This window comes from Phragmites australis, chromosome 4 (genome assembly GCF_958298935.1).
Source record: "Phragmites australis chromosome 4, lpPhrAust1.1, whole genome shotgun sequence".
NCBI lineage: Eukaryota > Viridiplantae > Streptophyta > Magnoliopsida > Poales > Poaceae > Phragmites > Phragmites australis.
The window spans coordinates 8462607-8532150 of NC_084924.1; the positions used below are offsets into that span (position 1 = coordinate 8462607).

Here is a 69544-nt window from a genome sequence, read left to right on the forward strand (position 1 = left end):
AAAAAGCTGCAGGTTTAAGCTTTGCTTCTACTGGATCAAATGACTTAGGGGAATCAAGTGTAACATTGTTTCCTATACAATACTTATTGATGAAATGATCAAGGAAGGGGAAGCATGGCCATGCTAAAAGGATGTTCAGTGAAATGATTTCATCAGGACATGGCAAGGGATCAATCCATGGGCATTATATTTATCAAATGCTTCTGTGTCAGTGATCAGTTCATGATTCTATTATTGTGGCAGCTGGAAAATTCAGTATACTTTTCTCGTGGAATCCAATGAATCCTTGGGTTCAAAGAGTTATTTTACTGTTCTATTGAAACGATGTGTATAATTTTGTGTTATAGGAGGATTTATTTCCTACTTCCAGTGTAACAGCAAATAATGAGACAAAATCATGGCCAAAGACTGATGGTATTCACATTATTACTGATGTTTGTATTGCATAAATGTAAAAAACTAATGAATACCATCTTGTGCAAAGCTTTGGTAAATATGGGTGTGTCTGAAAAAAGTGAGAACATGGATTCATGTATCTCCCTAGAACATGAATTTATATCCCCAACATATAGTGTGTCCAAAACATAATTGTTTTATGTAGAACATAAACTCATTTCGTGTAAAATATAATTTTTGTTGTAAACGTACGGGCACATAACTAGTACTAATCAAAGACTAAGTAAATTATAATGTTAATCAGAGAAAAAAAATCTAGCAGTCAATCTACCATGAGACCAAGTTATAACGGTTCGGATCAGGTCTGGCCCGAAGTTGGTCGAGTGATTGCGATAGAAGTTGGGCCAGTCTGGGCTGAAAAGAGGAAACGAAGGAACTTGACCCGATGTAAAAATAGGAAAAGAAAAAGGGAGAGGGAGTGCTATCTTGACTGGGCTGATAGGGAGGTGGATTACGGCCTGATAGGGTTTTAGAAGACCAAAAATTTCTGAGAATTGAAGAAGTTCAAATTCAAATCTGAATAGAATTCAAAATTTTACTTTGCAAACAGAAATCAAACAAAAGACAAATAAAATCCAGAACTTCAAAATGCATAGTTGTGGACTTTGTGCACGTTTTTGATTATTCAAAATTTAAATTTCATACCTATCTGGGATACTTAGCCCACAATTGTTTGAATTTGTCTTGAGTGTGTTTCAAATTTACAACTGCTCAATTTTTTTAGTGATTTTATAAGATATCAAAACACACGGTGCTATACATTTTGTAATAAATTAGATTGAAATAAATGCAATTCAATAAACTATAATCAAGTGCATTACTTTTGTCCTTAAATTTGTTATAGTTTCAATGAAAAGTATACATTTTTGCATGGGTTAACGACTAGTATAATTAATTGATCAGAAAATAGTAAGCTAGAATATAGTGGTGCCAGAAAATAGTTCTGGCTATGCCAAACATGGCCTAAGCTGCTCATTTATATAAAAAAGTGCTTAAGCTGCTACAGCCGATCTGCAAGGTCCAGGTTTCATGCTAGAGCTACACCCGCAGATGAATTCATTCGGAAACTGATAACAAGATGTCGATGCACAAGTTAGCACGAAATTCTAGTCGGCGGCCTTCGGTCACAACTCACAGCAACGAATTTGGTGGCCTGGTGCTGCTCAACCTCGCCTTCTTTCTCACCTTTGGTAGCTAGACTAGCTTGTCGGTTCTGAAAAACGAAAAGATCCTATGCAACTCAACCAAACGTCACCGTACTGATCTTTGCCGATACATTTTGGCCTGTAAATTTTTCTTTCTCGGAAGAAAGCAAGTGTTCTTAATCAAACCAAACAAACCGATCGACAAATTGTACTAGAAGAACTGCAAATTTTGCTGCTTGCTCTTTTAACTTTTGCAAGCACGGACAATCCTAATTCCTATCCTAGAAAGAAAAAGGTACGGAGCTAAATACACAACATGGCGATCCCTGGAAAATGGTCGACCACATCATCTCAGGAATTTGCTGTCGCCGCAGAGGAAAAACGAAAAAAAGAAGAAGCGGCACCGCAAGCCGAAAGCCGCAAAGCCATAAAGCCGCCACGGCTGGGATCGGCGTCCCAAGGACGAGAGCGCACGCACGGACGAGGGAGAGAGACGACGGACGAGAGCGCACGCACAGAGAGGAGAAGAGAGAGAAATCGAGATCCGGGTCAATGGAGACGGCGATTGTGGAGCGGCTCGAGGCGGCGGTGGCGCGACTCGAGGCCGCCGTGGCCTCCGGCTCCTCGCCCTTGGCGGCGCCGCGCGACCTCGACGCCCCGGCGGCGTCGGATCCGTCCATCGTGGCGTACGACGAGTTCGTCGCGGAGGGCGTCGGACGCCTCACCGCCGCGGCTGAGAAGATCGGCGGGAAGGTGCTGGACGCCACCAAGGTTCTCGCCGAGGCCTTCGCCGTCGCCAAGGACCTGCTCGTCCAGGCGAAGCAGCTACAGGTACCGGACGCGTTTTCCTCTTCCATCGATCTGGTCGGTGTTCATGTGCTCTGCGATTAGATCTCGAGGTGTTTGGCAATCCGATGAGTAAAATCGCGGGGGAATGACTCATTGAGCTGATATGTGGAGGCACATTTAGGAAATTTCGGATTTTGTTGATCAAGACGTAGTGTGCTTGCTCAGATCATTCTGTTGGAGTGGTTTCACTAACACCAGTGTATTTTAGGATTATTTGCGTACATGTTATGCAGGCATTGGTGGATCTAAACAATGCGTTGCTTCTTGTTACATCAGTGAGCAATTTTTTTTATTGTTGTTGTGCAGAAACCTGCATCAATGGCTGATGCACAGGACTTCTTTAAGCCCCTCAGTGATGTTATCACAAAGGCAACTGTGATGACGGAAGGAAGAAGGCCCGACTATTTCAATCATATGAAGAGCATTGCTGACAGTCTCCCTGCTTTGGCTTGGGTTGTATTCTTAGGGAAGGATTGTGGTTAGTAAAGTTATAATTATTCCCTTGGCTTAATTTTTTTAGTCTTGTCAATGCTTATACAAAACATGTCGCTGATTTCTTTTTGTTCGTCCTCTCTGTAAGGCATGAGCTTCCCAACAGCACATGTGGAAGAAAGCTGGCAGATGGCTGAGTTCTATAATAACAAGGTATGCTTGCTGTATGACCATTTTGTAGTTTGTGCTTGGACATCTATGCATATAGTTGCAACTAGATCCACATTTTCTTTAAAAAAAAAAGACTATCACAATGCTTCAAGGTTATTACTTTCAGATGGGTTCATATTAGATTAGTGAGACGTAATGAGAACATACTGTGATTATATTCAATTTTTTTCAAGTAATACAGTGGATTTGACATTCCATTTTGTTACTAGGGGTCTACCGCACCAGCTAATCAATTTTGTTTCTGAAAAATTGAATTTGAGGCAATTTTATTACATATATCCCAAATGACAGTGAGTAGTGGAATATCGTTTTGGGTAATATTTCTGCAACAAGAATTCAAATAAAACCAAGTATTTCTATCGACTGCATATATGGAAAGTTTTTGTTTATCAAGTAGTTATTTTTGAGAAATATTTGTATTTGCTACTCCAAAGAAACACAATACTAAATATGCCGCTCTGAAAACTCAGAGAAAAATGCAACCCTAGAAACACATTTACCCCTTCCACTTTTTTTTTATTTGACGCACTAAAATCAGTGCCGTCGAACTTTAAAAGTTTGATCATTAATATGTTTAAATTATCAGTATTGGCTATGTGAAAAATTATATTACTATATTTGTCATTAGAAATGTGTTCATAAATGTATAATTTATTAGTGTATGTTGATAAAATTTACAAAAGTAGCGGTCATAGTTATGTTTCAAAGACTGCAAAAAGTCAATAGCGTCAAATTAAAAAGAATGGAGGGAGTATTACATTTATGTAAACAAAAGATGACTGTATCCTTCTAAAAGTGCAGCTCTAGAACAGATTATTGTTGACTTAATTTCTCTCTTATGCTCCGTTTACCAATTAATTTATTGCGATGCACTAAGATGCTCTTAGCAATTCAGCTGAAAATTTTAGTTCTAGAATGAAGCATTTGCATCTTCATACTGTGTTAGATGATGAAGCATATACATCATTTTTTCTTCGTAGATTCTTGTAGAATACAGGAACAAAGACCCTGATCATATTGAGTGGGCTAAGGCTTTGAAAGATCTATACATGCCTGGGTTGCGGGATTATGTTAAGAAATATTACCCTCTTGGACCTGTCTGGGGTCCTGCTGGAGGTGCCCTTGTTTCCCAACCAAAGGCAGCTGCTCCAACACCTAAAGCACCCCTGGCTAAGGCTCCCCCTCCACCAGCTCCTCCTTTGGCACCTCTTTTTAGCACAGAGAAGTCTCCAAAATCTTCACAGCCTAAAGAAGGGATGTCAGCTGTTTTTCAAGAGATTAGTTCAAAACCCGTGACTGCAGGTAGATGGAAACACATGTTTTTTCTAGGATTTGAGGATTTATTCTTTTACTCCCAGAGCTGAATAACAGACATATTAAACCGCATTATTGTTGCACAGGGTTGCGAAAGGTTACTGATGACATGAAGACTAAAAACCGTGCTGATAGAAGCGGTGTTGTCAGCAGCACTGCTCCTCCTCCTGCTGCAGCTCCTGAGAAGGCTTCTCGTGCAGGGTCCTTCTCCTTCAAGTCTGGACCCCCAAAACTGGAGCTTCAGATGGGACGCAAGTGAGTTTAGCTTTAGCACTGGTTCTTAAAATCGTACACCATGCGGTATATTATCTAAGACATTAGAGCAGTTGGTCTGCTCTGGTATATTTTGGATTTGATGATTGGTAGCCTGTAACAACACCTACCAGGCTCAACCATGTTGAATATTTGGGTGAAACATTGTTTTGTTTGCTGGGTTGCTGCAGCGAGGTGGCACAAAATGTGCAATAATGGGACTTTGCCCTTTGGGCGTAGTAGGAACCAGGAACCTGTACAGGAAGCTAAAATTAAGCTGTTGGTTCTCAATCCTGTTTAATGACTTGGTTATATGATTTATTTGCATGTGTCAAGGATTTAGGATGGAATGAGATGGATTAAGGATTATTAATGATGATTAAGGGTTATTAAGGTAGAGTAAACAAATAGCTCTCTTAGTGTTCTTTACACCTCATTCATCCTCTATTTGCATCACACATCCAGCCAGCTCAACACCATCTTATCATCATCTCAAGCAACCCTCACTCGCATTTCCTGGTTGTGTTCTGAGTTCGGACCAAATGGGTTCGTCTCGTTCAGAGAGCTTGGACTTTTGCATTCAACCAATCACAGCTCACCTGTCCAGCTTGCATACTAGGCATGTCTTATGATCTTCTAGAATGATCATGGCATCCTTAAATAGTTAAATACAATAATGATATAATTCTGGCAAAGGACTAAGCTATACCTAGACACAAACAGTACATCACTCCTTTTCAACTTCTGTTACACTTGATATAATAATGTATTGCCCCCTCCGTCCCAAAATACAGGGCGTATTAGGATTTGGAAAAGTCTTTGAAGGTATACTTTGACCATTAATTTATTTTACAATATATTAACAATTTCCACAAAATCAACATCGTATTAAAAGATCTATGAAATATGGATCTATGAAATACGGATCTATTGATACAACTTTTGTACATTAAACCATGCATCTAATTTGACTAATTATTGGTCAAAATTTACTAAGTTTGACTATTCCAAATCCTAATACGCCCTATATTTTGGGACGGAGGGAGTAACATGTTACCATAAGATGCCCATCTGTTAATATGTGTTTCATCCTGTGACTAATGGCAGATGGGTGGTCGAGAATCAAGTTGGTAAGAAGAACCTTGCTATTGATGATTGTGATTCCAGACAATCTGTCTATGTGTATGGATGCAAGGATTCTGTCCTTCAAGTAAATGGTAATGTGTACCTTAGTTTGGATGTACACTCTTCTTTATGTTTTGATCACAACAATTATTAACTTTTTGCAGGAAAGGTTAACAATATCACCGTTGACAAATGCACCAAATTTGGAATCGTTTTCAAGGTTAGTGTGAACTGTTCTGGGACAAGAGGTCCTCAGCTAATTTATTCTATTGTTGTGGCAACAATAAATTTAGCTATTATGTGTTTCAGGATGTCGTAGCAGCTTTTGAGGTTGTGAACTGCAATGGTGTTGAGGTCCAATGTCAGGTATTCAATGTTTTATAATGTCTATTTATATTTGTAAATGCATTTATCTTATCTATGAGTAAAAATCTTTTTCTTGTTATTGTCCCTTACAGACAGCTCTCTGGTGTTGATATATTTTTTTCATTATCTGGGATTTTGTTTTGACATTGTTTCCTTGGCATTCCTCGCTGTTATCCTTGTAGGTAGATATCTAGTCAGTCTGTCATAGGGAAAATCTATGATATGATTGTTGCCCTATTTATGATCTCTAATTTCTCTGCCCACTTATATATCCTTCAAAATAGCTTCTTGGATTATAATTTTATTGCTTCCTTACTCCAATGAGTCCTTCAAATCTGAGCACACACATGCTTTTTGAAAGCCTTGATATAACTGACATCCACTATGTTAAATGTATATACACTGTGTTGTATTTAGTTCTTAGTGTAGAGTGTTCTTTGCATATTGTTGCACCCATATTCTTGTATATTTTCCCTTTGAGCCTTTGCAATAGAGTTGAGCTGCACATTGTGACACACTACATAAGCTCATTCTATGAATATTAGTTTTGTTATTTTTCCTACTTATATTGTTGCCAAAAGACTGAACTCCTTGTCTTTTACTTGCAGGGTACGGCACCAACAATATCAATCGACAACACATCCGGATGTCAGTTATACTTAAGCAAAGATTCGCTGGGAGCTTCAATTACTTCAGCTAAATCTAGTGAAATCAATGTGATGGTTCCGAGTGGCGTTACTGATGGCGATTGGGTAAGATATGATCTTAACATTTTTTCCTTTCATATGTATAATACTGACATAGTTCCAAAACTTGTTGTAGTGTCAAACAATTAAAAAAAGCAAAAGAAATTTGGCAACATGTTACATTTTGCAAAGCTATGCCCATAGAACACTGATGTACGAATATTGATGGTATATTACTGTGACTTCCTGATTATGCAGAAGCAGAGTAGATGACTAAGTTTATTGCCACATATTGATTGGATTTTGAAAGTTTTCTTTAGATGCATATTAAAGATGCCATAATATGTTTCCTTTTTTTTTTTACATTTGTTACATTCTTCGTTGCTGTTGTACCTTTTTTTTGAGTAAGTTGTACCTTTTTTTTGAGTAAATTGCATCAGCGGTCCCTAAACTTATCGAGGGGTGTCATCTAGTCCCCAAACTCTCCTCAAAGTGCTGATTTAGGTTTTTAAACTTGCTAAATGTGTCATCTAGGTCCAAATCCTGAAAATGCACCTTTGAGTGTCAGCAGTCGAAGGGGAACTTTTCTGATTTTGGACCTGGATGACATATTTAGCAAGTTTAAGAATCCGAATCTACACTTTGAGAGTTTGGGGACCTAGATGACACCTCCGGACAAGTTTAGGGACCGTTGGTGTATTTTACTCATTTTTTATCATATTATGTGACATGTTGATACACATGCATGGCATTTAACTGGGATATCAGTTTTGATGTCAGACTTCCTCTTTTCCTTTTATTAGCAGCCTATTGAGTCGGTAGCACGTGGTAGGCTGCATATCACATATCCCTGTTTCTGTAAATGTTTTATACTCTTTTCACCTAACTTCAGCTCTTATGTTACAGGTGGAGCATGCTTTACCTCAGCAGTACATCCATAGTTTCAAGGACGGGCAGTTTACCACGACACCAGTTTCACACTCCGGAGCATAAACCTGATGATAGCGGCTATTCTGTGTGTATTTGTTTGATGCCGCCTTTGCCTTGTTTGAAGATGGTGGTATGTTGAGAGTTGTAGAGGTTTTTGGTCTCTTTTGGAGCACTGGACCTGGTTTGCGATTGTTCTCTTTACTCAGTGGGTGCCTGGGTGGTGTGTATCTTTTGTTTACACATGGTTCCGTTTGATTGGTATATTTGTATGCCAACAAAACTACTTTACTTGGTGTATGTCTTTAACTGATCATTCTTTGACTATGTGAACCTCTCAATATTTCAATGGACGCTTGCTCTGTTGAGTGTCTCGTTTCAGATGATTGTTCTTTAATAATGCGACGATGGCAATCTGCCTGCATGCTGCTTCCTTTGGATATCCACTTGTATCACGACCCTGGCTGCTTGTCTGGAGGTTGTTTACCCTCCCTGCACTGCTGCACACCTGGATTTGAGTTTTCAGACCGACTCAGATGTCCATATCCCTCTCTAGCGAGTGTGCCCTCATCTCCTTCAGCGAACTCAAGAGTTGCTGTCCATTTTTTTAAGAAAAAACATGTTACAAAATATCCAGATCGATGGTAATTTATTTATGGTACTGAAGCGTGTTCATTGCTGCATCTTGTTGTCTCGACGGGTACTTGGAACGGAGCAACAAAACTTCATTGCGAAACCACGCACCAGAAATACTATGAACCAGAAAGTCTAAAGAAAGGTACCTCAATACATTGGCCAGAAAAAGTCTAAAGAAAAAGGTAATATTAACATCTGCAAAGCTATGAACCAGAAACCAGCAATAATTGGGAGCACTGAGAAAGTGCGAGACGATTCAGCAGCATTAGGATGAGAGCAAGCACTGGCAGCCCCCCTCGCCGTCCCCGTCCCCGGCGTGCACACACTGGAAGGCCCTGCCGCCGCCGTCGAGCCCGGCTGTGCCGCAGTTACCTACATCAACGGAAGCAAGAGTTCCATCAGAACTCAATTCTTCAGAAGAAGAGAATAAACTTAAACCAAGAAGAGGACAACATCATGTAGTAATACCACCTGCGGCTGCTGCCCTGGCATTGGCATTTGTGCTGGCGCCGGCCGCACTGATGTCGTCGTTGCTGGTGCCGGCGCCATGGCCGGTCCCAACCAGGCCGTTCCGTTCCCGAGCAGCCCCGTCGGGTACATCTCGGTGAGGCTGGTCTGGAACAGCCCGAAGTAACGCTCCGAGGCCTTCCCGGGCTTGAGGTCCTCGTCGTACACGGCGAAGATGTACGTGTCCACCGACTTGCCGGGCACGCGCGGCGTGCCAGCCATGGAGCGGAGGTGGGACACGAGTCCGGACACGAACGCGCGCGCGTTCTCCACCGTGGCGCCGGCCTCGTCGGGGTCGCCCTTGTGCGGCCACCCGGTCTCGGCCACGACGATCTCCACGTCCTTGTACCCTTTGGAGTCCAGCGCCGCGCGGACGGCGTCCACCTGCGCGTCGAGCATGTTGGTGTACGTGAGCCCGGAGCCGGCGTCCGGCCGCCCGGCGTTGGGCTGGAACAGGCAGAAGGCCAGCGTCTCCGGCCGTGGGTCGCTGAGGTACGCGAAGTAGGGGTACGGGTTGATCAGGAACGGCGAGCCCGTCTTGCTCAAGAAGGCCAGGAGCGGGTCGAGCGCCGCAGCGAGCTCCGGCTTGAACGCGCCGGAGGACGGAGGGTCGGACTGCGCGAGCACGTCCATGGCGTTCACGGTGGAGACCTTGATGCTGGAGTTGGGCGGCAGCGCATCATAGAGGTTCTGCATGGCCGGGACGAGCTGTGAGGCCAGCGTGGCGTCGGCGAAGAGGACCTCGTTGCCGACGGATACGGCGGAGATGGCCGGAGACGAGGGGCTGGACGGGAGGTGCGCGGCGACCCAGGCGGCGGCCGCGGCGGGCGAGGAAGCGAGGTTGGCGATGTCGCCGTTGGCGGCGCCGAGGAGGAGGGAGATGCCCGTGCCGGCGAAAGCGGATGCGACGGCTGGGTCGGTCCCGTAGAGGCGCACCTTAGAGATGGTCGTGGACTGGAGGAGGCGCGCGGTGGCTGACGGCGGCGGGAGGTTGTCGGCCACGTCGCCGTAGTTGATGCCGATGAAGGACTGCGGCGCTGCAGGCACGTGTGTTAGCGTACTGACAATATGCACTGCGGTTGCTCTGTGACTAGTCATTAGTGAACACTAAATTTTATTAAGAACGTTATTTACTTCGAATTTTTTCAAGAAAATAAGAATTTTTCAAGAAACCAATAAAAGTTTCACATTCCACGTACGATTCTTTTGAAATTCCCGCGCTCCAAACGTCCAAACTCGTGACAAACGATTGACAAAATGCATAAACCAACGCACAAAGATATAAATGAGTATGGTAGCCGAAAATTGGGGAAGCTTAAGCTCAACTGTCCAATTTCACAAGTCAAAATTGAAATCCGTCCAATTTTCAAACAGACAAACTGAAACTGGCAAGCTGCATTTCAGTACTCAGTATACTTGTAGTAGGTGTCACCGTGTCACTGCACAGCGCTACATGTCGCCGTCGCATGATGGCATGACGAATCGACGGCCGGTGCATGTGGTTCAGAAAGCTCCAGCGAATGCAAACACGGCTCCGTTCTACACGTACACGGGCTTGTTCCTTTCACTATCTGCCAACGAAGAAAGCCATTTCCGAATAGTATAGAGAACCAGTAGCTTGCTGTGGGGAAAGAAGAACTTGTAGCAGACGGAGAGATTCAGCTAAAGAGCTTGGAAGTTATCTGAGCTGCGTTACACTGAAATTTTCCTAAACTGGACAAAAAATTTGTGGTTGACAACCAACAGCTCGAGCTGCTCAGCTCGAATTTCCACGAAAAGAAACGAACAAAAAATCAAGTTGTTCAGCAAGAACGAAGCTGAGATAAACTCGAGGAGAGCTGTACCTGCAGAAGGAAGTCGAACGAGCTGCAAGAATGCCAGGAGAACAAGCATCAGCTGCCTCCTCTCTGACATCTTCCGTTCTCCAATCTCCACTCTCTTGTAGACTTGCACACACACAGAAACGGAGAGGTGATCTGGTGTCTCTCTCTCGGGCTCGCAGCTCTGCTGCCTCTTATCCTATGGCCTTCACCTCCTCGCTTTTCCCTGCACCTGCAGGCTGCAGCTATCTAAGCCTCCCCTCGCCCAGTTGCTTAGCGAGGAGGAGAAAGAAAGAAGCAGAAAAATAATAAGGCCCTAAAGCCTTCGCTAAAACGTGTGGGAAAGCAGAGACTAAAGCGCTAAAGCCCCCCTCCTCTTCTGCTAAAAGCAAACCCTCTCTTGCGTCCCGTCTTCAGAACTGCGAACGAAGCCGCTGGTTTGTTTGAACTGTGCGACGAGGGAGGAAGCTGGCTATGGATCAAGGAATGCCGGAGCGAGACGGCTGCGTCTGGATGGGTGACGCGTGTGCACGGCAGTCCTGACCTGACGACCCATGGACAGGCCGGGAGAGGTGAGATTTGGCTATAATGCGATCACGGGTGATCTGTATTGAGTTTAGTGGAAGTTTATATAGAGTATATGATTACTTATATGGTAAGTAATTTTAGAGATGAGATCAGATTGTTAGATAGGAATATGTGTATCACACATATCCTTCCCTTTCTTATCTCTCGCGTTTGATTCTATAAACCAGAAGAAGAGTTGTGCCTATATATGTAACCTATGGTTCACCGTATAACACATTGTGTGATTGCTTCAAATATTTCACGCTTTTATGGTATCAGCGACTGTCGCTCCTATGTGACCTCCCTCTACCGCTTCTGCACCCTAGCGGTAACAAAACCCTAGCCGCCATCACCACCCCCATGGCACAGGACGACAAGGCAGGCCAAGGAGGACATCTGCCTCCAAGCCAAGGAGGTCGCCCCCCGTGGCCACCAGGTGCCTGCTGATGTTGCATCAACGGGAGGAGGCCGACCGCACCATCGCCCTTGCCGTCGCGCTCGCCGTCACCACCCTCCACGCGCAGGCAGTGTCCGTCCTTAACATGCGCACCCTCGTGTCGATTGTCCTCTACCTCAACTCCGTGCACTACACCAAGTGGCACGGCCTCCATCTCGTCACGCTCGGAAATACGCCCTCACCGACCATGTGCTCTCCGACGACTCCTTCCCCACCCTTGCCCATTGGAGACACATGGGCTACATCGTCAAGTCTTGGTTGCTCGTCTCTATCTCTCACTAACTTCTTGAGATTGTGATGACCCCAAGTTGTACCACGTGCACTGCTTGGGTCATCAACAAGCAGTAGTTCCTCGGCAATTGTGAGACTCGTGCGTTGTACTTGGACGCAGAGTTCCAAAATTTTGTCTAGGGCAACCTCAACATCTCCGATTATTACCATAAACTCAAGAGCATGGCTGATGCTATGTGATTTGGGTGAACCGGTGCCGACCACACTCTTGTTCTGTCCATTCTTCGCGGCCTCAACGAGAAGTTCTCCTACATGGTGGCCTTGCTAAAATGACAGAAGTCGTTTCCCTCATTCATTGAGGTTCGCTCCAACCTCCTTCTTGAGGAGATCACAACGGCCAAGCCAGCAACCTTCCCTACCACCCTGGTCGCCGCTGCCTCCAGTGGCGCGCACACCATGGCCACCAACGGCTCCTTTGGTGCTAGCTCCTCCTCCACGACGTCAAGCGGTAACCGTAGCAATAACCGTTGTCGCCGCAACAACCACTCCAACACCAACAACAGTGACAGTGGCAATAACCAATGTCCTGATCACTTCGCAGTAGTATCAGAAAGCGCTACTGGCAAACTGAGTTCCATTGTCCGTAACTATGGAGTTCGGACTACCAACCGCACTACCAACCTACGTATGAACTTGATCGCTGCTACGATGGTGATCATCCTGATGGGCTCGACTTCGATCTACTTAGTGAATTTTTCAACTGCCACGAACAAAAATTCAAAACTATTGGGGGCTTTAGGGAACGGTCCCACGATATCGAGCCCCCAGATAGAGAAATGCCATGAGAGTGGTATGATTTGCAATGCTTGGGCTGGTAGGTTAGTATGTTAGTCATGGTACTAACATGATTCGTACCGTTTCACTAACTCATAAGCATCCTAAAAGGCTGCGGGACAATAAAATTCTTGCCAGAACATTTTTCCTACCAAAATGTGGTATGAAGCGTGGCTACTACATATGCCTCCATGGATATCAAAGAGCATTGTGCTCCCCTATTCTTGAGTGATGTATTTCAGTAAAAGAATGTTGCTCCCTCCGCGGTAAAGGCATCCCTCTACTAGGGAGTATATGCGGGCTCACCACGTGATCTTTTCTGCTGATAGGGACTGCTCGATTGTGAAGGTAGTTCAAGATCTGATCCATCCAGGTCATACCTAAATCAAGCAAGGCGATCACATGAGGGCCACCCGAGATCGACAACACTAAAGGAGGAGTTACCTCTAGTGCTCCGTTTCCAAGCGGAGCATCACCTTCACCTTGGCTTGAGACCACGGTGGATGATCGTGTGAGTCGTTCTTCAAAGATTCTAACTGGGACAGTTTTGCAAGAAGAAGCTAGATGGACCAGCTCATCAGCTAGAAAGTTGTCCTTGCGAGGGACATACCTGTCCTCAAAGACGATAAAGTGTCGCACCAGCTTTCTCACTTCAGAGAGGTATATCATCATTGTCGAATCAGAGCACTAAAATTCTTTTTGCACTTGGTTCATGACCAGTAGCGAGTTCCCTATTGCTAATAGGCATTTTATCCCAAGCGCGGAAGCAGCTCGTATTCCGGGCAAGAGGCCATCATATTCCATAATATTGTTAGTGGCTGGAAAACATAATTGAACTATATACCTAAGGATGTCATCGGTTGGTGAGGTCAAGACCATTCCAGCCCATGTAACTTCAGCGTAAACGACCCATCAAAGTGCATGGTACAGTGCTCATCTACCTCTGGTCATTGCTCCTGCTCGGGTTCAAAGGATGACCACATGGTCACAAAATCAACCAGCGCTTGAGACTTGATAGCCGTTCAGGGGACAAACAAAATACCAAACTCCCCGAGATCTACTACCCACTTTGTTATTCTTCCAGTTTCATCCCTATTGTGGAGAATTTATCTAATCAGAAGCACGGAGATTATCTTGATTTTATAGGCCTGAAAGTAGTGTCTAAGCTTGCAAGAGGCCATCAACATGGCGTATAGTAGCTTCTGAGCCTGTGGATACCAAGCCTTTGCGTCGTGTAAGACCTCATTGACGAAGTACACTGGTCACTGAAGGCCTTCTCTTTCAATGATCAGGGTTGTGCTCACGACCTATGGGGTAACTGCAGCACAGAGCAAGAGCTCCTCGTCTGGTCGAGGAGCAATTAGTACAGGAAGGGACGAGAAGTACCTTTTGAGATCCTGAAAGGCCATTTATGCTTTTGGTGTCCATAAGAAGTGGTCGATTTTCTTTAGGAACTTGAAGAACGGCATCCCCTTCTTCCCTATCCTCGAGATGAACTTGCTCAAAGCCACCATACACCATGCTAGTTTCTGGATTTTCTTTAACCTGGTCAGGGATCTCATCTAGTCGATGACTCTGATCTTGTCAGGGTTTGCCTCTATTCCTCGACTAGATACGAGGAACCCGAGCAATTTCCCTGATGGAACTCCAAACGTGCACTTCTCCGGGTTCAGCTTCATGTGCTACTTCCAAAGGTTGTCTAACATTTCTTGGAGATCCGCGAACAGGTCGTCCCTAGTTCTACTCTTGACGATCACATCATCAACATATGCCTCGATATTTCTGAAAGTGCATGTAAACCCCCTATGTGGGTTTTGGATAATTTATGACAAATGATTAAGAGACTAATAAGTTTAATGAGATTATGAAAAAGTTTTAGTCTAGTTAAAGATGTTAAACGATGTTGGCATCCCTCAAGAGGAAAAGAGAAGCGGCACATGGGTACTAAATAGTTTTAATTGATTTTATTTTTAAATTTGAGTATATATATGCCGTACTATCATGAGGGATGTGTTTAGATTATCTTGAGTATGTTTCAGTGCTCAAAGTATCATTTTATCTGAAAGATAAGAGACACAAATCAACCCACGATCATCGGGTTTTTCAAAGTTGCTCTGTGTTCTCGGAACCTCTGGGTGGAGCTCTAAGCAAGGGTGCTCGATTTGCTTTTTAAACCAACCCGGAAGTTTCAAGCTGGCCTGGAAGTTTTAGGTAGCCGAAACCTCCAGATTGAGTCTGGGCTGGGGTGCTCGGTTATGAACTCAGTGCTTAACCTGGAAGTTTTGGGCTGTCCCAAAAGTTTCGGGTGCCGAAACCTCCGGATTCTTTTCGAGCAGGGGTTCTCGGTTACTAAGTCTTGAGCTAACCCATAAGTTCCGGGTTAGTGCAGAAAAGCTACATAACGGCTAGTTTTTGGAGGTTGAGTATAAATACCCCCTCACGCATCCCTTCATTTGCTGCTGAGCAACAATGATTTAACACATTAAATAGCTCTCCCACTCCCTTAGGCATTAAATCTTGCAAGGTTTTGAGAGTTGGGTTGAGTGATTGAGTGCTAGTGAGCTCAATTTAAACCTTTGAGCACTTGAGTTCATCATCAAGATGGTCAATTTCGTGTTCGTTACTCTTGAAGCCTTGAGCTCCTAGATGGCTAGGCGGCGCCCGTCGAGCACCCAAGCTTGTGGAGTGCCATGGGACATTTGTGAAAGTTCATCCTCACATCTGCAAGGAAGGAGGACTTTGAGTAAGGCTAAGCTCGATCTTCGTGGTCGCTTAGTGAGAAATATGGTTGAAAGAGACCTGGTTCTTTATGAGCACATCAATGGAAACATAGGATCATTGGATTCGAACTTTGAGAAAAAAATTCTTGTCTCCTTTGTTGTTTTTGTGTTCTTTGTTGTTCTAGTTGACTTTTGGGTGATTTGCCATGATTTACGTGTTTGTGAGTTTGTGGCTGTAGGTGAAAGGTGGAATATGCTCTACACTTACTTTGGAACTTGTGGTAACAACTAGATTCAACTAGAAGTACATAGGTGTTGTTAGTTTTTGATTTTGTTCTGTTTAGTCGGAAAGTTCGGGTTGGACTCAGAACTTCCGATACGTGGAAGTTCTGGACTGAACCCGAAAGTTTTGGATTCTGTTAATCCGATGTGAAGTTTTTAATTTTTAGAAACACCTATTCACCCCCTCTAGGCGACATCTCGTGCATTTAATCTCCTACAAGGCTTCACCACTTGGAGAATTTGAAGATATCGACATCCAGGGAGAAAAGCCTGAAAAGTCCTAAGGATGATACATCGGGCGATGAAAAGAACAAGGGAGTTGAGATCAGTGAGACATTTTCTTGCACCAACAAGGACCTTTTTTGTCCTGAAATTACTCGGTGAGTCAAAGATGACGGGTAGCTTGATTCGCCCCAATGGTTTTGCTAAGGAGCCAAGGGTGATTCCAAAGAAGGGAGGAGAGGGTTTTAATGCACTCCTTGGAATCTGCATGGCGTCTAGCGCGTCGACGAAGAGGAGGTTGATGGAGCTCCCTCCATCGACCAGTACACGACCCAGACGGATGTTCTGCATCATTGGTTCAACCACGATAGGGTAGCGACTAGGGTGTTTGATCTGCGCAGGGTGGTCGGCCTGGCTGAAAGTGGGGTGTACCTCTGACCACTTAAGGCGTGGACTTGGGCCTGGAGTGGTCGCCCACACCTCATGGACCTCTGACTTGTACTCCTTATTTGAGGAATATGTTGCGGCGTCCTCAAAGATATTATGGACCATGTGATCGACCTGCTAGAAATCCAGTGCCGATTGATCGGGGTCGGCCCCGTCCTCACTATCGTTTCCGCACTTAGGATTGCGCTCCCCAAGCTCCTTGTCGATGATGCCCCACACGATCTTGCATTCAGTCAGGTCATAGGTGTCGGTACGGTGTATCAGGCAGTAGCCTCGGCACTTCCTTTCCGTCCTTTTTCTCGAAGCGCCGACACGGTTGGTCGATCTACTCGACCACCATGACATCGGGCGGTCCTGACTTGCGTTTGTTCTTCTTTTTCTTCTTTGGCCAACCCCCTTGGAAAATACGGGCTAGTAGGATGGTGGCTATAGCTTTGCATCGATCTGACACTCCCGAGCCTCAGCGGCCTCCGTGCACTTTTCGGTGAGCTCGAAGAGCTCAGTAGTGCTTCATACTTCCTTAGTGGTCAGCTTCTCGACAATCATCTGGTCCCTGACCCCCCTTCGGAAGGCTATGATCACAGACTCATCTATGATCCTTGGAATGGTATTATGTCACTTGGTGAAACGCTGGACGAAGTCTCACAGTGACTCGCCCTATCACTGTCTGACCTGATACAGGTCATCCTCGACACTTGGCTAGGCGTAGGTCCCCTGGAAGTTGGTAATAAACTAGTCGCACAAGTCCTCCCAGGAGTGAAACGACATGTAGAGGAGGTTTATAAGTTAGGACTAGGCTAAACTAGTCAAGCCGATCGGGAAATAGTTGGTCATGACTTTCGCGTGGCCTCCTGCAGAATGCACTATATTGGTATAGATATGCAGGAACTCCTCGGGATTGGTCGAGCTGTCATATTTTTTGGCTATGACCGGTCAGAACTTATCTAGCCAGCACACCTCTCGGAGCCAGGAAGCTAGGGCGTTGCACCCTATCCTGTAGGTGGGTCACTCACTAATGGGCGGCAGCACGTGCTTGGAGAGAGAGATGATGGTCTCGCGGCCCGAGTAATGGGTTGGAGGAATCTAACGCCTCCCTACGAGGGGCGGGTGAGTGATAGAGTTGTTTGTCCTTTTCCAGCTCATGTTGAGCACTATCCCCCTTCTCTCGGTCAGCTCTCTAACCCTGGATCACGCTGCAAATGTCATGTTGCCGAAGAAAAGGCAAGTCAGTGGGTTGGCTGTCCCAACGTGACAGGGGTCTCTGAGCATTTCCTACTGTGGAGAGAGCACTGGATCTTTCCTGCCGCGGGGCCTGTTGCAAGTCTTGATGATCACGACCTTCACCAACCCTTGCGACGGACGTGGCATTTGACGCCACGGTTTGGCATCGGGCAGTCTCAACCAGGAGGGCGAGGTCGTGCAACCAGGGAGCTATTGGCGAACACTCCGGTACTGCTACCACGGGTGGCTAAGAAGCATTTGCACGGTCTGCAGATTCTGTATAGGTGTCATTGCCTCGTAATCAAGCTGCCAAGCGCGGAGTGGTGACATATTGTGAGGAGGGGAGCCCCTAGCGTCCACATGGTGTGAGGGCCTAGGTGACGACGCTGTCACAAACTGCACCCTATGCGGGAGTTCATCTAGACGGTGTTGTAGTTACGGGTGCTATATCAGAGCACCTCCATGTTCAGTGTCGGGTCGTTTGCCTCTGGGCGTAAGGCCTAGGGCTCATTGACAGTACCTGAAGCATGAGTGCTTCCACTGCCCCCTGTTTCATGGCCAGCCATGCAAACTTCACGTTGAGTCTCAGAGCCTTTGTATTCTGATGTGTCCTTGCTTGGAGCACACCGATCTCATTTGGGTCGTACCCCATGATGAACACCTCGTGACGACCTGAGTCCTTAGATCGGGACTCAGCGGTTACCATAGATTTAGCCATGGGTAGCCCAATCAAGTTATCATCACTTACTGAAACGCGAAAACGCGCCCCTACCTACCGCGTCAACTGTTGAGAGCTAATCCTGACAATACTTCTGAGGTATACCGGGCGATGGGTGCATGATCAACATGTTCGGTGTGTGTGTATGAACTCAAGAACACCAGAGTTATCCAGGTTCAGACCTCTCGTAGGATAATAGCCTTATATCCTATGTATTCTTTTATAAATAGTATGAAACTGTTTACAGATGTGTTCCTCTCTTTCTTACAAACATTGTTCTCCTCTATTTATATAGCAGGAGTAGTGTGCATACAAACATACCGTTCCAACAACGTGGTCTAACCCTGATGAAACCAACTACCCCTAGCTAGGGTAGGCATGTAGACCATACATAGGTTGACCGGCTTGCCCTGTCCCGTCGCCCCATGCCGCATGCTCGCCTGCGATGCCGTCCCATCTGTCGTGCGGCACCATGTTTGTCTATATCGCCATCCTGTAGATGCTACGGGACGTGACACTGTCCATCTACATCAGTCAAGACTTTATTCGCTGGAGAGGGTGCTTGGGGAAGAAAACACTTGAGTAGATAGCATTTAATATGACTTAATAGGTTAAGATGAAATATCTTCCCTGCGACCAATGAGATTGGTCACAAGGCTTACCTCCATGACCAGGGAGGCTGGTCACGAGAGCCTTGCCTAGTCGTGCGATAGGGTCACGGTCTTTGAAAAAATATATACCTCTAACTGGCACTTCCTTATGCGGACTCCCCCTGATAGGGGACTACTTATTCAGTACACCGACAATACTTATTTTTGAATTCGCTGCATATGATATTTGAATAATATGATCTGTGAGGGCTACCTTTTTTTTTCCTGGGAGTCCATGTTACCACGAGTAGTTGCATCCATCTGCCAATTGTTAAATGTTTGTCAACGATTTGATATTTTGCATAATATCCTTGTCAGATGATAAGTATCGAGTAGTTAAAGCGCCAACGGATATTGAAGGTCGTGAAGGGTTATGTTGTGCATCAATTCATTATGGGAGCAAACTTCGGGTTTGGATCCTTGACGAATCGTGTGGTAAGATAGAGCGGGTGTTGAAGCATCACATTGACATTGAGCATATTGTCCCGCGTGTGATGGTCCACTGTGTACAAAATGAGAGACCCTGGATTTTACAGGATGCGAACAATGGTGAATACGATGGTCAACAATTGTTACAGGATGTTAACAACGATGAAGATGAGAACAACAATGCACTTGTGAAGAGTAGAGTTGAATGGGATTCCGACAATAATAATATTGTTGACAATGAATCTGAGGTTGAACAGAGCTTCACAACAAATATTACCTTCCATGGATTTCATCCCTACAAAGATGTTGTCTTCTGAGAACCTTTACAGTACACCATGATACTAAAAGGTTGAGAGTATTATTGTTGTGATTCAACTGTTCATTTGAGTAGGTATTATTGTAATTATCTTGGTACCCTTAGAGCAATTACGTCATTGGCTGACCGGACTTCGGATCACTGCCACCCATCATCGACCGGCCGACGGAGTGTGAAAATCATAATAAATGAAATGAACAAAACAAGTGAAAACTTATCTAAACAATAAACTAACATTTTGACCTTCCTTAATTAAACATATAATTTACAAGTTTTTTATTTTCAATCATACCCTTATGATACTCTTTAATAATACCTATGATACTGGTGGGCGATAAAGTATCATTAGAGCAATCTATAATACTGGATAAAGGAAATGAACGGCATACACTTATTTAGTTGTATTGTAAAAGTCTTCTGTCTTCTTGGGTGTTTCACTAGATAGAACAGTGGCCTATGATCTGAATACCTGCATAGCTCAGGATTTGGGTCAAGTAAGCCCAAAATACTACCAGGGTCCTGTGGCGATCATAACATCGTATTTCCTGTACACGCCTTGCTTGATGGCAGAGTTCCCTGAAAACAATTTGGAAGCTCAAGTTGAAGACTAGCATATTGGTTTCAAAGTGTTTGAACCCTATCATATGGAATTCTCGTGTTTGAGTCCCTGTTGTTTTAATTTTTGCTAGCTTATTAAGAAAAACTCCCATAAAAGCTTGCAATGCTGAATTGAAGGGCAATGTAAGAAGTGCTATGCTCCATTGGAATTCTTTTGTTAATTGAACGATCTATTAATTACAAGTCGTGGTATAGTTCATCTGCCATTCGTCTTAGCTGAAAGTAGGGTGGGCTTATTGCTATGAAAGGTGTAGGAATTCCATTAGCTTTGATATTAATGTCATAGATAGATTTCTAGTTCATCAATTTTTTCTTTGGTGGAGATTTCCAATGGATTAGGTTCTAGCTACAGAGTTCAGGAAAGAGGAGCAGTGCAATAAAGTCAGAACAATAAATAATTAGGGTTTCAATTCTTTGATAGCTTCATTCAGGAGCTCTTTTACGGTGGAAAATGATACTCACGGTTTAAGGTATTATAGATTAAATCTAACCATCTATTAGACTGGATATTTTCTTAATTATTTCCTTTAAGTGATTAAATTATGACCCACTGCCCTTTAGGGCTAATCTCGTCATTTTGGTAACCCCAAATCCCGTCCTCATCCACGACGGTAGGGCAGTGTGCGAGTCGCTCGTCGTCGTGCAGTACGTCGACGAGGCATGGGCGGGGGCCGGGCCTCCGCTCGCCCCATCCGACGCCTACGACTGGGCCACGGCTCGCTTCTGGGCCACCTATGTCAACGACACGGTATGATGCGTCGATTGCACTGGGAATCTGAGATAGCTATTTCCGTGTTGAACTGAAATCAGACGCTTTGCTTGCACGCTTGACGATGATTAGCAACTCCTGGATTGACTCCGTGCGATGTGCTTGCAGTTTTTTCCGTCGTGGAGGGCGCTGTTCAGGTCGACGACGGACGAGCAGAGAGCAGAGAGCAGAGGCGTTCAAGAACGCCATCCCTGTGGTGGAGACGTTGGAGAGAGCCTTCAGAGAATGCTCCAAGGGGAAGGCCTTCTTCGGCGGTGACATCGTCGGGTTCGTGGATGTCGCGCTCGGGAGCTTCCTGGTGGGGATCAAGGTGGTGAACGGCACCAACCTTCTTGACGAGGCCAACTTCCCGGGCCTGGCCGCGTGGGCGGAGCGGTTCTTTGCTGTGGACGCCGTGAAGGAGGTGATGCCGGACGCCGGGAAGGTTATGGCGCAGTACAAGGGGTTTCTGGTTAAATGGATTGCGTCTGCTGATCCCAGCTATGCTCACTTGGGTTGTGTTGGACATGTTGATTTGGATCCGAATCAGTAGGAGTTCAAACATCGTTCTTAGTACTTGTACTTCGAGAAGTATTTGGCGTCAGCTGAGTTACGATTTTGTCTAATAAGAACTGCAAAATGTTTTTTTAGATAAACTGCAAAATGGTTAGCCGTTGTTCAATGTGTCAGAATGCGAAATGTGGAGTGAAGTGAGAGGTGTATATGGACCAGAACACATTTTCCAGGTCGACCAAGCGCGGTTTGATTCGTTCATAGACCTATGATCCTTCGTTCGTGCCTGGTGTCACTGGGCAGGTAGCCCTCGGTGGCAAGCGCGGCGCGCCGTGCCCACCTTATCTGCCGCCGCCAAGGGGCCTCGGCCACGAGGCCTCAGTGATCTACCTCAAGTGCGCGTGAGGCCAGAACCCCGCCATCAGGTAGATGGTTAGGCCGTTAGGGGATGTGTTTGATTTGGCTTCTTTTGACAGCGCGTCGACAGGGAAAACAATGTTGTATAGCAGGAAAAAGGCAGAGCACAAGACCCAGCATGTTTGCAAAGTTTAGTTGGAACCCCGGTTCTAGCCAGTTTCTTCTTTGCTACTAGCAATAGATGAGCTGCATAGATACATGCAAGGAGAAAAAGGACGTGCCTCTTTCATCTGAAGGAGGTGGAAAAAACTGCAGGTGGCAAGCAGAGGCAACCACCATTCCTGTATGAACATGACAGTCTCATCAGCACCAACGATAGAGTTTCAGAGCAGTGATCAAAACGTGTCGAGGCCTCTTAAGGGCAGGCATATATACGGGTTAAAGAAACGCCATGAAGCACCTACCGAGTACGCCGCCGGTGCAGACATCCTGCCAATGGTGCAAGGAGGCGTCCACGCACGAGATCGCAATCATTGTGGCGAGGAGCAGAGGCGTAAAGACGACGCAGAGCTTGGCGACGTGCCCCCTCCGATCGAACACGGCGATCTTTCCGGCGAGATACCACGACAGGAACCCCAGGTCGGCGAATGACCCTGGGCACAGGAACAAGAACGGGTTGATTAACCGTTGTCGAATGTTACTATACCAGGTTTGTGACGGCAGCTCAAGTTTGGTGGTTAATCGATTGATGCGTGATTGCGACTCACATTAACTAGGTCGTCAAATGACCCTCCACAGCATCTGAAGAACCCTAGCACAATGAAGAACCCTAGCGCATAATGAACCAATCGATATGAATCCGTAAAAAAGATACAAAATTATGATTACTATTTTGTCCTATTTAAATTCAATTATTTACAAATTTACTACTCATTTTATTTCCCATAGCATCCTATGATACCTATAATACCTATAGATAATATCATAATACAAGAGACGATAAAGGGTATCATTAGATTGATCTAAACCGTCCGATCAAAAACTGGATGATGCATATTAATTGTTGTTCACCGTAAAAGTCCACTCATTCAGATTTACCGGCTGCACGTAAGTAGTGCGCAACTCTCCGAGTCGGACCGACAGAAGTAACAATAAACAGAGGAAAATCTACGGAGTTGAAGTTCAGCCGTTAGATTACAAGGAAAGGGTATCTCGCAACCGCTTTCCGATCTTCATAAGCAAACTCATATGGTCCCTATCTCCATAAGTTGGATACTTAGGATTTTGAGTTGCATATCCAGAAGATAACACGCTGCTGCCCATATAGCCATGGGATTATGGATATGACTGATTTGCAACCGATTTAGCTCTTTAGTTGAATCCTGAGTTAAAAGTCCAGAAGATAAGATATTGTGTGGATGGTCGTGAGGTAATTGGTATGCTCGATTGTTTACCAACTGTTAGTGTCTAGTGGTTTGAGAGCAGGGAGCAGATACCTGAGTTGAAACAGTTGTGGATGGCTCACTCTGACCGGTCATGATGCATGGCTGTGGTGCCTCCAAAATTTTCATTTCCCAAGGGCATCGACACGTTTGGGTGTGCCTTAGCACTGGGTTGTACAACTGTGTGCATGCCTGTAGGAGTAGAACAACTTCTTTCAAACTACTGAGATGGCGGTAATCACTGGAATGGGGAAATTCTGGAGTCAAAGCTTCCTTTGTCTAGACGACAGCTCAACGCATTATTATCTTTATCAATAGGCGACAAACACAAGAAAAGGAACGCTTCCCAGAAGCAAACTCATACAGTAACCGTAGTCTTGCTTAACATGCTTCTACCTCGGTCATAAATACTTGTTGATTTTTATTTTTTACGGTTTTCAATATATAACTTTGATTATTATGCTCTATTAGAATATAATTATAATATCTAATAAAAATATAATATTATAAAAGAATTTTTTAAGATAAATTTACACATAATTTTTATGTTTCTAAAATAAATATTCTATAAGCTATTGATGGACAAATTTTTAAAAATTTGATCAGATCTAATAAAAATATAATATTATAAAAAAATTTAAGACAAATCTACACATAATTTTTATATTTCTAAACTAAATATTTTGTAAGCTATTGACGATTAAAGTTTTAAAAATTTGATCGAATCTTGATAAAGTGATAAGTATTTATAACCGAAGAGCGTATTATGTAAGCATTAGTTCACCATTACACGTGGCATTTCTATTTGACTGAACTTCAGTTCTATTTTATTCAGCCACATATTTCAACCTGTTCTAGTGGATAGCGTTGCAGTAGGTACTGTTGGCGGCAGCATCCAGCTGGTCGAATTTGAACCCGGGCTGCTAGATCAACAGGTTTAGAGCGTTGATGGCATCAGCTGGACCCTTGATCCCATCTTCTCTTAGTTTTTTTAGCCAAAAGGATACTCCCCGTTTTTATTGAAAGCGCCAAATAACAAGTCTGTTACATATTAGGGTTACCGGTTACTCAAAAGCATAGCAAGAAAGAGCAAACGAAAGCTATCCAATTACATGATCATCACGTCCGAGATATTGTTTGACAATGGATGACAGTTTTGCATCCAAACAGCACCCTTGTTGAAATATGTTCGATCTTCTCCTTGTCATTCGGTTTCAATAGGAGCTTCCACTTATGCAAGTAAGACATACCAGCATAAACAATATCAATAGGTTGATTAGAAAAAACTTTTTGGATAGCCCTCTTGTTCCTTGTGCTCCAAAGAGCTCAAGCTAAACTTGTAAATAAGAGAAGACCTAATTTGTAATGCACACTAAAAATATCTGCGATCCAATCTTGCAGCAAATTGCCAACAAAATTTGGCTGACCCTCCCGCCAAACACTTCGGCTAAGATACACAACACAAAACCCATCTTCTCTTAGTTTCGGGTCCCTATTCCACGTTCCACTTCGGTTCCATTCCAGGAGCGCCTTGGACATGGGCGCCCAGAGCACAACCAAGCCGACCTCTTGTCGGTCAGCCTGGCGCCCTGTTGGACCGCGAAGTGAATTGTCTTGAACCTGGCGGCCTCTGCGATTATCACACAGAGCCTTGCCAGGCCGATTCCGAGCTGTGCGTTGTAGTTTTTGTTGTTGGAGAGCTCGTACCTGGCCTCTGCGATTATCACACAGAGCCTTGCCAGGCCGATTCCGAGCTGTGCGTTGTAGTTTTTGTTGTTGGAGAGCTCGTACCTGGCCAGAAGCCGCACAGCATTGAGGGCGTCCGCCTTGTTCATCTCGTACCGCACCAACGCCTTGCGGCCGCCTTCAGCGAAGAGGAGAGAACCGTAGTTCTCATTCAACGGGGTGGAGGCCGGGATGATTCCCTAAAAACGGGAAAAGGCAAACCACCTTCTCCTGTTGTTTGCGAATCTGGCGATGTAAATGTTGTCGTTTCTTACCGCGATCGTCGTCTGCGCCTGAGGGTTCTGCCGAAGAGTTGCAGCAGAATCCACCGAGGTGGCGCCGTATCGTATGTCTGCAGGACCAGGGGATGCCGCACATGACCCGTTGGCTCGCCAGCACATTGTGAAGGTCCTTCTGGAATATGTAGTAGGTCCCACGACCGCGAGAAGTCGAAAGCCAGCTCAAAGGCCGCCGGCTGACGCCAGTCATTGAGGAAAGCACCTGAAGCACTTGCCGCTGCGTACTGCGAGTTTCGCGGCGCCAGCAGTACAGGCTGAAGCCGTGGCTGCCAAGCATGCTGATCCTATTAACGGCTTGGCGAGGAGGGCGACCATGTTGCTGGACTAGCTACTGGCTAGTAGTCTATTTTATCTCGTTGCGCCACCGCCACAGAGTATACATGACCAGAAGCCACAATCTGTTAAGGGCGGCCACCGTGTTCATGTCATACCACGTCAAGATCTTGTGTAGGGGTGGTAATTGGATCTATGGGTTCGGGTACTCACGGGTTTTGTACCTGATGGGTCTGGATTCGAATCTAATTTTTTACTCACAGGTCTGACGGGTCAGGTACTCGAAATAGATCGAGTCAGGTTCGGGTTTTTAATCTCACCCACGAATGCTCACGGGTCGCACGAAATCAATTTCCAATTTGTAGATTTGTCATGAGGTCCAACCCAACTCCCACGACCCACTACACATGTGATACATTCACGCACGTATGCAACCGCCGTCTCCTATGCTTAGCCCATCAGCCGCATGCCCGCAACAGGCTCTTGCCTCCTGGCTGCCACCTCTGCGTTGCCTCCCCGTCACTATCGCCTTCCCGCCAATCGCCCTCCCCACTGCCCGACAACCACCATCGCATCCCTGCCACACTGCCCGTCCTCCCTGCCACCCGGTAACCACCGCTCAGCCTCCTTGCCACCACCATCACCTCTCTACCACTTGGGGGAATCTCTCTAAGCTCTCGATTGGGGGTGGACGAGCAGCGAAATAGTGGCGCGACGGCTGGGTGGTGGAAGGGGTGCTGGACTTGAGGAAGAATGTGGCGGTGGCTCGATTTGGCGGGGAGGAAGGTAGGATCTGGTCAGATAAGGCCACAACAAACATCCTCCATGCCCCTTGGGGGTTAGCAGGGGTGGATCCGCGCTCGGGCTCATCGGATTCGGTCGGTGCTCAACTAATTTGGCGATAGCATGTCAGTTTTGGCCAGCGGCATGCTGCGCTCTCTCTGATGTTGCTCGGCTCGATGGCAATGAGGGAGGGGAAGGGGGAGAGAGACAGCAGAGAGGGAAGCTAGGGGTAAGCTGGCTCAACGTTGGGCCACAGTAAATGGAATCCCGCCGCAACCATCACGTCCGTGTCGCCCGCAGCACAAATGGAATCCTTAAACCCGGCGGGTGCAGGTTCGGGTACCAGTTTTCACTCGTTTTTCATTTCATGCGTGTGTCAGGTTGCAACTTGTGGGTTTCGAGTCGAGCATGGTTTTGCTCCACCTAGTCCTGACCCGACTCGTTGCCACTCCTAGTCTTTGTGGCCGCTGGCAATGGCAGATTCAAGGCTGTAAAGTAGAGGAGCCCTTCCTCTTCTTTCTCTTACCCTTCCTCTTCCATGCCAAAAAATGAAAGGGGCTTCCAAGTGCTAGGGCCAGGGGGCATAAGCCCTACTGGTCTGATGCATGTCCCCCTCCCATATGGATCCGCCCTGTTGGTCTGGTAGGAAGCCAACTGTTTAGTTGATTTTGGTAGACTGTGTAGCCCAAGCTGGTGTAAACTTTTGCAAAGATTAGTAGGAAGCCACCTGAAACTTTTGTCCATTTCCACACAATCGACCAAGTGCTTATTTATTGTTCTCGTTGTATTATAAAAAATGTATTCATCAATTTTATTTCTACATTAACATACATGACTAAGTGAGGCATGGCATAACACATGCATGCGTTTTAGTAAGAGCAAACTTGTCCATTTTATTCATTGTGTTGTGCAAGGGACAGAAATTATATCAGCTGAAATCCCAAAAAAAACTAGATGAGCTATCAATTAATCCCGATCCTTTATTGCAAGATATAATTATCTCCATAGAGGTAACACATAAGTACTTAATAATATTTATACCAAGAAAGATATCTTAGTGTTGTTGTAAGAGAGGATTTGTAAGCTTTTATGGATTTTTTTAATTTTGAATGTGAATTCATATTATTTTGAAGCAATAAACAAAGATTGCGGATTATAAGATCGTAAAGATTTATGATAGTGTTGTAACCAAAAACACACTAGTTTGGATTGTCCTCTTCGGTACAGTACATGGCCGAGGCATGCTCTGGCCCAACCTTCTTTTTTTCGTCCTCGGCTCAGTTCAGCACCCCGGCCTGCCCTCCTTTATGCGAGGCTGCACTTGACCCTGTTCTTACACAAGGCATAACGGAGCAGCCGTTTCCCTAGCTCCGCTCCACATTATGTAGTAAACGAAGTCCAGCAATGCCACGTTAAAGGCTTAAGCTGTTTTACCTTTGTTACCAGTGGGTCTAGCTTGATTTCAATTCTTTGCATTATCAAGTGAATTCAAATGAGCTACTGAAGTGTTCCAGCAAACATATATTTAGTTCTCTACGGCATTACAGTCGAACAGAAGAACCTACGTCGAAAACAACAATGCTCATAAGTTATAAATAGGCATCCGTCTCTGCATTGGAGTGACAGTACAGTTTTCAACAGCTGCTGTTGCTGAACGAAACCGCAAGTGAAATGCTGCATTAGAACAGCACAGTTTAAGTCAGAACGCAGCTTACAAGTACTATAACACAGCCTCGCCTAATCTACTGCTGTAGGCGCAACACCCAGTGTCCTAGTTCAACTGTTACTTGGGGGCATATATGCAAAATATCGCCTGACCAGCGGCCAGCAGGCACCTCATCGTCAGCCAGACAACCAAGGTGCTGCGGCAAGCAAAAGGAGCAGCAGAGCATTGCGGCGGCTCTTAGCTGGTGAGCGACGAGAGCATTCCGCCCCCGCTCTTCGTGGGTACCACGACCTCCCAACCAGGGCCTTTCAGAGGCATAAGTGGCGCGGCATCAGTAGCACGAGGTGGTCCGGACAGGTCGCTCCGGTCCATCAGCTTCAAGAGGTCTTCTTCACTAATGTCCGTCTGGATCATCCTATCTGCCTCGTCCTGCTCGTCCCTGAGCAGCGCCAGCATCTCCGCCTCCTGCATTCCCATGGGGGGGAAAACGTTATCAGCAACGATTTTCCAGCGCAAATTCACTTTGTTGTCATCTGTCGTTTTTGTTGTTCCCAATCTGAAGAAACAACTACTGATATATCTGTACTTAGGATGAAACTATTACATCTAAGGCGTTAGGCTTCACTCTTTCTTGTTCAAACTGCCCCTTCCCTATCACCACATGCTCTAGCTTCAACTTTCCAAAAGCTTTTTTGATGATCCGTCCCTAAAACGATGAAAAGATGAGAAAAATTAATAGAGAAAGCCAAGCATGAAGTCTGAAAATACAGATCACCGAACCGCACCTCAACAGAATGTGATGTTGCCAGTCTATACACATGCACTGGCCGTGTTTGACCAATCCGGTGGCATCGATCCATGGCCTGCAGATCCATCTGAGGGTTCTGGAGGATGAAGCAATAGTACAGCGTATTAGAACTATGACTGTATGACAGGTAATTGAGGTACATAACAGCAAGAAGGCAAGAAGGCCCATAGCTACATGTACAACCAGCACCCCAGGAAAACAGTCCAAACAAGATCGCATGCCGCAAGAATGCGTCTTTTAATTAATGAACATGCTAGCATATGAACATTCTATCTGATGGAGTATTACAGTGTAACTCTCATGATAGATAGAGAATTACCCAGTCACTGTCGTATAGGATACATGTATCAGCAGAAGTAAGGTTGATACCAAGCCCACCAGCCCGTGTGCTCAGAATGAAGATATTTAAGCTGCTGTTCAAGTCATTAAATTCTGCTATCTGAAACAGAAAATAGTAGCAAACGAACTTGTGAGGAAGCGATAGTCATAGACAACTTGTGAGGAAACGACGGTCATAGACAACTTGTGAGGAAACGACGGTCATAGACAACCATCAAGCAGTGAAGCAAGCAACCCGAAAGCACTATAAAGCAACATAAACTTTTTAGAGTTTACGCAATGACATAGCGTTGCGCTTCCAAGCTACACCATCTGCTTCTCAGATATCATGGCAGGGGAGAAACTGGTGCAGTGGCCAACTAAACAATTTGCTATATATTGGGTGTTAAATGAGCATGCTGATAGGGAATGTGAAACAGTATCATGGACATATTATTATACAATGTCTCCCGATCACCAAAGAATACAATTATTGAGGGTTTTCGGTTATATTTTGAGAATGTGCAATTTAACACAAGTACCTTCCGAACTGTGCAAGTAAGTCATTAACACATGGTGTAATGTCACATGCCAAATTCTTGCTCATGCACCCAATTAGTAAAGTAGAGAAATGTTGGCCAGACTAGCACATTACCTGCCGCCTCCTCTCGTCCAACTTAACACTACCATCAATTCTGCAAGCCTTGAGGCCTTTTGAATCTAGGTAATACTCAATAATGTCCAAAACTTTTGTCCATTGTGAGAATATCAGAACCTACAAATATATATCAATTCTAGTTGAGATCCGAAAGATCAGAAGGTAAACATGTGCTACATGTGCATGAATATAAGCCCAGCTAAAAACACAATATGACAAGAGGATAAACCATATACCTTGTGCTTTTGCGACAGTAGGGAATTCAGTAGCCTGTCCAGAAGCTGAAACTTGCCACATTGTTCTAGAAGCTTATTCACAGGTGGATACAGGCCTGCAAAAACACAAATAGATGACAATGTAAAGAAAAGTCAGGAAACAAGAACATTAAGTTAAAAATGGGACAAACTTGTTGATCCGAATGCAGATTCCAAAAGATCAGGGTGGGTGCAATTCTTCCTCAGCTGAATAAAGAGATTATTTAGCTTTGCCTTAATGCCAGGTCTCTGCAACACTACAGTACAAAAAATTTGTCTTAGAGGGCTATTAAATTATTTATGCAGTGGTCTGTAAGTCCACAAGAATATATGCAAATGTAATACCAATATCTGATTCTTCATTCAAGTAGACATCAAATGTTTTCTCAACCAAGTGATCCTGAATTCGCTTCTGATGTTCAGTCATGTTAGCATAAATGATTATCTCTTTCTTTCGTGGAAGCATATGCTCTACATCCTCCTTCATCCGCCTTAGAAGGAATGGACGCAAAATGGCATGAAGCTTCGATACAACATGGACCCTTCTTTTCTCCTCAGTTTCTTCTTGTTCTTCATTTCCTTTCACAGAAAAATCAAACCTTCAAGAAGATAGTTGTCAGCGCAACAGAGGCAGAACAAACCAAATATAATACATGGAATATTTAACAACAACGAGCATTATGGATGGTGATGAAACTGATAGGTGCACTTCAATCTTCTTTTTGTGGAATATTCCAAGTTTAAAATCTATCATAGGCTTTATGAAGAACAATACTGAAATATCTCAATATGTAATCTACAAGAGGAATTTAATGTGTTTCAAGAGTAGAACTATAACTATGGAATTGCTAGATTCATGCATGGTGATGGAAATGATGCACTTGTGTACTTTTAACAGATTGTATTGCATTGGTTTACCACACAATGATAGATTTTAAGGACCAGAAACCAATCCTTCAAAAAATCATGACAGATCAAGCAACTGTTCCATCGATGATTTGGTCCATACAAATCAGCGAAGTTATCAAGACAAGATCAGGGCAGTGGAAGAGAAAAACTAGATGAAAGTGCCAAATGCTACATTGGAAGGTTCAAGTAAATTATTATTAGAATCAATACAAGGCAACTCACTGATGAACACAAAAAGTGCCTCTAGTATTTTGGTATTTGCACCTCAGTGCTGAAAGTTGGGACTACAAATGGAAGGGCATGTATAAAAGGACAAATGGGAAATGGACAGTGGTGAAGTGACCCAGTGAATCATACCATGATTCAAATTCCTTATTTGATGAGAAAATATCAGGCAAAATAAAGTTCAATAGTGACCAAAGCTCTGCTAGATTATTCTGAAGGGGTGTCCCAGTCAAAAGTAGCTTATTTTCCATCGGTATGCGCTTGATCTCCCTCAATAACTTACACTTAGAATTTTTCAACCGATGTCCCTGGTGGAAGAAGAATGGAACTGTCATGTAAATACAAAAAAGGGCAAAAGCAATACAAGGGTGATAATTTAGAGTATGTGCTTTTCCATTACCTCATCCACAACAACATACTTCCACTTATAGTGAGCAAGAAATTTAGCATCTGACATGGCCATCTCATATGAAGTCACTACTATCGGAAAATCAGGGCCTACAGTTTTGGGCATGGATTTTCTTCTTATCTCTGCCCGGGCCACTTTATCTCCATGATAAATGATACTAGCAAGAGAAGGAGTAAACCTGAAATCAAGCGTCTTAACATTAGACATCGATGACAAGGACGGTAAAAGAAAACCCTGGATAGTTACCTTGAAATCTCATTCACCCAATTCGAGAGAGTGGACAGAGGTGCGATTATCAAGTATGGACCATGCATGCCTTTCCCTTTCAGATGAGCAAGAAATCCAATTGTCTGAATTGTTTTCCCAAGGCCCATTTGATCAGCCAGTATCCCATTCAGTCCATTCTGCCACAATGATATTAGCCACTTCACACCCTTTATCTGGTATGACTTCAATTTTCCGCCAGTCAATAATGGCACAAGATTGGCCTGCTCTTTTTCCCACCTTTCTTCTTCTGAGAGAGTACAATCATCAGCAAGTCGATCTTCGCAAGATCTTGTAAGCATGGCTGCCACTGCCTTCTTAGCCTTCTTCTGAATAATAATTTATTTTGGTTGTCAGAACTAATAAAAAATTAACATAGGGTTTAACCAATGAACAATATTTATTTGTCAACCTTTTCCTCCTTATATATTAACTTGGAGGTCATCGCCAGAAAATTTTTGAAATACGTTTCATAATTGTATAGCCATTAGATCAGTAGACGTCAACAAGTCCAAACAACTCAAACAAACCATAGAACAGTGTCCTGATATCCTGACTCTTACTAAGGAATGCAGCTGCGCTCATACTGCAGCCATCCTTGAACAACCCTTTCAGTCACACATTATGAGTTTATGAACTACAACAAAAGGACGCTACAACTGAAACATGATCAGCTCAGCACCATCCTTAGCATAATTCTGCCATCAACACATGCTTCAACACATACTAACTTACTATTGGTGCAAGCCCAGATGAGCAGGCTAGACATAGTATTGTAATAGCACATCATCCACATCATCCATCTATATGAAGACAGAGAAACTGTGCATACTAGCAAATTACAAAAGACGGAGAATAATATATGAAGTCTGCACTCACACCATTGTACTGTGACACAGCATTTGCTTTCCTCTTTCGGCCACGTCCTTTCTTCTTCTCTTCTACTGGTGGCTCTTCAGGTTGAGTTTCAACACCTTCCTGCTTAATCAGGCAACACCACAAAAATCAGCAAAAAAGCAAAAATAAAAAGAACAAAAAAAAAGTCAGCGCACAGTGAGACTCATACATCAGTGATTTGATCCATCTTCTCAAGTAGAAACTCTGAAAAGAGTTGTGTCTTCGTCAGCAGCTCATCTAACTTGCTATACCGTGCCTCAGGATCAAAAGCGAGTCTTGCAGCTTCTTCCCTCTTCCTGGCTTCCTCTTCTTCCTCTGCCTTAATCCGGGCCTCCTCAAGCTGTTCTTCTTCCTTTTTCATCGCCTCTGTGATCAAGGACGCATCACCATTCTTGGCCTCAAGGTCAATAGGTAGAGATGAACTTGCATCCACGAAATCATCAGCTTTCTCCTCCTTGACGGGCTCCAATAGTTGTTCTTCCTCCTTCACTGCCTTAATGAAAGGAAGTGCACGACCGCTGCTGCCGTCGAACTCAACAGGCAGGGGTGAGCTTGCATCCACAAAATCATCAGCCCTCTCCGCATGCTTAATTGGCTCAGTGGCAAGGGAAGCGTCCCCATTCTTAGCTTCAGAAATTTTCTAATTTGCATAAAACCATCACATCAGCAACTATGTTCGGGCCAAGAATTAGAAATGTTTGGAAAACTTCGGCATGCAAAATACACAAATCTGCAGGCCAAAGAATCACCTCGTCGTCCAGAACGGATTTAGGAGAATCCGCCGTGGTGGCGGTGGCGGCGGCTTCCACCTTCACTCCGTTGGCCACGGCAACCACCATCCCTTCTAACATAAGCCGCCACCAGATTAATCCCTGCTATTTTTAAAAAATTAGCATAAAAAATCAGCCAACATCCAGAACCATAACAAACATTTTACTACTACTTCATCAGATCAGTATCACCTCACCAAGAAGAGGCTAAAACCCTAAACCCAGACATCCAATCCAGCAGCATAAACACAACATACTGCGAGAAAACTAGCAGAAAACCTCCCAACTTTGTAGAAATCGCTTTATCCGATAAAAAAAAGCGCATTCACCAAAATCTCCCAACTTTTATCCAAAAAAAAAAAAGAAATATTTCCCCCAAAAAATCTCTTTCGGACAACTTCACCGATGAAACGTCGGACGAGAACACGCTGGGAAAAATCATACCTTGCGACTTAGGAGTTAGGACAGACGTGTGTTCCTAAAAAACGCAAATTAATCCGAATAAAAACAATGCCGAGAAATGGGAGGGGCTAGAGGAACGGGACGAGGGGACTGGCCCTAGTATATTTTAGAGGACGGCGAGGGCTCTCGCTTCTCGGGAGGAGAGAGGGCTTCAGGCGGGAAAGTGTGGGGGGAGAGACAGGACGAATGGCACTGCACTTGCGGATTATTTACTGCATTGCCACCAGGGGTAAGGGTACCTCGTGTGGGCACACATCTGCAGTGGGGCGTGCAGGGGGTATTCCCGTAATTTGTGTCGCTGGGACCATTCAAAGTTTCAAACTGCGTTACTGCTGGCCTGCTGCGCGAGCCGTTGCTCGTCTGTTCTTCACCACTGTCCATGCTGGTCCACCTCTATGGCCCCACGTGTCAGTGACGGGGGTTACAGGCATTGCGTGTATGGATGGGGAGTGGTGGCTCGCAAATGGGAAGCACGCACGCCTCAGCGCCTGCCTCGATCCCCGCCCAGGGGATGGTACGGCCCCTCCGTCAAAAATACCAGGTCCACTGGACCGTGTCTTACTGACATGTGGGTCGGCCGTGTCAGTCTGCGGTGGAACCACGGCGGAACGGGTCTACGTGGTTTGAACGAGTGGATGGTGCGGGGCGTGTGCTCGTACGGCGCACGTAACAAGCTGCGCGGGGTGTGAAAACTGAAAACCATCGAAGTAATGACCTTTCCCTTTTGTTGGTCGTTTCGATGGCTGCGCCGGAGTAAATGGACATTCTGACCGTTGGAGCTTGGGGCCGGCAATACTCTGAATTCTCCTAGCCCGGTTCATATTGGAAGCGGTTCCTTTGAGTTAACTGAACATGGGATTTCATCGCTGCTCATTAAGAGTTGTAAATGTATTCATAGTTTGAATCGAAGGATTTTATCAGAATTCCGGAGAAATTTAAATGCCTCCTGAGTTTCCGAAGATAATACAAAGCCGCAGATGCTGCATCCTCCATCGCTTGGTGAAACGTCCTATCAAATGCAATAAGAAGAATAGAAAAGAATGCTAGATGAGAGATACTCCTACTGCACTTTATTTTCCAACGGCAAATGCAGCATACTCCATCGCTTAGGTGAACGTAGCTAGCAACAGAAAGAACCCACGAGATAGATAGCTCACCCCAATCCTCAAAAATGCAAGAGTCCTTTAGCGATCGGGATCCTCACCACTTTTATTTTACAACAATGGACCGTACAAACCAAATGGCAGAAATACCGCATCGATTACCTCACGGTTTAGAACCTTTCTGGAGCTTTGGCGTACACGGAATATTCAAGCGAAAAATGGTGAATCTTCATAGAAACAGTTCTACAGACAATTGTACAGTGTACTTCTAAAGAATGCTACACCATAGCTGATAGGGTTTGACTCTTTGAGGTATGCTTCTAAAAGAATGGAGTATACATCACTAGGTGTCCGGATTCCCCTCAGCTGCTGGGCCGCCGCATTGCGTTTGGTGGCCTTACAACAGGGTTGCCATATCCAGGCGGTAATCTGTTTCCAGCTACACCAGGCTGATTTGGCCTAGATGGCAATGCACCCATGCGAGCTGCAATTATTGCATTTCGCTCCATTAGAAGCTTCTTTCTGGTCTTCTCAGTGTACTCTTTTGTACGGAGGACCACCTGCTCAATCTCAGCAAATAACGACATCTTCACTTCTATTTTTTGAAACTGCACGAAGAGAAAAATCAGCATTACTTTTTTTGTGGAGGAAGAATCATAGGTATTAGTAGTACAGAACACAGAACGCCGTGATTGGATTTTTTCACATTACCAGCTTTTCAATCATCAGTGCAGTTAGCCTTCGAATTTGATATTCCTCCTGCTCAGCGAGAAACTTAGATTTCACAGCAGCTGCTGAAATAGCAGTAGCTACTGCTCGTTTTAGCCTAGTTAAGGAATCAATTCGGTTGGCGGTCACTATAGGTCCTTTCACTTCATTGGCAACTACACTTTCAATGCCGTTAGGTTCTGCAAGATAGATACAACAAAGAAAGGGAAGTTAGCTGGTGAAGAACGACAACGTTGCTGTTTTTCACAATTCTGACCCTCTTCGTAATGCTTGTACCCATGTCACAAAAGCTCTTACCAGGCTTTTGTGGTAAGCACTTGGTATATAATTTCCAATGATTGGGAGGATACAGGTAGAAAAGACAACATCAATGTTTTGAAAATCATGGACCAAGAGGAGAAGCAGTACCTTGAAAGTAAATGCAGTAATCACAAAACTCATGAATAAAAATGAAGAGAATAATTCTGAAAATTCAAAATGTTTCACTACACAAACCCAATAGGCACTTATTTTTTGACTGGAGGGAGTAACTGGAACACTTATGTCAAACTGACTAACTGGCATTTAGACGTGCACTAGCAACAAAAAGATATAGTTCCATTAAAATTAAAAAATATTGCTGCACACATATTCATGCAGTACTAGTACTGCAAGGCACAAAATATATTTCAGATCTAAAATTCTGGATTTATCTACTATTGCTTGGACAAAGCTCAATCTGATGGCATGCTAGCAAATTATGATGGATATATTGTAATATAAAGAATCTTAGCCAATAAAATCAGCAATATAGTTAACATGTGAACAAGTCACAGGTGCAATTTGTGCAGACAAATAGTCCCAAGGGATCATCCACGCTAGTAAATAAAAAGAAGCTTTAATTGAAATAGAGTGAAAATGTATGGTTATCCTTTACTGGTTTCATACAAATAGTTTGGATGAAAAAAAGAAAGATGAAATACCTTCCGTATTGCCATTTTCCATTGTTTGGCTTTGCTTTTGTTCCTGAAAGGTAGCTGGGGTAGTAACTGCATCTTCAGTCTTACTGGGCTCGACCTGGCCTTCCAAAGATGAATCGTCAGACGCCTTCCCCTCAGCACTTGGTTTTTCCTTTCCTAGTTTAGGATTACTTGCACCCGTATTACTTCCTGCAACAACATCTTGAGAAGCTAATAAGCCACATTCATTCGCATTATTTGGTGGAGTAATTGTATCTTTCATGGAACTTAATAAACCTTTTGTATTGCCGGATGAGCTCTTATCCACAAGAGCAGTTGGATCGCCTGATTCCTCAGCGTTATTGGTTTTGGGCCCCACTAAGGGACAATCATCACATGACATGTTCTTATTGTCTGATTCTTGGTGGTCATTTGGTGAGATGGCTGAATTATTTTTCTTTTCCACAGATAAAGCATTATCTTCTTTCTCATTGATGCCTTTTTTCTCAGTATCAATCAAATTTTGAGTCATATCCTCATCTTTTGTTTGATCACCATCTGTATTTTTATTACTGCAAATTTCATTCATATCATCAGCAAAATCTTGTGACAGCACTTCGATGTAGCAGAGGTCCAAGCATTGCTTACCTTACACTGAAACAAATGCCTTTCAGATCATTTGATGGATCCTCAAGAATAAAACAGTGCCTACTTGCTAATTGGAGTGCAGGAGACACCTCAGAGATAGCTTTTAGTGAACTACGGCATGAAGTGGTAGCATTGTCATCTTCCACGAGGTCAGCTAAAAAAGCTGCCTGCAGAGACATATTTTAGGCATCTGGGTAGAACATAATGTACCAATAAGTAAAGATGACAGAGAGTAGATGATACTTACCAGTGCCATAACAGGATTTCCTACATCAGCAAATGAACCTTCATGTTCTGGGGAGTGACCAACTGCCTCAAATGCAGATTTCAGGATATCAATAGCAACATTTGACAGTTTTTCACCAGAGGTACCAACTTCAGCAGAATTTTCCTTCACCGTAGTGTGAGCATCAGAAGATTGTTTCGGTTCTTCAGTGTTTGGAGATGCAACTGAATCTTTGCCATCTGAATTCTGAGTATTTTTATTTTCGACAGCACTTGCGTCTTCTGTTTTTGCTTCTTTCCAGTTGCCCTCAGTTTTCTCTGAAGGCCTCTCATCCGCACTATCCTTTCCTTCAGATTTATCTTCAACTTCCATTTTCTCAGGTGTTTCTGCAGTGCCTTTTTCAGTCAAGGCTTGCTCCGTGTTTTCTGGGATATTTTGATGAATTTCTTCATCATCATGAAAGCGATCCTCAATTTGCATTTGAAGAAAGTGTAGCATGCACTGTGCTTTTGTTTTAGTAGCAACATGTTCAGCAATCTCAGCCCATTTTCCACCAAAAATTTCTAAACCTTCTAAAAGAAGCAATGTCTCCTCATCAGTCCAACTAGTACCACTAGCACCCGAAACTTCTGCAGAATCCATGAGGATGAAATCGGTTTTGGCCATGCCTGTATCGAACTTTCCTTCGTTATAGCAATCACAGCACAGATCAAAATCTGCCTGTAGGAAAAAAAAAAAGAGAAATCAATACCATCAATCTTCATATTTAAAACATAACTCTTTCTATTTCTTTTGAAAGGTCAGAAAAAATGAAAGCAACAGCAGTAACAAAGATTTGACTTCAGAAAGATAACGACAATCAGTACAGGCTCCAGAGAAGTAATCTGACAAGATACAGTAACATCAGGTTGACAATTATAAATCTATAAGATGGATCAACCTTTTGGCATTCAAATTCCATATGCAATACTCTAATAGTTATTGTTTGTGCAGCATACACTGTTGCCAAACAAATTTTGTGTGTGTGTGGGGGGGGGGGGGGCAAAAATAATAGCTCCGATTGGCATCCAAACAATACGCATGTATGAAAGTGCATCTAGGCCCCCTAAGTGGGTTTTGGCTTATTGATGACAACACGATTAAAGAACTAACATGCTTTTCGAGTTATGAATAGGTTTAAGCATTAGTTGTGAAGATAAGTGACTCTTGACGCTCGCCGAAAACAAATGAAGAATCAACGAAGAGTACTAAATAGGGTTTACATTCTTTTATTTTTGAAATTGAGTCTAGGATAGACGCTCTTTTTAGAAGGATGGATTTGATTGCTTGATTAGTGTCTCAATGCTCAAGAGATCCTTTAGAACCACCTAGTTGGGAGACACAGAATTCATTCTGAAAAACTTCACTGAGTCCGGAGTCTCCGGTGTTCACCGGATACTCCGGTACTCAGTATTTAGCCGGAGTCTCCGAGGTAGACTCCGGCAGAGAGTCTCGGTTACGGTCTTTTTAATTTTGAAAAAGACCAGAGTCTCCGGTGTTGACCGGAGACTCCGGTATTTTTAGTGCTAAAAGGGTCCGGAGTCTCCGAGGGAGACTCCACCAGAGAGTCTCGGTTAAGCATTTATTTTAGAATCAAGTGGACTGGAGTCTCCGGTGTTCACCGAATACTCCGGTAATTATTTAGCGTTAACCGGAGTCTCCGATGGGGACTCCGGCAGAGACTCTCGGTTAAAAGACTTTATCCTTTTAAAATGAAAAGAGAGACCGGAGTCTCCGGTGTTCACCGGATACTCCGGTACATAGAGAGGCCGGAGGGTCCGGCTAGTCTCCGGACTCAATTTTTTTTTGTGGGGCTTTAAGGACCGGAGACTCCGGTGTTCACTAGAGACTCCGGTAATTCAACAGAACTGTAACAGCTAGTTCTGATACGTTCGGTGACCGTTCTGACGCCGTTTTTGGATTTAGGACCGGATACTCCGGTGTACACCGGATACTCCGGTAAACTCTGACAAAAACAGTAACAGCTAGTTTGTGAGTGAGGGCTATAAATGCCTCCTCACCCCATGGCATTTAGAGCTTGGTGTGGCTAGTAAACTTTAGACCTCTTGAGCACTTTAAGAGCATTCAAAGACCCTCTAACCACCTCTAGTGCAAAGTTTGCAAAAATTTAAGAGTTTGTGTTTGGAGAGAGTTCAAGCCACTTGAGCATTGAGTTCTTCATCAAGCATCTACTGCAATCATCTCTCTTGAAGCTTTGGGCTTCTAAAAGGAAAGGAATCGCCCGAAGAGCACCCAAAACTTGTGGTGTGCCTCGGGAAGTTTGTAAACATCTTCGAATCGAGTAAGATTTTCTAGCTTGATCTTGGTGGTCGCTAGAAGAGGATAGGGTTGGAAAAGACCCGACTCTTTGTGAGCTCCTCAACGGAGACGTAGGCACTTCTTTGTGAGGTGGCCGAACTACGGGTTAAATTCACGAGTTCTTATTTGTGATATTTACTTTATCGTGTGAATATTGTGACTTGTCATATAAATGCTCTAGTGACAATCTTGCTAGTGTTAAGCGTTATTTTAACTCTGTGATATCCATTAGACCTAGCATAAACTTTAGACTCTAGCTATTAGATTTAATTCACAGTTGTTCTGAAAATCCCATTTAGGCCGGAGACTCCGGACTAGACCAGATACTCCGGACAATACCGGAATATCCGACCTTCATCGGAATATCCGGCAGTTTTAATCCGCTGTTTTAGTTTTAATTTTCAGAAAGTCTATTCACCCCCCCCCCCCCCTCTAGGCACTTTCAATGTATCTCCACATACTGTACTTTTAAGTACAAAACCTGCATCGCATGGTTACTTTATCCAAAGAGCAGATACGTAGATGCTATACACGAGGTGATAGAACATACAGAAAAATTTCGGAAGGGACTGCAAAACTGAATCAAAAACACCTAACCTGGGTCCGGCAATGGTAGCGTTTCCGTGAACAATCAACTGAGCAGGAGTTGCAGTGGTACTCAACAGAAGGCTCGGCTGCTGCAACCACATCTTCAACAAGTACAGGATCAGGAAACAAGCTAGGTAGAGGAGCTGGGGCTTCCACATCTCCTTTCTTGGGTAAAGGGATCATATATGATTGAACTGATTCAAATTTAAACAACTGTTCAATCAGAGAAGCTTTCTCCTCATCATGCGAATTGTTATGGCTCTCCTCTGGCTTACTCTCCTCTTGTCCAGCTGGTGGAAAAGGGTGGAAATTTATCAAGCCCCAGTGATCCAAGAACTCCAAGACTTCCTGCCGAGCATCGACCTCCCCGATTGACAACTGAGCCAAATCTTTGGACTCCAGCTGCAACTGAGGATTGGCATGAAATTTCATCATGATCGAATTTCTAATCTCCAGATATACCTCAGGTGTCCGCTTCTCAGATTTGCCATTAAAAAAAGAAGGCAATGTTTGCTTCTCAACTGGGTGAATTTCTTTCCATGAAAACCATCCTGTAGAAGAAAGGGTTAATTCTTGTATGTTTTATTTTAAAACCAAATTTGCCTTAAGCAATGAGTAGAGAAGACACACAAGGGTCATCATAAGTAATACATTTGAAGGTGCAAACTTGAAACTCAGCATGAAACAATGGAATGCATTGCCTGCTAAGTTATATTTGAAATACTTCAATTCTACAAAAAAGATGCTAATATACCTTGGGTAACCGTAAATTACAGGAAATTAATGAGTTATTGAAATATTAATCCTACGGAAATGGTTGCTAATATGCCTTGCTGTGCATTAGAAGAAATTTAAGGGGTTGTACAATGATTAACCACAGTGCAAAGTAGTTACTGGCTTACTGCAATTACACAAGAGGTAGGAAGTTGAGCAGGGTACTGTATATATTTTTTAATCTCTAACAGGTGATTCTATTGTTTCCATCACACAACAAATTAAAATGGTACATAGAAAGATACTGGTAACTGAGCAGAATTTCAAGCAAAGTCTAAAAATTGAATAATTTGACACAAAATGGTAGGAAGCTTGCATCAGTTATTGCAGTACATGTCACAAACCCTTGATTTTACTCAAACAAAGAGTCCTCCGAGTTAGATATAACTTAGCTAAGCCAGATGGATTCATGGGGGACAACTACAGAGTTAGAAACAGCATATCGAGTCATAGACTAGACATAAAGATACAGATACCACAGCTATCGAGCTTTGCTTACATGCACCCTAAGAAGAAAACGAGACACCCTCCAATCACACACTAGAACAAAGCAACATGGGTAGTACTCAGCCTCCTCAGCAGCAAGAAACCCAGAGCACATTATTACCACTTAATGCTTGTTATAAATTCTAAGTTCAAGCATTTAAATACTTAAATTAACAGCATGCCCCCAAATCGAGCTAATCTACCAAATACACCTGTAATTAACACATCACGAAGCAAAGCACGCACACCAATTTAGCTGATTTACGACAGCACACAACAGCAATCGAATTGCAGTACCAGAAGCTAAAAAGGGGTGGCTTCCAGTGAACTAATCTACCGAACGCCTTCAGAGAAACAACCCCTACAACGACGCGAGCTGGTCGCGCACATCCCCCAATTCACCACCCCAGCCGAGAGATCAAAGCAGTCTTCGTGGGGCAGAGGACTCACCGGCGAAGGTAGGGACCACATGGACGCCCGCGCCGCGGGATCGGACGGCATCGAACACCTCGTCCACCAGTGGCAGCTCCTCGGCCGACGTCTCCTCCCCCTCGGCCCGGATCGCGCCGCCTTCGACCTTCGCGCCGCCCGCCCCAGCTGCAGCCGCCGGCGACGCGGACCCCGCCTCCGGCGCCGTGCCCGCGAGCTTGTGCGGCGACTGGCGCGCGGCACGGGTGAGCGGCCCGCTATGCAGCAGGTGCGGGGGCACGTGGAAGGCGGCGTTCCTCTCCTTGGCCTGCCGCTTCGAAGGCGTGAAAGAGGACCCGGCTGACTTGCGCTTGCCGCCGCCAGCGCGGCGGCGCGGGGCCTCGGCCGCCGGCGCGTCGCCGTGTGCCGCCGAGGAGGGCTTGGACTCCATGCCGCGGCGGGGCCTTGGCTTCGCTTCGCTTACCACTTCCCCGGCGAGACCAGCCGGAGATGGGGAGGAGACGAGCGCACCGCGTCTGCCCCCAACCTGTGCTCCCCCTTCTTCTCCTCTCTCGCTCTCCCCCCTCTGCTGTTCGGTGTGAATTTGCGGGGACGTGGCACTGCGTACCCTTAGCAGTGTGGTATGTCTTACTGCCCGGGTCGCCCATCCGGTTTGCATTTTGCTGCGTCTCATTTCGTGCAAACTGCAAAGCATGGCTAGCTGGAAATTATTGCTGAGCGCGTGGTTTGGATCGAAAATTTTTATTGAATCGTTTTGGATCTAGTTTAGAAGTACATCTAAAACTTTTCAATAAAATTCTTTCATCTAAAACCCGCTAAAGAATGTACGGTAAGACGTAATCAAATCGTCGTAAAAGTCATTTGAAGTCTATGTGAAAAACATGAAATTATTTTAATACGATCTACGAGATGAAAGGTCTTCATCACAAGAGCAATCATGTAGTAGAAAAACATTTACATTTATGTGCTATTTGACCTTGATTCAGTTGCACTCCTACTAACAGAATCATATTTGCGAAGAATTCATATTTAAAGATTTGGAACGTTGATAGCCGAAATTGAAACCTTTGAAAATATGTTTTACGAGGATATCCTACAACATGGTAGTTCGTTTGTATGAATACGGTCTATCCAAAGCAATATTTATACTCGTGAAATTTTCAGTATCAATGAAAGAGGTATAAGCATGGACCAAATATATTCACAACAAAGTTTTTTGAAAGATATGTTTCCACACAAGTTTATTTAGACAAATCACAGATAAGGCTGACCCTGAGATTTCGATACCTCAGACAAAACTAAAACAGGGGCTTATTGAACATAAATATTAAAATATTTATGAATACAATATTTTGGGTTTTTTTGGTCAAAGTCTCATTTCTGTGAGTCTATCAACTAATTTCTTTTTTCTTTCCTTTTATCGTTGCTAGATATATATTTTCTAGATGCCATATTATCACACAATCCTAATTGGATACAAACAGTCCTGAAAAATAAAATAAAAAAGTCATCAATAGTTAACAACTAGTGCAAAACTGTAAAAGAATTAAATCAAAATAAACAAAATCATCCGATTGAAGATTAGCCCTTAATTTGATTGAGCATGGGTACTATGCCTACTGGCGATCATGAGGAGAAGAGGGGAGTGGAACGTGCGAATGATAGCTTACCACGATTGAGGCTATGGATTAGACCTTCTTCAGTTTTGGATGATCCATCTTAAGCATCGGGAGGAGGAGGAGGATATGCAGATGCATCGTTTTAGATGAAGACATGGAGAGGTCGAGAGGAGGGGAGGGGAATGAGCGAAGATCTTGATCGTTGCTGCTGCTGAGAATTGGGATCGGTTTTACTAGAGTCGATGACAGCATAACTACAGTATCGTACGATTAAGCTTGCGCATGATACTTCATTAATTTGAAAATGATCTATCATTCATGGTTTAGATAGATTATGTTACTAGATAACTAACATTGAGCCTAAAGCGATTTATAGATTTGAAGACTCACTTAGGGTTAGTTGCTATTTGCTAGTAGACTATGTAGTGTACATACTTAGACTGGATTGGTAGGTAGTAGAACAAGCTCGGGGTGATCGTCCTGCCTGCCATGCCCCGGGCCGGCTCTAATCGCAGACGATCAGTTAAAGAACTTATCCTACTATCGTGGGCCTAATCCATGCCCCGAGAAAGACATCACCAACTTCAACACTATTTAGGATAAACCGAAATCCCTTCACAGAAAAAAACCAACGAACCGTTAATGCTAGATATGGTTTGTGTTTACCTCTCCATGAAAATGATCTGAAACTTGTAGAAACCAAAACGTCCGAGGGGACCTTATAACATCTAGCACAGTTTTATTTTGTTTTCTCTCACAGATCTGAACGATGCAGGCGATAGCTGAGATACTCCGCGCATTGTCAAGAATGGTTTTGTGAGAAATATAATTACCAAATACGAAGTTCCATCGCTGATCAAAGAGGAATGACCCGTTTTTTCGACGGAGCAACGGAGAGCGAAACGTCTGCCTGAACTGCTTGTTCAAATGATGGTTTGCAAAAGCTCATTCCTGCTCGACTAGGCTAATCTGATTACCCAATTCTTCTTAAAACTTGGCCTGGGGGTTGTTCCATAAATTTCTAGGATTTTTATAACTCAAGTTTAAGAATTTGTATTACAATCCTATCATTCCTAATAATTGTCTCACAAAGAAGCCATGACGGAAGTTCAATGCAGGTGCAGTGCCCTCATCAAAAGGTATTAATGTATGTACAATACAAATATTACTAATAAAAAGAGAGAGACATGCTAAAGGCAGCTCTAACAGTAGCCGTATCCAGTGCTACAGATTGGATCAGCCAGGCAAATGCCTCCAGCAGAGCCATATCCCCTGCTACAATGATACGGCCGGGATGAACGTACTCTAAATTTGCGGACACTGTAGTATCCTTTCACACAGTTCGTAAGTAGGTCTATACGTCTAAAAAGAGTAGAAGAATAATAAAATATTGGAAATATAGTAACCGTTGAAGATAAGATAAAAAATAGAGGATCTATAATAGTATTAGATGATGATGTAATAGTATTATAAGAGATGAATTTTTAGAATATCTGATGATAAATTTTTAAAATATCTAAGTTTTCATGCAACTAGAAACAAGCTTCTCAGTCAGACAAAAGTCGAACCGTCCAAATATCACGTTCTTCCACTAGACGCTAACGAGTGCTGCACCTTCTTCTCTCTCTTTCTCTCATCACAGGTCAACAGCCTCCACTGTTATGCCCTCCTCTTGCCATCTCTGGTAGAACTCCCAACATCGGACATCGTTGTGGCAAACCGGCTTCGTTAGGATGTCACTGTGACACCTCGCCTCAACACCATTCAACTGATGGTCCTCCACCTCTTACAACCAATGGCATCTTCACCTCCACTTCCGCTACCACCATCGGGTCGGCTTGCCTCCCACAGCCTTCCTCTAAGTCTAGGAACGATGAAACCCTCGGAGAAGCTAATCCCCACCACTAACCTCGCCAAACTTCATTGACTTTAAAAACTGCATAAATCAATCTCCTAAGGTTAGGGAAATGTGTAAAAAAAAGTACAAAAAGTGAAGTGCCATGTGAAGGCATGAGTGCGGTTGTTGGAGGGTTAACTCATGTCGCAGAGATCCTGAGGGACCCCTTTTTAGAGATTCGGCCGGAGGGATAATCCTGAATATGTTCACCGGGGAAATAAATGGTTATAAATACAATGGTCGGCGGGGGCGGAATAATCTAGCGCGGAAAGAAGTAAATGCACTGGCGTTTAGACATGTTCGGGCCGCACGGAGGCATAACACCCTACTCCTTTTTTTTGAAAACGCAGGAGAAACTGCGCTTTATTGCATTAGAGAGAGAAAAAAAGTCCCCATACATCCCCAGCCTCTCATATGAGAACAGCTATGAGAGGCTGTTTACAAACACAAAAAGACTCTAACTTTAAAAACAAAGACAAGACTTGACCGGGAGGGAGGACCAATCAGAGTAGGCCTAACCCCCCAAGACCCAAACCCTGCAGCTTCTTGGCCCCTGCCAAACACCACAGGCTGTACTCATCTTTCAGCTCACTTATGATCAAGTTAATTGAAGGAGAGACCCCATCAAAGACACAAGCATTTCTATGTTTCCAAATCGATGCCCTGAGAATGTCCCTCAAGGATATTGCTGGTTACAAGAATGTTTTTCTACCCTAGAGCCAGGGGCTCTTTGTTCTTCGGTCTGTGTGTATCTGTTGGCTTTTTGGTGCTCTCAATCTTCTCTTCCCTTCTCTACTTACTTCCTCTGGGATTGCTCAGAGATTGTTTTTTCAAAACTCTCTTTTGTCCGTGCTGCCGGCTGCTTTAAATACCCGCCGGCAGTAGCGTGCTCTGAACGGGAGGGCACGAGTCCCAAGGCACCATAAATGGAAAGGGAGTCATCATAGCCTCTGTGCGAAGTGACCGAGGGCGGAAAATGTGCCCCACGCCCGGTCATCCATCACCATAAATGCACTGGCAACGGGCGCCGTGGAGAGGGCCCACCGGGCAGCTGCAGAGCGGCCTGGTGTGCCCGCCCTGTCTTGTTCTCCTGCCACAGCAGCGCGGCAGACGGAACGCCTCGGCCCTCACGACGTTATCCCGAGACGGGCCAGATGGCATGGGACGGGACCTATGCATTTAATGACCCCACGCCCTCCTGTCAGAATATGGTAGGAATTGACACCGAGCGTGGCGGGAGCAGTTAGAGGTGACAGGCCACGCGCGCTCTTAAATGCGGCCTCAGGCCTTTGACTGGACGACACCTCATCAGCGGACCCCTGTCGGGGCCACTGTCAGGGAGCTTTTTGAGTCGTCGGGGAACCGAGTGCTCGGAGGTACTGTTCACCTCCCCGAGCACTCTCTCCCGAGAATGCCCTTCTTGGTCCTCGGGGAACCGAGTGCTCGAGGGTCACTGTTCACATCCTCGAGCACTCTCTCCTGGGCACACTTGTACGGATCCTCGGGGGACCGAGTGCTTGGGGGCCGCAGCACGCAGCCCCGAGCACTCTCTCCCGGAACTTCTTTCAGTGGGTCTTCGGGATACTTGGGCGCCCACGTGGCGGATTGCTGGCCTGGCCTCGGGATTCGGAGACCCCCGGTTGCTGATTCACCGACAGCGGTAAAGCGAAGAATACATGACATAGTAATCAAAAGAGTAAGATGTGTTGTATAACGGTTCTGGAAAAGTACGAAACCGACTTGACTTGTAAGTCATGTGGACTTGTATCGAAACATGTCTTCTTCCCTAGTGGATTATCTATTTGAGAGAAGATGAGAGAGTTTTGTACATATTTATTATAAAAAAACTAGGTATGTGTTCGTGCATTGCAATGAAAATATAAACATTGAATATAGTAACACTAATCACAAACTCAATGTATGAAGATGTAGATGTCATGAGAGCGCCGCCGAATAAATATGTCAGGAGAAGTACCATAGTTTGATTTTAGATGGAATCGAAAAAGAGAGAAAAAATATTTACTAATTTTTCTCCTAATTTCTTCATTTATTTTTATTAGTAAAGTGAGTAATATATCGTAGCCGATAACGAGACGAAAAAGACCAGAGGACGAGTGTAGATAGAAAAAAATAGGTAAATTATTTGAATTTTAGATGTTTTTATTATATGTAAGGAGAGTAGAGAAAGATATAACGCAAAATCAACTCGTGTTTTATATAATAGAGATAATAAGAAAAAATATCTCCTACATTAATGCTTAATTGTATTTTTGTGTTTGTATCTACTGTATTGATTGTGAAAGACAGAGGGAAATATGTAGCGGTTGGTCAATGTAGGTATTACATCAAAAGATGCACCGAGCAACGTGAGCCCAAACGCACCACACCGACGTCGTTAATTTGTTCTCGTAACGAGAACGCCGGGTCAAAGCTGAAACAACACGAACCCGCTCAATGCTCCTATTATTCCTCCGATTCCTACACCTTCCCTTCGTCGTCGAGGCCACGCCACACGCGACCGCGCAACCGTCCTCCACCCCCCTGCACCGCCTCCGTCGCCGCTGACGACGATGCCGAACGACGCACCGCAGCAGCCCATCCACAGTGCAAAGGTCGCCATGACTCCCTCGCCGCCATCCTCGGCGGGGCGCTCCCGGGCTCCGTCACGTCGGCCGACGACCCTGCGGCCGCGCTCCTTAACGACGACAACGTCGCACGCGCCGTGACTGAACGCCTCCGGGCCGCCGGATCGGGCGCCGGGAACTACTGGCTCTGCCGCTGGCTATACGACGCGTTCCGGTCCAATGTCCCTGAGCTCCAGCTCGCGGTGCTGCGCTTTGTGCCCACGCTAACCGGCGTGTACATGTGCCGCGCCGTGTCCCGGAAGCCGCTCGCCGGGTTCGAGGCCGTGCTCCTCGCGCTGTACGCGCACGCCGCGGCGCAGCGCGGCGTCGGGGAGGCCGAGACCGTGGCGCTCCCGAACCTGGCCAACCCGAGCGCGTACCACGACACCAAGGTGCTGCCCAAGGGCAAGTCCGCCGAGCTCGACGTCGCCGTGCTCTCCCCGCCGCTGGAGCCACACGGCACCATGCGCGCCACGCGCCTCGCCCGCATCGTCGGCGCCGTGCTGGAGCTCTACCACCGCAAGCTTGCGCACATGCCGCTCTCGTCCAAGATGAGCTTCTGCGAGTTCTGCGCCATCTGGGCGGGGACGCACAGCAAGCTGGACGACAACGACAAGCCGCGCCTCACGCTCGTGACCGCCGCCGGAGCGGAGAAATGGCGGCGGGTGCCACTGCCGTGGGAGCTGTTCCAGCCAGCGCTGCGGATCATAGGGCACTGCCTGCTGGGCCCGACGCACTCCGACGAGCTGAAGGAGCAGGCCGCCCGCGCGGCGGTGTGCCTGTACTGGAGGGCCACCGAGACGGTGGACGCGCACGCGGTGCTGGCCAGCAAGAGCCTTGTCAGGCTGTCGCAGATAACCGAGGAGCCCATCCCGGAGCCGTCCTTCTCCGGCGTCGTCGAGAACATGGCCGCGCTGGAGGCCATGAGAGCCTACATCCTTAGCATGAAGAACTGACAACTGATCATGCACAGCATTGGTGGGATTCAGGTAATGAAACCACAATTGTCGTCATATCATGAGTAGCATTTCTGGTGATCAGATAGAAGTACTCCATAATGCTTCTCTCCTGTACTGCCCTACAGAGAGATTGGATCGAGTAGATAGCATATATGTTTCGTAATTTTTGGAGTTGGGTTTTGGAATGCTCATGTATGCATTTCGTCGTGCGTTCCCTACATCACTGCAGAGCAATAAAGTGCAAAGCGATGTACTTGTGTCTTGTATCGTGCTGTGCAAGCGCGAACATCACGGTGATCAGAACAAGCAATGAAGTGGAACAGGAAAGAAAGAACCTGGAGAAGTTTCAAGGCAGAGGCCGGGCCGAGCACTGAGCAGGAACACTGGTATTACGATGAACCGGCAACGTCATTCGACATTGCAGATCCATAGCATTACCACACTGAACTTAATTTCTGTGCTCTCATGCTAGCAACAAGAATAAATGGTAGGTGCAGAAATCCCCATTTCAAGCACAAGAATGACACTAGTCTCCTGTACAAGTTAAGGGGCTGAGGGGTCCAAGAGACAAGAGGGCTGGCAATTGAAACGCAAGACCAGAGGATGCAGATTTATCCAACTTGAAATTTCTCTGCAAGACCAATAACCTATAAACCAATTACCAATACAACCAGTTCCATCAACCGGTTTCGTCAAATGCAACATTCCATCGTGAAGATGGAGGCGTGCGTCCGGGGCATCCGCCTCAACGCCATTGTCGTGAAGATGGAGGCAACCGCAGGGACCGGGACAGAGATGCGGATGACCAGGGGCATCGGCGCGGCCTCCGTCGTCAGCGCAGCCGCTCCTTATGGTCGCGTCTTTCGCGGCCGTGCCGAGATGAAGGAAGCGCGGTCAGAGGTGGGGCTGATCGGGGCCATGTGCGCCGCCACGTGAGCTCAATAGCCCCACTCTCTGCCTCTCCGGCGACGGCGGCTTGCGGTCATCATCTCCATCCGGTTCTGACAGGAGCCTGGCGCAAGAAAGTTTCCTTTGCATCGCCAATTGCCACTGTCTTCTCGCCGCGTCGTCCGAAGCTTGGTACATTGTCATCTGTTGCTGACAGGCCTTTCATCGACTTCTGTCCGATTGAACAGCTCAATTCCGCTCCCCCTGTTTTTGACCCGATGCTGCTCGAATTGGTCTCCTCCCCTCCTTCTGCAGGTGTCTTCTGCTTGCAGCCCGAGTCGGCGAGTCCTTCAGCGGCGGAGGGCTTCTCCCAGGTGGCCCCCGGAGACAGCAGGGACCAAAACTGCACCTCCTTTGGAAGCTCTGAGGGGGTCGCACAGGTTGCCCTGAAGGCCTTGATTCCGAGCCTGGATAGCCCTCTGGCGCCCTCTCCTGTGTCTTCCCCCTCGCTGGAGGCCACCCAGGTTGCTACGGTGGAAGAGTGTCTGGCTTTGGAAGATCCAACTGCTCTAGGCATAATCAGCAACCGGGGATTTGGAGATGCCTCCTTTCTGCAGCTGGTCACAAAGCCGCTCGAAGCGCCGCTATCAGCTGACCTCCCTCCATCTCCGAAACCTCCGATGGCCCGAAGGAAAAAAGTGTTCGCTCACAGTCCCACTCCTCCTAGAAGTAGTGATCGTCTCAAACTGAAAAATACCCAAGGCAAATCTTCCATGCAGCTGGCCACCGAAGTTTTAGCGAAGAAGCTAGGCCCTTCTTCATCATTCGGTGACAAAGACGCTCTTATTACCTCTTATATGCAGATGTTTGATCGGCCGCTGGAGAGACAGACAATGTTAGCCATCGCGGACCTGGTGGAAAAGGGGCGGCAGCAGAAGATGGTGAGGGCCAGGGCAGTACTGCAGGCGGATCGGGCTCCTTACCAGCAAGCCTGAGGCGCCTTCCGGAGGCCCCGTGACAAGTCGTTCCTCCCGTCGACCATGTTTCTTAGTTTGTTTCGTCGTGGTCCGTGTCCTGTTTTCGTCTGTAAGCCTTTTGGCTGCTGTGTTTGCTGTGGTCAGTTGTCTTGTGGAAGTAGTGGAGCCCTTCGTGGGGGGCAAGGCTCTGTTCAGGCTGGGTTCAACTCTGCGCCTTTGGCGCGGGCCCCTGGGCGGGGATGTCCTCTGGGTGTTTCATGTGTCTTGCAGTTCCTGTTCAGCACCTGGCGCCTGGCTTTGCTGGGGGTTATTAAGTCTGTATTCAAGGGCACCAGATTTTCGTTCAAGAAAGGGTCACCCATTGTTATGCTCATTTCTGTTATCTTCGTGACTGGTATGCTCGTCGTCCGCGCCCTGTTAGGGATGGTGCTGTTTCCTCTGGCGTTTATGTTCTTTACGAACATTGTTGTCTCCTGCTGCCTCAATGTCGCAAGATAACGTCACTATTCTGTGCTGGAACGTGAGGGGCTTGAATACACCGGCCAAGCGGGCTAATGTCAGGTCTGTCATTGATTCAACAGGAGCAACCATAGTATGTCTTCAAGAGACGAAAATTGATTTGTGGTCGCGGCAGCTCGCAGTTGAAACCGTTGGGCATCACTTAGCTCAGAGTTTTGTAGCTCTTCCAGCCCAAGGATCCGCGGGAGGGATCCTCCTGGCATGTTCGGACTCTTTTTTCTCGTTGTCAAATACCAGATCATCACATTTCACGATTTCGGCTGACATTTCTATGCTCAGCGACAATACTTCTTGGTCCCTAACTGTGGTTTATGGACCTCAAGAGGATGCAGATAAGGTAGCCTTCCTTCATGAGATGCAGGATCTGAAGCAATTCATGAAGCCGCAGTGGCTCATTTGTGGGGACTTCAATCTAATCTTCAAAGAAGAAGATAAGAACAATGCCAGGTTGAATAGGCGAATGATGAGGCGTTTCAAGGACGCGATCGATGGGCTGAATTTGCATGACCTCAGGCTATCAGGAAGAAAATTCACTTGGTCAAATCAACAACATAATCCTACTTTGACCCGTATTGATAGGTTCCTGCACACCTCCGAATGGGAACTTTTATTCCCAAAATCTCATCTTCAAGCCATTTCGTCCAACAGCTCAGACCATTGTCCGTTGCTTTTGACCGGGAACCTTCTAAAGTCCAGCTACAACGCTTTTCGCTTCGAATCGTACTGGGCTAAGATGCCGGGCTTTATGGAAACAGTGCAAGAGAGTTGGAATCAATCAGTCCAACTTGTGGAGCCACTCGCTAGGCTTCATGCCAAGCTTATGCGCCTTCAAAAAGATTTGAGAGCTTGGAAGAGGAGATCAATAGGGAGCACGAGATTGCGCCTGGCAATAGCGCAGGAAGTCATTTTTAGGTTGGATCAGGCTGAGGAGAGGAGAAATCTTTCCCCTGATGAGATTGAGTTGAGAAAATTCCTCAAAAGGAAGGTGTTGGGTCTGGCGGCCATTGAGAAATCCAGACTAAGACAACACTCAAGATTGACATGGATAAGAAAAGGGGACGTAAGCTCCAAATTCTTCCAGTTAAAAGCTAATGTTAGAAAAAGGAAGAATTTTATTCAGAGCCTGCAAACTGATAATGGTGTGGCAGTTTCGGACAAGGCAAAGGCTCAGGAGGTCTTTGGCTATTTCAAGAATCATATTGGTCGTGCTAACTTTCGGGAACTTGGGTTAAACTGGGATGCTCTAGGCTATCAAGCATTGGATTTAGGTGAGTTAGAAGTTCCGATGGATGAAGATGAAGTGTTAGCGACTATCAAGTCGATGCCTTTGGAGAAATCACCGGGACCGGATGGTTACATTGGGCTTTTCTTCCTAAAATGCTGGGATATTATCAAGACGGATGTGATGGCAGCTGTTCAGGCTTTCTTTGAGTTGAGGTGCTCAAACCTTCATATCCTTAACAATGCGAATATCTGCTTATTGCCGAAAAAGACGGATGCTTCTTTTGTAAGAGATTATAGGCCGATAAGCCTCATAAATAGTTTCTCCAAGATCATTTCCAAATTGCTAGCTAACAGGTTGGCTCCCAAACTGCAAGACATTGTTTCAAGAAGCCAAAGTGCTTTTATAAAAAAGCGCTGCATCCACGACAACTTTGTCTATGTCCAGAGTGTCACCAAGGTGTTGCACAAGGAAAAAAGGCCGTCCCTTTTCATCAAGCTAGACATTTCGAAAGCTTTCGATTCGGTGAATTGGCAATTTCTCATTGAAGTTCTGGTCAAGCTTGGGTTCGGCCGAAGGTGGACAGATTGGATCTGTCAACTGCTGGCTTCTTCCTCCTCTCGCGTTATGCTCAATGGAGAGCCGGGTAAGGAGTTCTTCCATGCTAAGGGTCTCCGGCAGGGAGACCCTCTCTCTCCTATGCTCTTCATCATTGCAATCGACCCATTGCAAAGACTTGTCTCAATGGCGGAGAACATTGGTCTGCTGAACCCGGTCCTGCCACCTGGAGCAAATTTGAGATGCTCCTTATTCGCTGATGACGCAGTAATCTTCACCAACCCGGATAAGAAAGAGCTGCAAACGTTAGACGAGATCCTTACAGCATTTGGGAAATGCTCAGGTTTGATTACGAATCTTTCAAAGACCGAGTTGTTTCCGATAAGATGTCAAAATGTTGATTTGGAAGACCTTCTCTCTGTGTTTCCGGGACAGATTAAAGCCTTCCCTTGCAAATATCTCGGGCTACCTTTGCACGTAAGAAAGCTAAGGAAGGTGGATGTTCAGCCTCTGATTGATAAGGTAGGAGGAAGACTCTCGGGTTGGAAGGGACAGTTTTTCTCCTTGGCCGGGAGAGATGCTTTGGTTAAATCGGTCCTCTCTACGCAGCCGACCTACCACCTAACAGTGTTCCCTTTGCAAAAGTGGCTTGTGAAGAGAATCGATAGCATTAGAAGGGCTTTCCTTTGGAAAGGGGAGGCGCCAGAAAAGGTCTCGGGAGGTCATTCTTTGGTGAACTGGAAATGCACAGCTCGGCCAAAAGAGCTGGGAGGTATGGGCATCCTGGAGATCGAAACTTTTGCTAGAGCTTTACGATTGAGATGGCTGTGGTATCAATGGACAGACAAGGACCGACCGTGGGCTCATCTACAACCTCCGGTTGACAAAATAGATAGAGACCTTTTCATGGCATCCACAACGGTCACGGTAGGAAAAGGAGATAAGACAAAATTTTGGCATGATAGCTGGGTTCATGGACTTGCTCCGAAGGTGATTGCACCGAAATTGTTCAAACTGGCATCAAGGAAGCACAGAACAGTGAGGAAAGAGTTACTTAATGACAATTGGATTCGGAGTTTGCGCCAACTAACAACACAGGAGGAACTAGCCCAGTTTAGTGATCTATGGTCTGCAATTCAGAGCACACATCGGGATCAGTCTGTGGAAGACGAAATAAAATGGAAATGGACTGCGGACGGAATCTACTCGACAAAGAGTGCTTACAAAATTCAGTTCTCAGGGGCAGTGAACCGGATCCAAGCCCAGGCTATTTGGACAGCAAAAACAGAGCCTAAGTGCAAGACCTTTGCTTGGCTGGCAATTCAAGGCAAAATTCTCACAGTTGACAACTTGATCAAAAGAGGTTGGCTACAAAACCACGATAACTGCCAATGCAAGCTATGCTCAAACGCGGATGAGAATGTCAATCATTTGCTGAAAGACTGCGCATTTACTCGCCGTGTTTGGCAATACGTTGCTCCTTGGTTCGGTTGGGATATTGTGCCAGGCCTAAATGAATCATCCAACATTCGGACATGGTGGCGTAAAGCGAGACGTAAGATTACCAAAGAAAATCGAAAAGATTTCAATAGAGGAGTTATCTATTTTTGGTGGAATATTTGGAAGGAGAGGAATCGTCGAGTATTCCAAAATCAAAGCAAGGATGAAGCTATCATTGCTACCAGAATAAAAGAGGATATTGATCAAAGGAACCGGGCGTGGATCTTGGCTTAGTTAGGGTTTGGGTTCTAGGTTTTTGAGGGCGCCCGGCTCCTTGCGGTGGGTTCCTTCTTTTGGTTTGGGCCTCGGTTCTCACCGAGCGCGGTTGGACTCTTTGTTGTTTCCTTCCTTCTTTTGGCTTGTCGAACTGGTTTGGGTCCGTCCTGACCCTTTTATGTTTCATTTTCTCCTTCTCTAATATAATTCGGCAATTCTCTTGCCGTCCTTTCGAAAAAAAATTCGATCAATCCCAACTCTCCAAACATCCCAAATCGCGAGAAACCTCACGCAATCACGCACACACAACCTTCCACCGGCGCACTCAAAACTCCTGGGAGGCGGAGCCGATGTCCCCCTTGTTTCCAGCCTTCTTGGGCAGCAGCGTCTGGTGGATGTTGGGCATCACGCCGCCGGCCGCGATCGTCACGGTGCCCAGCAGCTTGCTCAGCTCCTCGTCGTTCCGCACCGCGAGCTGAATGTGCCGCGGCACGATCCGGTTCTTCTTGTTGTCACGCGCCGCGTTTCCGGCCAGCTCCAGCACCTGCGAACCCACGATTCCATTCATTCACCACGGGGATTCAAAAGACAAGATCCGATCGGAGCGGATAATGAGAACGGAGGAGAAAGGAGATCAGGGGTTACCTCGGCTGCGAGGTACTCGAGGACGGCGGACAGATAGACGGGGGCGCCGGCGCCGACGCGCTCCGCGTACTTACCGGCCTTGAGGTACCGCGCGATGCGGCCGACGGGGAACTGGAGCCCGGCCTTGGACGACCGCGACACCGACTTGGTCGTCGGCTTCGCCTTCCCGCGGCCGCCGCCTCCGGAGGAACTCATTGCCGCTTCGCCTTGGGGGTCTGGAAGCTTCCGAACTATTTGAGGTGGGCGGGGGTGGTGGCGTTGGAAGAACAAGCGGCGCCTGGGATTTTATAGTGTTAGGGTTGGGTTTGCAAGCGGGCTGTGATTGGCTGATAGTGGGGAGGCGCAGATCGGTAACGTGGAAGGACAGCTTAGCTAGCACTGTAAAACGAAAACATTTAAGGTTTCATTTGGCAGTCGTAGAATACTAAATTTAGTTTTCTTTGACATAGCTTTTATATCAGTTTTTTTTTCTGAAATTAGAGTAGCTCTGTTAAATAAGTAGCTTTTAGTTTTTATTTTTTTAGTAAAATTTATGGGAATGATTATTTAAAATGAACTAGAAGCTGAAGAGCTGGAAAAAAAAACAGTTTCATCTGATTCATTTTACGCACAGAATCATTTTCTTCATATAGTTTATTTTAGATAATCACTTTCAGTCATAGAATCACTTTAAAAAAATCACTCTCCGCAAAGAATTTAAATAAAAAAAACTCTAACAAACCAACTCTTTATCAGCTTCCTACTCCCTTTTTATCCTAAATATTTATTTGCTTGCTGGATTACTTATTTATATGAGTCTATATATATGGTATATAGGTAAAAAATCTCTATCCAGCAAAAATGATAAAATCTCTCCAACCGATTCTTTATTCAACTCCCTATTTTATGGCTTCCTATTTATCCTCTCTTGCTCCCCACATCTATCAAATAGGAGATATTCTCTATCCACTTATTGTTGTTCTTGCGTAGGTGAGAGATGAGAGGGGAAGAGAGAGAGAGCAGGTGAGTGCTGACAGGTGAACACGTGTGGTAAGAGTAGTTACCACACAAGCACATACATTCTAAGAGTAGTTACCTTATAAACACACGTGTTATAAGAATTTCTAAGAGTAGTTACCACACAAACACACGTATTATAAGAGCAGTTATCACATGAGTACACATATTGTAGGAGTAGTTACCACACAAGTATACATGTTGTAAGAGTTTGTAAGAGCAGTTATCACACAAGCACACGTGTTGTAAGAGTAGTTACCGCATAAGTACACATGTTATAAGAATTTGTAAGAACAATTACCACACAAGCACACACATTATAAGAACAGTTGGACATATAGCTGTTGAAAACAATACCGTTTAAATATGAAATGATTATTTGTCAGTTAAAAGATATTAATAAAATAGGGGTGCGTGGATTACATGGAGACAAATTTAGGGGATTGATTGGAGCACGCTGAAAAATAGAAAATAAAATGTGGATAGTGAATTATCTATTTATGATAATAGGGAATTAGAAATAGAAAATGATTTGAATCAAACCACTAGGACCTCGTTTGGCAGCAAAGGGAAATGAGCTCACGGAAAGAAAGGGACAGGAAGCCCTAAGGGGCTTTTGATGGGCACATGGACTCCTTAGGGAAATAACTCTGGTTGTTATCTTTTTTCTATTGTTGCTTGGTAATGGAGGGGACAAAACTCTTACGTATTAGAAAAATCACAAAAATCAGAAAACAAGCCAGGAAAATAAAAAATATTGACAGGGGACAAACATGATACATGTACTTACAGATATACATCTACATTGCTGATAAATTGAATTATACACTTCTGAAATGTTGACAAGAGGACTAAAAATCTATATGTAATAATACAAGAACTAGAATGCTCTTGCCGAGGGACATCTGAAATGCACCCATCAAAAGGAAACTTGACTCTAATAATGCTATTCCTTGGCGATAAAAATACTACCATGATCAAGTGGCATATATTTCTTCACGGTTCACATACAAGATTCATAAATTTCGATTCACAGATACATAAATATCATTCAAACTAATGCTCAATAAAATGATAAACTTATTACAAACTCAATAAAAATATTCAAACATCTACACCACATTACAAGTTCATCAATATATTCAAACTATGGTTTTCTCCATATACAAAAATTTGAGAGCTTTAAATGGAATGAACCATCACATGTACATAAATATCTATGTCTAGTAGCAAATTATCTAAGAATAATTCTAACAAAAATATCTTGCTCCATGGTTGAAAGATAGACGAACACCAAAAGCTATCAATGGTCATCAAACAACTTCGGATCCTACAAAATCTCCCACCTTCTGGGCCTAGACAATGCATGAGAAGATGGCTATTACACTATGCTCTAATTGGATAGTCAAAAATACAAGAAATCTAGACTTGTTAAGGAAACAAAACAGTACAAGAAGGCTCATCAGAACCTGTTAAAAAAAACATGACTACTGAGATGCTGAGAGGTATTTTTTCTTTCAAGAAATACTAACATGGATGCTGACATGCTGACTATTTCAGAACTTACATAATCAAAATAGAACAATATAACAACCAATTATAGTGTTGTAGTATTTGATTGCTAGCATTGTGTGAGAGCATGACATGAACATCCCAAGCTGCTCCTCAACAGCAACACCTCGTGTGTCATTCAACAAATTCTCCCTTCTAAAAAAAATTGGTGTGGCTCTAAATATCTCCGGCTCCATTTTGAACTCAACTCTACACTAACTCTCGTGCCCTTCTAGGATTTTCTTAACCTTTTTAGCACCCTAAAGAGAGGAGCTGTGGACAAGCTTTTTCTCTTCTCGTGGGCATGAAAGAGAGGAGCTGAAGGAGGCTCAGGCATCGAAGGTGGCACTGCGCTCGTAGTGCCATCAGTTAGCTGCTCTTACATCGGATGTTGCCTGAATCACCTCCGATGCTATGAGCGGCCTTGGGGCAAGGTGTCCGCCACTACCCTCCGACTCGAAGAAATCGGTTACGCCGTTCTTCTAGCTTCGGTCTGCTGCGAAGGTCATGGTTAGAGCCGCGGAGCATGACACTACGCTATATGGCAGGTCAGGTGACTCTAGGCGCCCCGGGGGGTCTTCGCCCGGGTTCTTCGTTGGGAGGTCTGGTCCTTCATCCGGAGTCTGCAGGCGCACCGCGGCCCTCTGAAGGCTTTTCGCTTTGCGTCGTTGCTTCACGGGAGCAGTCTCCGTGTGTGGATGCCTCGGAGGTGTAGCTCTATCGTAGGCTGTCTATTTTTTGCTTTCTTTTCATTTCTAAGAGGGTCAATGTCTTAGTATGTTGACTACCCCCTTCTGCTTCATGTACTTGGGCTTTTCCTTATCTAATAGAGCCATGTCTGTCTTCTTGTGGTTCGCTTGTGTTGTTCTGGAATGTTTGTTCATTTGAGGCTAACTGGAGTTCGATCTGTGTATATAGGTGCGGCGGCCCGAAGCTAGAGGGGGCCTTGCTCGTATCTGGGATGGTGCCTCCGGGGAGGGATCGAGTGCGTCTGGAGCGTCTGGGGCTACTCCATCCATCCGACAGCAGAGTCGTTTCGTTATGCCTCGTGATTCCGAGGGGTGCGTGGATCTGAAGGTGTTCGCTGATGTCTTGGTCAAGACCGAGCCGGAGGGCCCCCTTATGTCTGCTCCGGATATCTATTTTGTTGCAAAGGACGACTGGTGTGCAGCCCGAACAACCTAGGAGGTTGCCAGCTCATGCTTCTTTCAACGCCTTGTCCTCCCCGGGATTCTGACGGAAAGATGACTTCGAAAATCCTTGAGCCTATTTTGGCCAAGGTGAAGGTGGAGGAGGTATAGGCCGCGGAGTCCCTGCTGGAGGGGCAGGGGAAGAGCTGGATTTCTCGACCTTTGACTCATATCCCTTCCCAGCAGATCCTTCATCTTCCCGAGGCCGAGGGGGCTTCGTTTTAGGCAGTAGCTCCCTCCGTGGAGGGGATTCACGTAGACCCCATGTGCGCAGTTACCGAGGTTAATTCTCCAGGTCCCGCAGTATTTCTAGGAGGCATGGCAGTCAAGCGCCCTTGTCCTCCTGTAGTACTTCAGGGAGGCGTAACAGGCTAGCAAGTTTGCTAGGTATAGATTCGATGTACAGTGGTTAGCTGAATGCAAACTCTTTCTATGTCATGCATGAATAAACTTGCGTTTGTGTTAGCTTTGTTTTTTGGCGTTTATAATTTATCGTATCGATGCTTTGTTATCGTATCAACGCTTCGCTTGTGCCCTCTATCCCAGCCCCTTCGCATTCTGTGGCTGTTAGCGGCCGTGGGGTGCGAGATTCGAGGGGTACTGCATTACGTTAGGCGTGAGTAGGGAAGAACATATCGTTTACTAACATTTTTGATGTGTGACGCCTTGTAGTATGGAGGCTAGGCCTTCAAGATACCGGAGGGGTCAGATGATTTTGGCACGGAAACTTTTAGTCTTTAAGGTGCCGGAGGATCCTTACTTTGTATGAATCCTTTTTGGCACGGAGGCTAGGCCTTCAAGATGCCTGGGAGGTTATCACTCCACCACGTAGATCAGTCAGGCCTTAAAGATGATGGAGGGTCTTATGTTTATCCGGCACAGTGACAATGCCTTCAAGATGTCGGAGCGGTCTTTGCCTTAAAGATGATGGAGGGATATATACTTGTCTAGCACAGAGGCTAAGCCTACAAGATGCTGGAGCGGTCTTTGCCTCTCTGCCACGTAGGTCAGCCAGACCTTAAAGATGGTGGAGGGATATACTTCTCCAGTATTAAGGCACTGCCTTCAAGATGCTGGAGGTTTTTACCTCTCTGGCACGGAGGCAATGCCTTCAAGATGTTGGAGGGTCTTCATAGGTTTTGTGTGGGGTTGTTTTGTGAGGTAAGGTTTTTTTTTAGAGGTAACACCTCTAGGTTTGGTGGCTATTTGTGGGTGTGTAAACCTATTGTTCTTTATTATTCTGGATCTTTGGAGAGGACTGAGGTTGGGGTTGTCTACAAATAGTATTTGCAGAGGGTCTCCGTGTTCCAACTGTGTTCGAGGGGGGTCCCTTTTGTATCAGTCAGACAGTAGAAGCCAGGCCTGTTAGACCTAAGGGCCAGGTATGAGCCCTCTCATTTGTTGCACAGTTTTCCTGGAGCTAGGGCATGTCAAAGTAATAGCTTGTCGGGCTCGAAGCTTCGTGGAGAAACCTTAGTATCGTACCAGGCCTTGGTTTTCTTGATGTAGTGATCGAGATTCTGGATGGTATGGAGCCGTGTGGCTTCGGTGAGATCGAGGTAGAGCTCTCTTTCTCCGGTAGTTTGTGGAAGTTGCACCTTGAGTGAGCATCCCTTGATCTCGGTGGGGTCCTGGCCTCGTCGCCATATAAGAGGTGGAAGGGGGTGAACCAGGTGGCTCATGTGACAGTGGTGCAGAGGGACCATAAGACCTTAGGAAGCTCTTCGACCCATAGGCCTCAAGCTAGGCCGACGAGTCAGCGATTTAAGCAGGAGAGGATGTTGCCGTTGGCCCGTTCGACAAGTCTTTTGCGGCTTTAGCCTGCTATGGGGATAGCTTGCGAAGCCCCTGGCGTACGGGACTAACCTTCGGGTCGACTTGAAAAGAGTGTTCGATAATAGAGCAGTTGACTCCTGGGAGATCCTGCAGGGACCATGCGAAGGTGTCAAGGTTACCCTGTAAGACGGTCGGAAGCTGGGCTTCCTGCCTGGAGGTGAGCGCCCCTACTTGGAAGGTCCAGTCGAGTTGGTCTGGATGTACAGGGACATGCTTTATGTCCCCCTCTGGTTGTGGCCTTGGAGGGTAGCGGTGCCCGGAACGCACCGAGGAGGAGGGGGGGGGGGTCCTTGGAGCCCTCCTGGGTCACAACGTGGATGTGGCGGCCGGGGAGCGGAGCAGGGTGCCCGTACTCGATGCGCCTAGCCAGGTCTTGGTCGTCATGGATGGTTATTATCCCCTAGAGTCCGAACATCTTCAAGCAGAGGTAATTGTGATGGAGTAAAGCTCCAAATCTATTTAGAGTTCCTTGTCCCAGAATGGCATTGTAGGCGTAAGGTACGTCCACAATGTCGAAGGTGATTACTTTGGTCCGTGCTGTGGAGCCCTCGCAGAAGATGATTGGGAGTTCTATCTAGCCTAGGGCGTCGAAGGGGCCCCCATTGAATCCTTGGAGGGGTCTGTGGCTTGGTGAGAGCCGGCTTCATGGGATTCAGAGCTGGTTGAAGGCATGTGTGAATAGGAGGTCTGCCGAGCTACCTTCATTGATCAGTATTCTCTGGACCTCGACTTGGGCGATGTTGGTTGAGATGACCAGGGCATCAGACTGGGGAAATTTCACCCCTTTGGAATTGTCGATGGCGAATGTCATGGGGCGTCGTCCCATTTGTGGGCCTACCGATGGATGCTGGTTGCTCCGATGTGGTGCACCCCGTGTGCATAGTCTCACCGCTGCCATTTTGAAGTGTAGCTAGAGCTCCCTCCGCCAGTTATAGCGAGGATGATCTATCTGCCCCGTGTCCCTTCATCGTTGTACCACTCTGCAGATGATTGGGGTGGAGAAGGTAGAGCTAGCTGCCGGAGGGTTCTGCAAGGCCAGATGATCGACCCGTTGGCTGGCCGGTGGCCTGCAATCTTTGGATCGCTCCTTGGTGGCCCCCTCAGTTGAGGCGAAGGCTGCCTGCCTCCCGAGGTACTCTTCTTGGAAGGTGGTGAGGGTCTAGCAGTTGTCGGTGTTGTATCCTCATCCTGCGCCGTGTAGAGTGCACTAGGATTCCTCCTCGGAACACCGGTTTGGAGTGCGGCTTCGCTCCAGGAGGCCTCCGGGGCGTCCCCAGCCGCGTCCCCTGGGGTGGTTTTGGTTTGGAGCCCCGCGGCTTGGGCTGATGTTTTTGATGTTTCGGCGTTGTTGCTGCCGTCCCCTTTGGGACCCGGAGGCATGAGCCTCCTCGAAGCCCCTCTTCGCTAGGGGGGGAGGGGGCGTGTGATGATCCCGCTTGTGAGTGTGATTTCTCGGGGTTGACACGGGAAGTCTCGGTAGCTTGTGAGTGTCTTCGGTGGAGTTTTTCCTCCTCTGCCCGCGCATATTCCTCGAACTTGCTCATGAGGACTTCCACCATGCGTATTGGACGCCGGTTCAGCCGATTGTATAGGGGGCCTTCGGCTAGGTCCTGGGTTGCGGGATCGATGACTGAAGAGTTTGCTATGTCCCTAATCTGGGCCATGGTCTGTGAGAACATTCGGAAGTAATCTCGGAGGGTTTCGTCCGGCTCCTGCCTGAAAGTGAACAGGCTTCCGGAGGTTACTGGCTCGACGAAGGTGCCCTGAAAGTTGCTGCGGAAGAGGTCTCAGAGTTGGGACCAGGCGTGAATGGCGCTAGGGTCCTGTGCCCCGAACCAGCATATGGCCACCCCTTCTAAGGCGAGAGGGAAGCATTTAGCTATGGTGGCCGGTCCGCCCCCGCTGGCCTCTATGGCGAGGGCGTAGGAACGGACGAACTCATCGGGGTCTGAATCGCCCTTGAACTTAGGTAGCTTTGGGGTCCGAAATTTATGAGAGAAATCAACATTGGATACAATCCATACCAAACCCCTTGAGCTCATTTATTATGTTGTTTAAACGATTGAACATTTCAGCAGTGCTTTCGTTTGACAACATAGTAAATTTCTCAATTTGCCCTTTGTAAACAAAAAGTTTTGCATCCTTAACCATGGTTATTCCTTCATGAATTTCCTTTAGACTTTCCCAAATTTCATGAGCGGTCTCAAGTTTGCAAATGCGATTAAACTCATTAAGATCTAAATCACCATAAAGAATATTCATAGCTTGAGCATTTGAAATAGTATTATCCCTATCTTCAATGGTAAGATTAGTGGGATCAAGAATAAAAAAAATCTTTATCCACTATATCCCAAAACTTACCACCCATAGCCTTAAGGTAGATGATCATAGCCTTAAGTTAGATGATCATTCTAGCCTTCCAATAGTTATAGTTTGACCCCTTAAAAAGTGGAGGCTTCCCCACATTGACATGAGCGTTACTAGCCATAATCCTACTCTGGGATAGTTAAATTCTCTATAAAAGGAGTTCTAGGCTCTGATACCACTTGTAGGATCTAAGATACCGACTAGAAGGGAGTGAATAGGTAGTTTTGAAAGTAATTACTTAGCAATCAAGAAAACTTGCGAAAATAAACTAAAGAACACTAGAGCAATATGAAACAACTAAGAGCTATGTCAATATTTGTAATTCTAGAGTGACATGCAACAATTTATATTATAGGAAGATTAATTGCATAAGGTAAATTGCATGAAAGTAAATAGCTCAACAATAAAATAAATATCTCAAGAGATGACACTTGAAGTTTATCCCGTGGTATGGGTGATATGCCGATCACCCCTAGTCTACATTAAGGTGAGTTCAAGCTTCTAACCACTTCTCTATCAAGTATTCAACTCTCACATGAGAAAGGGCTCACACCGAGCAACTTAATCTTAAGCCCGAATAGAGCAATGAACTATTCAATACCTCAATTTCACTAAAGTAACACTTTCCTACTTTGGCAAGGCGTGCTCGAATCCTTTCAGAAACACCATCGTGGCTCCTTCACAAGCTTCTTTGAAGGGCTCAATGTCGCAGCCACATCCAAGCCGTCTAGGAGGCAGTAACCTCTGAGAGTAACAAGTCGATGACGCTTGCTTAAAGGATCACCAGTGCCTATGCTCAATCTCTTCAAAGTTATACACTAAATGCTCTCACTCTCTCAAATATGCAACCACTAAGCCAAGAGAGGGAGAGAAGGAGGGCAAGTGCTCAAATATATTGTAGTGAAGTGGTAGAGTTCGCCCTTGAACCAGCCAAGCTTCTATTTTTATAGCCCATTATTGAAAATATGGCCGTTGTTGTTGATTTGACAGTTCTACAACTCTGGCGGTCAGACCACAGGTCATCTAGCGGTCAGACTGCTAGCCGTACAATGGCTACAAAAGCATGATGATTACTCTGACACATGCCTGGCGGTTAGACCGCCCAGTGTCTCGATCAGACCACGAGCTGGGAACAGAGTATCGAACCTCTCTGTTCCTAGGTGGTCAGTTCGGCTGGCCATGACAGTCAGACTGTCTGGCCTTGGCTGTCAGATCGGCTAGCTTCGCAGTCAGACCGCCACCCAAGCAGGGGGTCTAAAACCCCCTATTCCTTGGTGGTCAGATAGTGCCAAACACATGGTCAGGCAAAGCTTGAAAACTACTCAATATCAACCATGTTTATACAGCGGTCAGACCGGCCATGCTCGGTGGTCTGACCACCACAACTCAAAAGTTAGAAATGCATTGTTTTCTTTGAGTCGTCTCAAACTAAATGTTCTCATCCTATATGAAATACAATTTTGAGAATTTTTGGCACTTTTGATATCTCAAGTAGACGCACATCAAGCCCTCTTTATAGTACGATACTTATCCTATTAATTCGACCAATTTTCTTCTCTAATCACCTTTGCCCGGTAAAATAAAAATGCCCTATATTTTATACCTTTGTCTTGAGCTAGCTATATGCATATCTTTCACATATGCTTCTTCTATCTTTGCAACACCTTTGGGAGTAGTCTTTTCATAACTTAACTCAAACATGTTAGTCCACAAATTACATATTTTCATTGATTACCAAAACATGAATTAGGGGCCTAGATGCTTCAGGGTGGGTGTCCTTGGTTGCTAAGGCCTCGTGCCAACCTTTAATTTCTAGATTGTACCTGAAAGTTCTAGGTTTGTCCAGAATGCACTGTAACGGCTAGTTTTGGGGGGTTGGGCATAAATCCCCCCTCATCCCCTTCACTCATAAAGTGCCGACCAAACTCGAGACAAGAGGATTGAAAGCTCTCAGGAGCTCTCCCCACTCACTTAAGCTTCAATTCTTAGAAGGATTTGTGAGTAGTGTGAGGGATTGCATGTGTGAGAGCTAGTGAGTTTCATCTCCAACCATTGAGCACTTGATTCATCGTCAAGCCGTTGATTTTGAATTTGTTACTCTTGGAGCTTGGAGCTCCTAGACGGTTAGACATCGCTTGTGAGCACCCAAGCTTGTGTGTGCTGCAAGAAAGTTCGTGAAGCCCCCTCCTTGCCTTCGCAAGGAAAGAGGAAATTGAGTAAGCCCCAAGCTCGATCTTCATGGTCGCTCAGTGAGGAAGATGGTTGAAAGAGACCTGACTCTTTGTAAGCTCCTCAATAGAGACATAGGGTCCTTGGATCCGAACTTCGGGAAATAAATCACTTGTCTCCTTTGCTTACTTTTATTGTTCTTGTGTTCTCTATTGTACTTATTGACTTTTGGGGTAATTGACCCGATCTACTTGTTGGAAAATTTGTGGCTGCATGTGCTTTGTGAAAAGGCTTGAATACATCATTGGTGATCTGTGGTAATGCTTAGATTCAAGTAGATTTGCATAAGTGTAGCTGTCGGTGATATGGGATCTGGGGGTTCCCGAGTCCTGAGGCCAGGACAACGCGGTACCACATGGCTCCTTCCGTCAGGGACCACCTCTATTTGCTCCTGGGATGATCTGTACCACCAATTTGTGGCAAACTTTTAGGGCACTTTCGCGCGCCCCGGCCTAGAGTGCGACCTCCATGCCGTCAAGCAGTGGGAGGGAGAGACGCTGAGGCATTTCATACAACGCTTCAGCGGATCACCCCCCACGCTATCATCATCGCCTTCCGGCAGGGCGTCCGCAATGAGCGGATGCTTGAGAAGCTAGGCACACACGAGGTTGAGACCACCACAGAGCTTTTTGCCCTGGCCGATAAGTGCGCCAAGGCGGCGGAAGCTCGGGCGTGGCACGGTCCACGCCACGAGCAACTCGCAGCCAAAAAAATAGGTCCTTGCCACTCTGATAAGTGGGAAAAGAAAAAGAGGAAAAAGCGCGACGATGTCCCTGTCCCGCCGGCGGAAGGCGCTGCACGCAGGCCGGCACGCCGAGCAGCTGTTGAGAAAAAGCCCGCTCCCGCGAGGCCAGAGGCAGGGAAATGGTGCAAAATCCACCAAACCGACTAGCACGACCTTACCAAGTGTTGGTCGGTCAAGGGTCTCGCGGAGCGGTGCTAGAAGGAGCGTGAGGAGCGCCGCAAGGGTGACGACGACAAAGGCGCCCCCGGAAACGAAGAGCTCGGGTTTCATGAGCCCGAGCACACCGTTGCCTTCATCGATGGGGGCGCATACATGCCCTCCTCTCGCCGCTGTGTCAAAACAATGCGGTGTGAGATGTGCTCGGCAACTCCGAGCGTGGTGGCCATAAGGCCCCTCAAGTGGTCAGAGACCCCGATCACCTTTAGTCAGGAGGACCACCCTGCGAGCACTGCGGGGGTGGGGCGATTGCCTCTGGTGGTATCCCCCACCATCTGCAGTGTAAAGGTCAGCCGAGTGCTGATCGACGGGGGTGCATGCCTGAACCTCCTATCCCAAGAGGTGTTCAAGAAGCCGCAGGTGCCTCCAAAGCGTTTGAAGCCATCCCTCCCTTTCGGTGGGGTGACACCGAGGCACACTCTCCCCCTCGGGCAGGTCGAGTTGCCCGTCACCTTCGGGAGCCGAGACAACACTACGCCTACCTCACCGTGAAGATGCTGGGCTCGGCCGGCCCCATCTCCGTGCCCGCCAAAACCGGCAGCGCCGTCTCCTACACCGAGCAGCTGTACTCGGCCTTGGCCTCTGCCTGCGCTGAGATCGAAGGATACCCGGGGGGGTCCAAGACCCTCTTCATCCAAATACTGACTCGCCGTCGACACCTCTGTCCCCACGAAGGAGGTCGTGCTGGGCGAAGACCCGTCTAAGGTCACCAGAATCGGTGGTGGCCTGGATGCCAAATAGGAAAGCGCGCTCGTCGCCTTCCTTCGGGCTAACGCTGACGTATTTGCATAACAGCCATCGGATATGCCCGGGATCCCTAGGGAGGTGATCAAGCACCACCTTGCCGTGCGCCCGGACGCACGGCCCGTGAGGCAGAAGGTTCGCCGACAGGCACCTGAGCGCTAGGAGTTCATTCGGGAGCAAGTCAACAAGCTCCTTGACACTAGCTTTGTTCGAGAAGTCCTCCACCCGGAGTGGCTGGCAAACACTGTCGTTGTCCCCAAGGCCAATGGCAGGCTGAGGATGTGCATCGACTACACTGACCTTAATAAGGCATGCCCAAAAGATTCTTTCCCTCTATCTCGCATAGACCAGATTGTCGACTCCACTGTGGGGTGCGATCTTTTGATCTTTCTCGATTAAAATTTGGGCTATCACCAATTTCACATGGCTAGGCAGGATGAAGAAAAAATATCTTTTATTTCCCCGGTGGGAACTTATTGCTATGTGTCTATGCCTTTTGGCCTGCGCAATGCTGGATCTTCGTTCTAGCAAGCCGTCCGTATTACCCTTAACACGCAGGTTGGCCACAACATCGAAGCTTATGTCGACGACATCGTGGTCAAGTCCCGAGAACAGACCACCCTGCTGGAAGACTTGGCCGAGACGTTCAACAGTCTCCATAGCACCCGCCTGAAGCTCAACCCTGAGAAGTGCATATTCGGGGTACCCGCGGTCAAACTCCTTGGCTTCTTGGTCTCCAGTCGCAAAATCGAGGCCAATCCCGAGAAGATCCGGGCCATCGAGCAGATGCGTCCCCCATCTTAGCTCAAGGAAGTACAACATCTTGCTAGATGCATGGCAGCCTTGGGGCGCTTCATCTCCAAGCTAAGGGAGCGGGGGCTCCCACTCTTCAAATTGCTGAAGAAGACCGGTCGTTTTGACTGGCCATTGGAGGCCGAGCAGTCCTTCCAAGACTTGAGGAAGTATCTCACCTCGCCGCCTGTACTGGTGGCCCCCGGCGAGGCTGAACCTCTATTGCTCTACGTATCGGCCACTCCTCAGGTCGTGAGCATGGTGCTGGTGGTGGAGCATGATGAGTGCCCGGGACAAGGTGCTGGGTCCGAGCTCCCGGCCGCCCTCGAGCAGCCTCCAGGATGCGGGACCGGTCCTGACCAGGGAGTTGAGCTCGAGACCTCGGCAGCCTCCGAACTCTGCTTCGAGCTCGGGGGCTGTGGCAAGGCCTCAGGCGAGGTTGCGGTCAGGGGTCGCCGGATACAGCGACCGGTGTATTTCGTTAGTGGATTCCTCCAGGATGCCAAGACGAGATATCCTCAAGCACAGAAGATGCTCTATGCAGTGCTTATCGCTTCCAGGAAGCTGCGACACTACTTCCAGGCGCACAAAGTCTCGGTGGTGACCACGTACTCACTAGGACCGATCCTGTGGAACTGAGAAGGTACCGGGTGTATCGTCAAGTGGGCGGTCGAGCTCGTAGAATTCAATCTGCACTTCATCAATCGCCACACACTCAAAAGCTAGGCGCTGTCCGA

The 69544-nt window shown here is 46.0% G+C and overlaps 5 protein-coding genes and 2 pseudogenes across 7 annotated transcripts; 3 read left to right on the forward strand and 4 right to left on the reverse strand.

The window, feature by feature from the left end:
• The first annotated feature begins 1933 nt into the window (after window positions 1–1933).
• Window positions 1934–8164, forward strand: LOC133915557 (cyclase-associated protein 1-like). The gene is made up of 10 exons (XM_062358766.1): window positions 1934–2432; window positions 2757–2928; window positions 3031–3095; window positions 4094–4415; window positions 4514–4682; window positions 5787–5896; window positions 5969–6024; window positions 6114–6170; window positions 6779–6922; window positions 7763–8164. The coding sequence occupies exons 1-10, from the start codon at window positions 1935–1937 to the stop codon at window positions 7847–7849; spliced, it is 1680 nt and encodes a 559-aa protein (XP_062214750.1). The 5' UTR covers window position 1934; the 3' UTR covers window positions 7850–8164.
• Window positions 8165–8405: 241 nt separating this feature from the next.
• Window positions 8406–11334, reverse strand: LOC133915558 (glucan endo-1,3-beta-glucosidase 7-like). The gene is made up of 3 exons (XM_062358767.1): window positions 10771–11334; window positions 8891–9963; window positions 8406–8791 (listed from the first exon to the last, which is right to left on the reverse strand). Exons 1-3 carry the CDS (start codon window positions 10838–10840, stop codon window positions 8567–8569), a joined length of 1368 nt encoding a protein of 455 aa, XP_062214751.1. The 5' UTR covers window positions 10841–11334; the 3' UTR covers window positions 8406–8566.
• Window positions 11335–11759: 425 nt separating this feature from the next.
• LOC133914570 (probable glutathione S-transferase GSTU6) lies at window positions 11760–21837 on the forward strand (annotated as a pseudogene).
• Window positions 21838–28164: 6327 nt separating this feature from the next.
• LOC133915559 (ATP-dependent DNA helicase DDM1-like) lies at window positions 28165–34420 on the reverse strand. The gene is made up of 15 exons (XM_062358768.1): window positions 34221–34420; window positions 33756–33878; window positions 33176–33646; window positions 32989–33087; window positions 32092–32438; window positions 31837–32023; window positions 31569–31744; window positions 30648–30901; window positions 30455–30559; window positions 30285–30379; window positions 30046–30165; window positions 29392–29511; window positions 29050–29148; window positions 28869–28970; window positions 28165–28729 (listed from the first exon to the last, which is right to left on the reverse strand). The coding sequence occupies exons 2-15, from the start codon at window positions 33855–33857 to the stop codon at window positions 28502–28504; spliced, it is 2505 nt and encodes an 834-aa protein (XP_062214752.1). The 5' UTR covers window positions 33858–33878; window positions 34221–34420; the 3' UTR covers window positions 28165–28501.
• A 983-nt stretch (window positions 34421–35403) lies between these two features.
• LOC133915560 (SWI/SNF complex subunit SWI3D-like) lies at window positions 35404–43164 on the reverse strand. 3 transcript variants are annotated; one of them, XM_062358771.1, is made up of 8 exons: window positions 42539–43162; window positions 40838–41379; window positions 37904–38602; window positions 37657–37823; window positions 37306–37580; window positions 37033–37218; window positions 36053–36249; window positions 35404–35949 (listed from the first exon to the last, which is right to left on the reverse strand). In XM_062358771.1, exons 1-8 carry the CDS (start codon window positions 42945–42947, stop codon window positions 35704–35706), a joined length of 2721 nt encoding a protein of 906 aa, XP_062214755.1. In that variant the 5' UTR covers window positions 42948–43162; the 3' UTR covers window positions 35404–35703. The 3 variants fall into 3 exon arrangements, with proteins under 3 accessions (XP_062214755.1, XP_062214754.1, XP_062214753.1); XM_062358770.1 differs by having other exon boundaries at window positions 37033–37230; XM_062358769.1 differs by having other exon boundaries at window positions 37033–37580; window positions 42539–43164.
• A 5316-nt stretch (window positions 43165–48480) lies between these two features.
• On the forward strand, window positions 48481–49756 carry LOC133914161 (uncharacterized; annotated as a pseudogene).
• A 5982-nt stretch (window positions 49757–55738) lies between these two features.
• Window positions 55739–56389, reverse strand: LOC133915562 (probable histone H2AXa). The gene is made up of 2 exons (XM_062358772.1): window positions 56142–56389; window positions 55739–56040 (listed from the first exon to the last, which is right to left on the reverse strand). The coding sequence occupies exons 1-2, from the start codon at window positions 56334–56336 to the stop codon at window positions 55822–55824; spliced, it is 414 nt and encodes a 137-aa protein (XP_062214756.1). The 5' UTR covers window positions 56337–56389; the 3' UTR covers window positions 55739–55821.
• Between the last annotated feature and the right edge of the window lie 13155 nt (window positions 56390–69544).

What these genes read in the sequence shown, in the direction of transcription:
- LOC133915557 (XM_062358766.1), top strand. Translation starts at nt 1,935, where the DNA reads ATGGTCGACCACATCATCTCAGGAATTTGCTGTCGCCGCAGAGGAAAA. An exon ending in TTCAAAACCCGTGACTGCAG is followed by an intron (nt 4,416 to 4,513) that starts GTAGATGGAAAC and finishes ATTGTTGCACAG; the next exon opens with GGTTGCGAAAGGTTACTGAT. An exon ending in GCGTTACTGATGGCGATTGG is followed by an intron (nt 6,923 to 7,762) that starts GTAAGATATGAT and finishes CTTATGTTACAG; the next exon opens with GTGGAGCATGCTTTACCTCA.
- LOC133915558 (XM_062358767.1), bottom strand. Translation starts at nt 10,840, where the DNA reads ATGTCAGAGAGGAGGCAGCTGATGCTTGTTCTCCTGGCATTCTTGCAG. An exon ending in CGTTCGACTTCCTTCTGCAG is followed by an intron (nt 9,964 to 10,770) that starts GTACAGCTCTCC and finishes ACGTGCCTGCAG; the next exon opens with CGCCGCAGTCCTTCATCGGC. An exon ending in TGCCAGGGCAGCAGCCGCAG is followed by an intron (nt 8,792 to 8,890) that starts GTGGTATTACTA and finishes CCGTTGATGTAG; the next exon opens with GTAACTGCGGCACAGCCGGG.
- LOC133915559 (XM_062358768.1), bottom strand. Translation starts at nt 33,857, where the DNA reads ATGTTAGAAGGGATGGTGGTTGCCGTGGCCAACGGAGTGAAGGTGGAA. An exon ending in ATCTGCATTCGGATCAACAA is followed by an intron (nt 30,380 to 30,454) that starts GTTTGTCCCATT and finishes GTGTTTTTGCAG; the next exon opens with GCCTGTATCCACCTGTGAAT. An exon ending in TGGACGAGAGGAGGCGGCAG is followed by an intron (nt 29,512 to 30,045) that starts GTAATGTGCTAG and finishes TTTCTGTTTCAG; the next exon opens with ATAGCAGAATTTAATGACTT.
- LOC133915560 (XM_062358769.1), bottom strand. Translation starts at nt 42,947, where the DNA reads ATGGAGTCCAAGCCCTCCTCGGCGGCACACGGCGACGCGCCGGCGGCC. An exon ending in GAAATCCTGTTATGGCACTG is followed by an intron (nt 37,824 to 37,903) that starts GTAAGTATCATC and finishes ATGTCTCTGCAG; the next exon opens with GCAGCTTTTTTAGCTGACCT. An exon ending in GGAAAATGGCAATACGGAAG is followed by an intron (nt 36,250 to 37,032) that starts GTATTTCATCTT and finishes TCTATCTTGCAG; the next exon opens with AACCTAACGGCATTGAAAGT.
- LOC133915562 (XM_062358772.1), bottom strand. Translation starts at nt 56,336, where the DNA reads ATGAGTTCCTCCGGAGGCGGCGGCCGCGGGAAGGCGAAGCCGACGACC. An exon ending in TCGAGTACCTCGCAGCCGAG is followed by an intron (nt 56,041 to 56,141) that starts GTAACCCCTGAT and finishes GTGGGTTCGCAG; the next exon opens with GTGCTGGAGCTGGCCGGAAA.